Source organism: Pseudophryne corroboree, unplaced genomic scaffold, assembly GCF_028390025.1.
Source record: "Pseudophryne corroboree isolate aPseCor3 unplaced genomic scaffold, aPseCor3.hap2 scaffold_121, whole genome shotgun sequence".
Taxonomy (NCBI): Eukaryota; Metazoa; Chordata; class Amphibia; order Anura; family Myobatrachidae; genus Pseudophryne; species Pseudophryne corroboree.
In genome coordinates, this window is record NW_026967835.1 from 509,802 (window position 1) to 575,352 (window position 65,551).

Here is a 65,551-nt window from a genome sequence, read left to right on the forward strand (position 1 = left end):
GGCAGGCGGCGGGTGGGAGGGCAGACGGGGAGCAGGTGTCACAAGGAGTGTGTGGGTAACTAATTAACAATACTTCCGCTCAACGTGGCACTGCTGGTCCTTCATCTCCCATGTCTCTTCACCAGGTGGCGGGCGGCCCGGAAATTAAGTGATGTGTTGTGCAGCAGTCAGTGTGAAGTGACTGTGAGTAACACTGGTGGTGCTGATGATGCTGCTGCAGAATCTGGAAGCAATTAATTCATAAATATAATGTACTCTATCAGTGTTTCTCTGACGTCCTAGTGGATGCTGGGAACTCCGTAAGGACCATGGGGATTAGCGGCTCCGCAGGATACTGGGCACAAAAGTAAAGCTTTAGGACTACCTGGTGTGCACTGGCTCCTCCCCCTATGACAATCCTCCAAGCCTCAGTTAGATTTTTGTGCCCGGCCGAGAAGGGTGCACACTAGGGGCTCTCCTGAGCTTCTTAGTGAAAGTTTTGTTTTAGGTTTTTTATTTTCAGTGAGACCTGCTGGCAACAGGCTCACTGCATCGAGGGACTAAGGGGAGAAGAAGCGAACTCACCTGCGTGCAGAGTGGATTGGGCTTCTTAGGCTACTGGACACCATTAGCTCCAGAGGGACCGAACACAGGCCCAGCCTCGGAGCTCGGTCCCAGAGCCGCGCCGCCGGCCCCCTTACAGAGCCAGAAGCAAGAAGAGGTCCGGAAAATCGGCGGCAGAAGACATCCTGTCTTCACCAAGGTAGCGCACAGCACTGCAGCTGTGCGCCATTGCTCCTCAGCACACTTCACACTTCGGTCACTGAGGGTGCAGGGCGCTAGGGGGGGGCGCCCTGAGCAGCAATAGAAACACCTTGGCTGGCGAAAATACATCACATATAGCCCCCAGGGCTATATGGATGAATTTTAACCCCTGGCAGATTCCACAGAAAAACGTGAGAAAAGGCCGCCGAGAAGGGGGCGGAGCCTATCTCCTCAGCACACTGGCGCCATTTTCTCTCACAGCGCCGTTGGAGGGAAACTCCCTGGCTCTCCCCTGCAGTTACTACACTACAGAAAGGGGTTAAAAAAAAGAGAGGGGGGCACTAATTAGGCGTAGTATAACAATACAGCAGCTATAAGGGGAAAAACACTTATATAAGGTTATCCCTGTATATATATATATATATATAGCGCTCTGGTGTGTGCTGGCATACTCTCCCTCTGTCTCCCCAAAGGGCTAGTGGGGTCCTGTCCTCTATCAGAGCATTCCCTGTGTGTGTGCTGTGTGTCGGTACGATTGTGTCGACATGTATGAGGAGGAAAATGGTGTGGAGGCGGAGCAATTGCCTGTAATGGAGTTGTCACCCCCTAGGGAGTCGACACCTGAGTGGCTGAGCTTATGGAAGGAATTACGTGACAGTGTCAGCTCTTTACAAAAGATTGATGACATGAGACAGCCGGCTACTCAGCCTGTGCCTGTCCAGGTGTCTCAAAAGCCATCAGGGGCTCTAAAACGCCCGTTACCGCAGATGGCAGATACAGACGCCGACACGGATACTGATTCCAGTGTCGACGATTAAGAGACGAATGTGACTTCCAGTAGGGCCACACGTTACATGATTGAGGCTATGGAAAATGTTTTTACACATTTCTGATAATACCAGTACCACTAAAAAGGGTATTATGTTGGGTGAGAAAAAACTGCCTGTAGTTTTTCCTGCATCTGAGGAATTAAATGAAGTGTGTGATGATGCGTGGGTTTCCCCCGATAAAAACTGTTAATTCCTAAAAAGTTATTAGCATCATACCCCTTCCCGCCAGAGGATAGGGCACATTGGGAAACACCCCCTAGGGTGAATAAAGCGCTCACACGCTTGTCTAAACAGGTGGCACTACCGTCCCCGGATTCGGCCGCCCTTAAGGAACCTGCTGACAGAAAGCAGTAAAATATCCTAAAATGTATATACACTCACACGGGTGTGATACTGCGACCAGCAATCGCCTCAGCCTGGATGTGCAGTGCTGGGGTGGCTTGGTCGGATTCCCTGACTGACAATATTGATACCCTAGATAGGGACAGTATATTACTGACTATAGAGCATTTAAAAGATGCTTTCTATATATGCGTTGTGCACAGAGGGATATTTGCCGACTGGCATCAAGAGTAAGTGCGCTGTCCATTTCTGCCAGAAGAGGGTTATGGACAAGACAGTGGTCAGGTGATGCTGATTCCAAAAGGCATATGGAAGTATCGCCTTATAAAAGGGAGGAGTTATTTGGGGTAGGTCTAACAGACCTGGTGGCCACGGCAACGGCTGGGAAATCCACATTTTTACCCCAGGTAGCCTCTCAACATAAGAAGACGCCGTATTATCAGGCGCAGTCCTTTGGGCCCCATAAGGGCAAGCGGGCAAAAGGCTCCTCATTTCTGCCCCGTGGCAGAGGGAGAGGAAAAAGGCTGCAGCAAACAGCCAGTTCCCAGGAACAGAAACGGTGGGGGCCCGTCTCATAAATTTCAGCGTGCAGTGGGCTCACTCACAGGTGGACCCCTGGATCCTTCAGGTGGTATCTCAGGGGTACAAATTGGAATTTGAGACGTCTCCCCTTCGCCGTTTTCCTAAAGTCTGCTTTACCGACGTCTCCCTCCGACAGGGAGGCGGTATGGGAAGCCATTCACAAGCTGTATTCCCAGCAGGTGATAATCAAGGTACCCCTCCTACAACAGGGAAAGGGGTATTATTCCACGCTGTTTGTGGTACCGAAGCCGGACGGCTCGGTGAGACCTAATTTAAATCTGAAATCCTTGAACACTTACATACAAAGGTTCAAATTCAAGATGGAGTCACTCAGAGCGGTGATGGCAAACCGGGAAGAAGGGGATTATATGGTGTCTCTGGACATCAAGGATGCTTATCTCCATGTCCCAAATTACCCTTCTCACCAAGGGTACCTCAGGTTTGTGGTACAGAACTGTCACTATCAGTTTCAGACGCTGCCGTTTGGTTTGTCCACGGCACCCCGGGTCTTTACCAAAGTAATGGCCGAAATGATGATACTCCTTCGAAGGAAGGGAGTTTTAATTATCCCTTACTTGGACGATCTCCGGAGAAGGGCAAGATCCAGGGAACAGTTGGTAGTCGGGGTAGCACTATCTCAGGTAGTGTTGCGGCAGCACGGTTGGATTCTTAATATTCCAAAATCGCAGCTGATTCCGACGACACGTCTTCTATTCCTAAGGATGATCCTGGACACAGTCCATAAAATAAGAATTTACTTACCGATAATTCTATTTCTCATAGTCCGTAGTGGATGCTGGGGACTCCGAAAGGACCATGGGGAATAGCGGCTCCGCAGGAGACTGGGCACAAAGTAAAAGCTTTAGGACTAGCTGGTGTGCACTGGCTCCTCCCCCTATGACCCTCCTCCAAGCCTCAGTTAGGATACTGTGCCCGGACGAGCGTACACAATAAGGAAGGATTTTGAATCCCGGGTAAGACTCATACCAGCCACACCAATCACACCGTACAACTTGTGATCTGAACCCAGTTAACAGCATGATAACAGAAGGAGCCTCTGAAAAGATGGCTCACAACAACAATAACCCGATTTTTGTAACAATAACTATGTACAAGTAATGCAGACAATCCGCACTTGGGATGGGCGCCCAGCATCCACTATGGACTATGAGAAATAGAATTATCGGTAAGTAAATTCTTATTTTCTCTAACGTCCTAGTGGATGCTGGGGACTCCGAAAGGACCATGGGGATTATACCAAAGCTCCCAACCGGGTGGGAGAGTGCGGATGACTCTGCAGCACCGAATGAGAGAACTCCAGGTCCTCCTCAGCCAGGGTATCAAATTTGTAGAATTTAGCAAACATGTTTTCCCCTGACCAAGTAGCTGCTCGGCAAAGTTGTAAAGCCGAGACCCCTCGGGCAGCCGCCCAAGATGAGCCCACTTTCCGTGTGGAATGGGCTTTTACAGATTTTGGCTGTGGCAGGCCTGCCACAGAATGTGCAAGCTGAATTGTACTACAAATCCAACGAGCAATCGTCTGCTTAGAAGCAGGAGCACCCAGCTTGCTGGGTGCATACAGGATAAACAGCGAATCAGATTTTCTGACTCCAGCCGTCCTGGAAACATATATTTTCAGGGCCCTGACTACGTCCAGCAACTTGGAATCCTCCAAGTCCCTAGTAGCCGCAGGCACCACATATGAAAAATTAGGTAAGGGCTTTTATAGGATAAAGCCGCCAATTCTGAGACACGATGTACAGAGAGCCAACGTAAAAAATAACAATGTTTATTAATAAAACATATAAAAAGATTAATTGTCAAATAACCGGTGAAAAATATATATAAATATATATAAGAACATTCTACCTTTGAGAAAGTCACGTGAACGTGACGAAACGCGTCAGGACCCGCCCCTATCCACACTCAGCTCAGGTGAAATCTTCCAGGTGTTCCTTGGTCCCCGCTGCACCCTCCTTCTACAGCATCCGACATCAGCGGCTTCAGCGCACACGCCGCCACGACCGGGTTGTGAGAGAGACGATCCATTCCTTTCCGCTGCACAGCGTATATGGGCATTGCAGGACATTGAAGCCGAGGACGCTCGGCTCTTACCAGCCCATTTTGGAAAGGTATTGAATATCAATTTCAACTGAGGGACTTTTTTATTCATTAGGATCCTACCAACACACCTGGTATTTATCAACTATCTAACAAGTGAATCACGGAACTTTTCACCCCAATAAGCTGAGTCATTACAATATACCACTAGTTCACGTCTAGTGACTGTTCTTATATATATTTGTATATATTTTTCACCGGTTATTTGACAATTAATCTTTTTATATGTTTTATTAATAAACATTGTTATTTTTTACGTTGGCTCTCTGTACATCATGTTTCGTTCCTGATATTCAGCGCAGCCGTTTGTTCTTTTTCTATGCTATCACCACAATACTACACATAGTATTCCGGCAAGCGCAGACTATCAGGAACATAAAATTGTGATTATTTAATTCTATGAAACACGTATTGGTTTTCACTTTTTATTTTGATGATTAGGCACTCGTTTGTTGCAGTTTTTTGTTTTGGTCAATTCTGAGACACGCCTGGCTGAAGCCAGGGCTAACAGCATTACCACTTTCCATGTGAGATATTTTAAGTCCACAGTGGTGAGTGGTTCAAACCAATGTGATTTTAGGAATCCCAAAACTACATTGAGATCCCAAGGTGCCACTGGAGGCACAAAAGGAGGCTGTATATGCAGTACTCCCTTGACAAACGTCTGAACTTCAGGAACAGAAGCCAGTTCTTTTTGGAAGAATATTGACAGGGCCGAAATTTGAACCTTAATGGACCCTAATTTGAAGCCCATAGACAGTCCTGTTTGCAGGAAATGCGGGAAACGACCCAGTTGAAATTCCTCTGTAGGGGCCTTCCTGGCCTCGCACCACGCAACATATTTACGCCAAATACGGTGATAATGTTGTATGGTTACATCCTTCCTGGCTTTGATCAGGGTAGGGATGACTTCATCCGGAATGCCTTTTTCCTTCAGGATCCGGCGTTCAACCGCCATGCCGTCAAACGCAGCCGTGGTAAGTCTTGGAACAGACATGGTCCCTGCTGGAGCAGGTCCTTTCTTAGAGGTAGAGGCCACGGGTCTTCCGTGAGCATCTCTTGAATTTCCGGGTACCAAGTCCTTCTTGGCCAATCCGGAGCCACGAGTATAGTCTTTACTCCTCTCCTTCTTATGATTCTCAGTACTTTTGGTATGAGAGGAAGAGGAGGGAACACATACACTGACTGGTACACCCACGGTGTTACCAGAGAGTCCACAGCTATTGCCTGAGGGTCCCTTGACCTGGCGCAATATCTGTCCAGTTTTTTGTTGAGGCGGGACGCCATCATGTCCACCCTTTGGTTTTTCCCAACGGTTCACAATCATGTGGAAGACTTCTGGGTGAAGTCCCCACTCCCCCGGGTGAAGATCGTGTCTGCTGAGGAAGTCTGCTTCCCAGTTGTCCACTCCCGGAATGAACACTGCTGACAGTGCTATCACATGATTCTCCGCCCAGCGAAGAATCCTTGCCACTTCCATCATTGCCCTCCTGCTTCTTGTGCCGCCCTGTCTGTTTACGTGGGCGACTGCCGTGATGTTGTCCGACTGGATCAACACCGGCTGACCCTGAAGCAGAGGTCTTGCCTGACTTAGGGCATTGTAAATGGCCCTTAGTTCCAGGATATTTATGTGAAGTGACGTTTCCATGCTTGACCACAAGCCCTGGAAATTTCTTCCCTGTGTGACTGCTCCCCAGCCTCTCAGGCTGGCATCCGTGGTCACCAGGACCCAATCCTGAATGCCGAATCTGCGGCCCTCTAGGAGATGAGCACTCTGTAACCACCACAGGAGAGACACCCTTGTCCTTGGAGACAGGGTTATCCGCTGATGCATTTGAAGATGCGATCCGGACCATTTGTCCAGCAGATCCCACTGAAAAGTTCTTGCGTGGAATCTGCCGAATGGAATCGCTTCGTAAGAAGCCACCATCTTTCCCAGGACCATTGTGCATTGATGTACTGACACTTGGCCTGGTCTTAGGAGGTTCCTGACTATGGTGGATAACTCCTTTGCTTTCTCCTCCGGGAGAAACACCTTTTTCTGTACTGTGTCCAGAATCATCCCTAGGAACAGCAGACGTGTCGTCGGAATCAGCTGCGATTTTGGAATATTTAGAATCCATCCGTGCTGTCGTAGTACTACTTGAGATAGTGCTACTCCGACCTCTAACTGTTCTCTGGACCTTGCCTGCTTACTTTGTGCCTTCCAATGCACAATGCAAACTACAGGTAGTGCTGCAGGGCCCACACCCTTTTACTTGCCGTACAGAGCAGCTCTGGAGCTGTTACAGTGCCCAGCTGCTGCAAGAAATCAGCTTGAATGCTTCAGGGGCTGGGGCATAGCCAACATGAGCCCCACACCGAAGGAGGGTGGAGGTGTTTAATGCGAACTAGGGGTCATCCAAGCGCCGCAAAAGGCCGCCATGCCCTGCACGCCCCTTTTCTCTTTTCATATGCAGACGAGGGTTGAAGCCAACTTTGACCCACTGCTTGGATGACATCACCGTATGCAAATCCATCTGCTGCAGGCCTTCCCCCAGGAATGCTTGCACTAGTTGTTGCATTTGGTTTGTTGTTTGGGGGTGCTTCATTATTAGGCAGCCTTCTGCCCTCCCATGTTCATCTGAAAATTTGTGTTCTCCCTGCAGTTGTTGTCCCCAGATGAGAGTTCCCTTGTGCTGCCTCAGTTGAATCTCCTTTACTTGACAGAGATGTGCCTGAGCAGCGGCCCTCCCCAGCCCTATCCCAAATCATACTTATTTTGCATAGGAGATACCATGGTCATGAAGATTGTTCTCCCAGGGTGAGGTTCATTCATTGCATTCTGGGTATGCTGACCCCTGTGATTTCCCCAAATGTGGGAAACTCGACTGCATTATTTGTGGTAGTGGGGGACTGTGTTTGTGCTTTCCTCTGGTCAGCTCTGGTAAAAGTCAGATTTATTTGTCTCAGATCTTCCTCTAGCCTTGTTCTTCTTTCGAGAGTTCCCTTGTGCTGCCTCAGTTGGATCTCCTTCACTTGACAGGGGGGTACCCGAGCAGCGACCCTCCCCAGCTCTAGCCCAACTTCTACTTACCTGGCAGGTGAGATACTATGATCATGTAGGTGCTTCTCCCAGGGCAAGGCTCACCCATTGCACTCTGGGTGTGCTGCTCCTGCGATTTCCCCAAATGTGGGAAACTTGACTGCATAATTTGTGTTTCCCCTGGTCGGCTCTCATATAATTCAGATCTCTTTGTCTCAGGTCTCTCTCCAGCCTAGTTTGCTGTCTGTTTCAACTTCTCTTTTCTTGAGCCGCTCCCTTCTATGCCCTTGCGCACTATCCTGACTTCTCCCGTCTGCTTACTTTGTGCCTTCCAATGCACAATGCAAACTACAGGTAGTGCTGCAGGGCCCACACCCTTTTACTTGCCGTTCAGAGCAGCTCTGGAGCTGTTACAGTGCCCAGCTGCTGCAAGAAATCAGCTTGAATGCTTCAGGGGCTGGGGCATAGCCAACATGAGCCCCACACCGAAGGAGGGTGGAGGTGTTTAATGCGAACTAGGGGTCATCCAAGCGCCGCAAAAGGCCGCCATGCCCTGCACGCCCCTTTTCTCTTTTCATATGCAGACGAGGGTTGAAGCCAACTTTGACCCACTGCTTGGATGACATCACCATATGCAAATCCATCTGCTGCTGGCCTTCCCCCAGGAATGCTTGTACTAGTTGTTGCATTTGGTTTGTTGTTTGGGGGTGCTTCAGTATTAGGCAGCCTTCTGCCCTCCCATGTTTATCTGGAAATATGTGTTCTCCCTGCAGTTGTTGTCCCCAGATGAGAGTTCCCTTGTGCTGCCTCAGTTGAATCTCCTTTACTTGACAGAGATGTGCCTGAGCAGCGGCCCTCCCCAGCCCTATCCCAAATCATACTTATTTTGCATAGGCGATACCATGGTCATGAAGATTGTTCTCCCAGGGTGAGGTTCATTCATTGCATTCTGGGTATGCTGACCCCTGTGATTTCCCCAAATGTGGGAAACACGACTGCATTATTTGTGGTAGTGGGGGACTGTGTTTGTGCTTTCCTCTGGACAGCTCTGGTAAAAGTCAGATTTATTTGTCTCAGATCTTCCTCTAGCCTTGTTCTTCTTTCGAGAGTTCCCTTGTGCTGCCTCAGTTGGATCTCTTTCACTTGACAGGGGGGTGCCAGAGCAGCGACCCTCCCCAGCTCTAGCCCAACTCCTACTTACCTGCCAGGTGAGATACTTTGATCATGAAGGTGCTTCTCCCAGGGCAAGGCTCACCCATTGCACTCTGGGTGTGGTGCCCCTGCGATTTCCCCAAATGTGGGAAGCTTGACTGCATAATTTGTGTTTCCCCTGGTCAGCTCTCGTATAATTCAGATCTCTTTGTCTCAGGTCTCTCTCCAGCCTAGTTTGCTGTCTGTTTCCACTTCTTTTTTCATGAGCCCCTCCCTTTTATACCCTTGTGCACTATCCTGACTTCTCCTCCTGTCTGCTTACTTTGTGCCTTCCAATGCACAATGCAAACTACAGGTAGTGCTGCAGGGCCCACACCCTTTTACTTGCCGTACAGAGCAGCTCTGGAGCTGTTACAGTGCCCAGCTGCTGCAAGAAATCAGCTTGAATGCTTCAGGGGCTGGGGCATAGCCAACATGAGCCCCACACCGAAGGAGGGTGGAGGTGTTTAATGTGAACTAGGGGTCATCCAAGCGCCGCAAAAGGCCGCCATGCCCTGCACGCCCCTTTTCTCTTTTCATATGCAGACGAGGGTTGAAGCCAACTTTGACCCACTGCTTGGATGACATCACCGTATGCAAATCCATCTGCTGCAGGCCTTCCCCCAGGAATGCTTGCACTAGTTGTTGCATTTGGTTTGTTGTTTGGGGGTGCTTCAGTATTAGGCAGCCTTCTGCCCTCCCATGTTCATCTGAAAATATGTGTTCTCCCTGCAGTTGTTGTCCCCAGATGAGAGTTCCCTTGTGCTGCCTCAGTTGAATCTCCTTTACTTGACATAGATGTGCCTGAGCAGCGGCCCTCCCCAGCCCTATCCCAAATCATACTTATTTTGCATAGGAGATACCATGGTCATGAAGATTGTTCTCCCAGGGTGAGGTTCATTCATTGTATTCTGGGTATGCTGACCCCTGTGATTTCCCCAAATGTGGGAAACTCGACTGCATTATTTGTGGTAGTGGGGGACTGTGTTTGTGCTTTCCTCTGGTCAGCTCTGGTAAAAGTCAGATTTATTTGTCTCAGATCTTCCTCTAGCCTTGTTCTTCTTTCGAGAGTTCCCTTGTGCTGCCTCAGTTGGATCTCTTTCACTTGACAGGGGGGTGCCCGAGCAGCGACCCTCCCCAGCTCTAGCCCAACTCCTACTTACCTGCCAGGTGAGATACTATGATCATGAAGGTGCTTCTCCCAGGGCAAGGCTCACCCATTGCACTCTGATTTCCCCAAATGTGGGAAGCTTGACTGCATAATTTGTGTTTCCCCTGGTCGGCTCTCGTATAATTCAGATCTCTTTGTCTCAGGTCTCTCTCCAGCCTAGTTTGCTGTCTGTTTCCACTTCTTTTTTCATGAGCCCCTCCCTTTTATACCCTTGTGCACTATCCTGACTTCTCCTCCTGTCTGCTTACTTTGTGCCTTCCAATGCACAATGCAAACTACAGGTAGTGCTGCAGGGCCCACACCCTTTTACTTGCCGTACAGAGCAGCTCTGGAGCTGTTACAGTGCCCAGCTGCTGCAAGAAATCAGCTTGAATGCTTCAGGGGCTGGGGCATAGCCAACATGAGCCCCACACCGAAGGAGGGTGGAGGTGTTTAATGCGAACTAGGGGTCATCCAAGCGCCGCAAAAGGCCGCCATGCCCTGCACGCCCCTTTTCTCTTTTCATATGCAGACGAGGGTTGAAGCCAACTTTGACCCACTGCTTGGATGACATCACCGTATGCAAATCCATCTGCTGCAGGCCTTCCCCCAGGAATGCTTGCACTAGTTGTTGCGTTTGGTTTGTTGTTTGGGGGTGCTTCAGTATTAGGCAGCCTTCTGCCCTCCCATGTTCATCTGAAAATATGTGTTCTCCCTGCAGTTGTTGTCCCCAGATGAGAGTTCCCTTGTGCTGCCTCAGTTGAATCTCCTTTACTTGACAGAGATGTGCCTGAGCAGCGGCCCTCCCCAGCCCTATCCCAAATCATACTTATTTTGCATAGGAGATACCATGGTCATGAAGATTGTTCTCCCAGGGTGAGGTTCATTCATTGCATTCTGGGTATGCTGACCCCTGTGATTTTCCCAAATTTGGGAAACTCGACTGCATTATTTGTGGTAGTGGGGGACTGTGTTTGTGCTTTCCTCTGGTCAGCTCTGGTAAAAGTCAGATTTCTTTGTCTCAGATCTTCCTCTAGCCTTGTTCTTCTTTCGAGAGTTTCCTTGTGCTGCCTCAGTTGGATCTCCTTCACTTGACAGGGGGGTGCCCGAGCAGCGACCCTCCCAAGCTCTAGCCCAACTCCTACTTACCTGCCAGGTGAGATACTATAATCAGGAAGGTGCTTCTCCCAGGGCAAGGCTCACCCATTGCACTCTGGGTGTGCTGCTCCTGCGATTTCCCCAAATGTGGGAAACTTGACTGCATAGTTTGTGTTTCCCCTGGTCGTCTCTCGTATAATTCAGATCTCTTTGTCTCAGGTCTCTCTCCAGCCTAGTTTGCTGTCTGTTTCAACTTCTCTTTTCTTGAGCCGCTCCCTTCTATGCCCTTGCGCACTATCCTGACTTCTCCCGTCTGCTTACTTTGTGCCTTCCAATGCACAATGCAAACTACAGGTAGTGCTGCAGGGCCCACACCCTTTTACTTGCCGTTCAGAGCAGCTCTGGAGCTGTTACAGTGCCCAGCTGCTGCAATAAATCAGCTTGAATGCTTCAGGGGATGGGGCATGGCCAACATGAGCCCCACACCAAAGGAGGGTGGGGGTGTTTAATGCGAACTAGGGGTCATCCAAGCACCGCAAAAGGCCGCCATGCCCTGCACGCCCCTTTTCTCTTTTCATATGCAGATGAGGGTTGAAGCCAACTTTGACCCACTGCTTGGATGACATCACCGTATGCAAATCCGTCTTCTGCAGAACTTCCCCCAGGAATGCTTGCACTAGTTGTTGCATTTGGTTTGTTGTTTGGGGGTGCTTCAGTATTAGGCAGCCTTCTGCCCTCCCATGTTCATCTGAAAATATGTGTTCTCCCTGCAGTTGTTGTCCCCAGATGAGAGTTCCCTTGTGCTGCCTCAGTTGAATCTCCTTTACTTGACAGAGATGTGCATGAGCAGCGGCCCTCCCCAGCCCTATCCCAAATCATACTTATTTTGCATAGGAGATACCATGGTCATGAAGATTACTCTCCCAGGGTGAGGTTCATTCATTGCATTCTGGGTATGCTGACCCCTGTGATTTCCCCAAATGTGGGAAACGCGACTGCTTTATTTGTTGGTAGTGGGGGACTGTGTTTGTGTTTTCCTCTGGTCAGCTCTGGTAAAAGTCAAATTTCTTTGTTTCAGATCTTCCTCTAGCCTTGTTCTTCTTTCGAGAGTTTCCTTGTGCTGCCTCAGTTGGATCTCCTTCACTTGACAGGGGGGTGCCCGAGCAGCGACCCTCCCCAGCTCTAGCCCAACTCCTACTTACCTGCCAGGTGAGATACTATGATCATGAAGGTGCTTCTCCCAGGGCAAGGCTCACCCATTGCACTCTGGGTGTGCTGCCCCTGCGATTTCCCCAAATGTGGGAAACTTGACTGCATAATTTGTGTTTCCCCTGGTCAGGTCTCGTATAATTCAGATCTCTTTGTCTCAGGTCTCTCTCCAGCCTAGTTTGCTGTCTGTTTCAACTTCTCTTTTCTTGAGCCGCACCCTTTTATACCCTTGTGCACTATCCTGACTTCTCCTACTGTCTGCTTACTTTGTGCCTTCCAATGCGCAATGCAAACTACAGGTAGTGCTGCAGGGCCCACACCCTTTTACTTGCCTTACTGAACAGCTCTGGAGCTGTTACAGTGCCAAGCTGCTGCAAGAAATCAGCTTGAATGCTTCAGGGGATGGGGCATGGCCAACATGAGCCCCACACCGAAGGAGGGTGGAGGTGTTTAATGCGAACTAAGGGTCATCCAAGCGCCGCAAAAGGCCGCCATGCCCTGCATACCCCTTTTCTCTTTTCATATGCAGATGAGGGTTCCAGCCAACTTTGGCCCACTGCTTGGATGACATCACCGTATGCAATTCCGTCTTCTGCAGAACTTCCCCCAGGAATGCTTGTACTAGTTGTTGCATTTGGTTTGTTGTTTGGGGGTGCTTCAGTATTAGGCAGCCTTCTGCCCTCCCATGTTCATCTGAAAATATGTGTTCTCCCTGCAGTTGTTGTCCCCAGATGAGAGTTTCCTTGTGCTGCCTCAGTTGAATCTCCTTTACTTGACAGATGTGCATGAGCAGCGGCCCTCCCCAGCCCTATCCCAAATCATACTTATTTTGCATAGGAGATACCATGGTCATGAAGATTGTTCTCCCAGGGTGAGGTTCATTCATTGCATTTTGGGTATGCTGACCCCTGTGATTTCCCCAAATGTGGGAAACTCGACTGCATTATTTGTGGTAGTGGGGACTGTGTTTGTGCTTTCCTCTGGTCAGCTCTGGAAAAAGTCAGATTTCTTTGTCTCAGATCTTCCTCTAGCCTTGTTCTTCTTTCGAGAGTTCCCTTGTGCTGCCTCAGTTGGATCTCTTTCACTTGACAGGGGGGTGCCCGAACAGCGACTTTCCCCAGCTCTAGCCCAACTCCTACTTACCTGCCAGGTGAGATACTATGATCATGAAGGTGCTTCTCCCAGGGCAAGGCTCACCCATTGCACTCTGGGTGTGCTGCCCCTGCGATTTCCCCAAATGTGGGAAACTTGACTGCATAATTTGTGTTTCCCCTGGTCGGCTCTCGTATAATTCAGATCTCTTTGTCTCAGGTCTCTCTCCAGCCTAGTTTGCTGTCTGTTTCCACTTCTCTTTTCTTCAGCCGCTCCCTTCTATACCCTTGTGCACTATCCTGACTTCTCCTCCCGTCTGCTTACTTTGTGCCTTCCAATGCACAATGCAAACTACAGGTAGTGCTGCAGGGCCCACACCCTTTTACTTGCCTTACAGAGCAGCTCTGGAGCTGTTACAGTGCCCAGCTGCTGCAAGAAATCAGCTTGAATGCTTCAGGGGATGGGGCATGGCCAACATGAGCCCCACACCAAAGGAGGGTGGAGGTGTTTAATGCGAACTAGGGGTCATCCAAGCACCGCAAAAGGCCGCCATGCCCTGCACGCCCCTTTTCTCTTTTCATATGCAGATGAGGGTTGAAGCCAACTTTGACCCACTGCTTGGATGACATCACCGTATGCAAATCCGTCTTCTGCAGAACTTCCCCCAGGAATGCTTGCACTAGTTGTTGCATTTGGTTTGTTGTTTGGGGGTGCTTCAGTATTAGGCAGCCTTTTGCCCTCCCATGTTCATCTGAAAATATGTGTTCTCCCTGCAGTTGTTGTCCCAAGATGAGAGTTCCCTTGTGCTGCCTCAGTTGAATCTCCTTTACTTGACAGAGATGTGCATGAGCAGCGGCCCTCCCCAGCCCTATTCCAAATCATACTTATTTTGCATAGGAGATACCATGGTCATGAAGATTTTTCTCCCAGGGTGAGGTTCATTCATTGCATTTTGGGTATGCTGACCCCTGTGATTTCCCCAAATGTGGGAAACTTGACTGCATTATTTGTGGTAGTGGGAGACTGTGTTTGTGCTTTCCTCTGGTCAGCTCTGGTAAAAGTCAGATTTCTTTGTCTCAGATTTTCCTTTAGCCTTGTTCTTCTTCCGAGAGTTCCCTTGTGCTGCCTCAGTTGGATCTCCTTCACTTTACAGGGGGGTACCCGAGCAGCGACCCTCCCCAGCTCTAGCCCAACTCCTACTTACCTGCCAGGTGAGATACTATGATCATGAAGGTGCTTCTCCCAGGGCAAGGCTCACCCATTGTACTCTGGGTGTGCTGCTCCTGCGATTTCCCCAAATGTGGGAAACTTGACTGCATAATTTGTGTTTCCCCTGGTCGGCTCTCGTATAATTCAGATCTCTTTGTCTCAGGTCTCTCTCCAGCCTAGTTTGCTGTCTGTTTCCACTTCTCTTTTCTTCAGCCGCTCCCTTCTATACCCTTGTGCACTATCCTGACTTCTCCTCCCGTCTGCTTACTTTGTGCCTTCCAATGCACAATGCAAACTACAGGTAGTGCTGCAGGGCCCACACCCTTTTACTTGCCTTACAGAGCAGCTCTGGAGCTGTTACAGTGCCCAGCTGCTGCAAGAAATCAGCTTGAATGCTTCAGGGGCTGGGGCATAGCCAACATGAGCCCCACACCGAAGGAGGGTGGAGGTGTTTAATGCAAACTAGGGGTCAGACAAGCGCCGCAAAAGGCCACCATGCCCTGCACGCCCCTTTTCTGTTTTCATATGCAGACGAGGGTTGAAGCCAACTTTGACCCACTGCTTGGATGACATCACCATATGCAAATCCATCTGCGGCAGGCCTTCCCCCAGGAATGCTTGCACTAGTTGTTGCATTTGGTTTGTTGTTTGGAGGTGCTTCAGTATTAGGCAGCCTTCTGCCCTCCCATGTTCATCTGAAAATATGTGTTCTCCCTGCAGTTGTTGTCCCAAGATGAGAGTTCCCTTGTGCTGCCTCAGTTGAATCTCCTTTACTTGACAGAGATGTGCATGAGCAGCGGCCCTCCCCAGCCCTATTCCAAATCATACTTATTTTGCATAGGAGATACCATGGTCATGAAGATTTTTCTCCCAGGGTGAGGTTCATTCATTGCATTTTGGGTATGCTGACCCCTGTGATTTCCCCAAATGTGGGAAACTTGACTGCATTATTTGTGGTAGTGGGAGACTGTGTTTGTGCTTTCCTCTGGTCAGCTCTGGTAAAAGTCAGATTTCTTTGTCTCAGATTTTCCTTTAGCCTTGTTCTTCTTTCGAGAGTTCCCTTTTGCTGCCTCAGTTGGATCTCCTTCACTTTACAGGGGGGTACCCGAGCAGCGACCCTCCCCAGCTCTAGCCCAACTCCTACTTACCTGCCAGGTGAGATACTATGATCATGAAGGTGCTTCTCCCAGGGCAAGGCTCACCCATTGTACTCTGGGTGTGCTGCTCCTGCGATTTCCCCAAATGTGGGAAACTTGACTGCATAATTTGTGTTTCCCCTGGTCGGCTCTCGTATAATTCAGATCTCTTTGTCTCACGTCTCTCTCCAGCCTAGTTTGCTGTCTGTTTCCACTTCTCTTTTCTTCAGCCACTCCCTTCTATACCCTTGTGCACTATCCTGACTTCTCCTCCCGTCTGCTTACTTTGTGCCTTCCAATGCACAATGCAAACTACAGGTAGTGCTGCAGGGCCCACACCCTTTTACTTGCCTTACAGAGCAGCTCTGGAGCTGTTACAGTGCCCAGCTGCTGCAAGAAATCAGCTTGAATGCTTCAGGGGATGGGGCATGGCCAACATGAGCCCCACACCAAAGGAGGGTGGAGGTGTTTAATGCGAACTAGGGGTCATCCAAGCACCGCAAAAAGCCGCCATGCCCTGCACGCCCCTTTTCTCTTTTCATATGCAGATGAGGGTTGAAGCCAACTTTGACCCACTGCTTGGATGACATCACCGTATGCAAATCCGTCTTCTGCAGAACTTCCCCCAGGAATGCTTGCACTAGTTGTTGCATTTGGTTTGTTGTTTGGGGGTGCTTCAGTATTAGGCAGCCTTCTGCCCTCCCATGTTCATCTGAAAATATGTGTTCTCCCTGCAGTTGTTGTCCCCAGATGAGAGTTCCCTTGTGCTGCCTCAGTTGAATCTCCTTAACTTGACAGAGATGTGCCTGAGCAGCGGCCCACCCCAGCTCTATCCCAAATCATACTTATTTTGCATAGGACATACCATGGTCATGAAGATTATTCTCCCAGGGTGAGGTTCATTCATTGCATTCTGGGTATGCTGACCCCTGTGATTTCCCCAAATGTGGGAAACTCGACTGCTTTATTTGTGGTAGTGGGGGACTGTGTTTGTGTTTTCCTCTGGTCAGCTCTGGTAAAAGTCAGATTTCTTTGTTTCAGATCTTCCTCTAGCCTTGTTCTTCTTTTGAGAGTTCCCTTGTGCTGCCTCAGTTGGATCTCCTTCACTTGACAGGGGGGTGCCCGAGCAGAGACCCTCCCCAGCTCTAGCCCAACTCCTACTTACCTGCCAGGTGAGATACTATGATCATGATGGTGCTTCTCCCAGGGCAAGGCTCACCCATTGCACTCTGGGTGTGCTGCCCCTGCGATTTCCCCAAATGTGGGAAACTTGACTGCATAATTTGTGTTTCCCCTGGTCGGCTCTCGTATAATTCAGATCTCTTTGTCTCAGGTCTCTCTCCAGCCTAGTTTGCTGTCTGTTTCCACTTCTCTTTTCTTCAGCCGCTCCCTTCTATAACCTTGTGCACTATCCTGACTTCTCCTCCCGTCTGCTTACTTTGTGCCTTCCAATGCACAATGCAAACTACAGGTAGTGCTGCAGGGCCCACACCCTTTTACTTGCCTTACAGAGCAGCTCTGGAGCTGTTACAGTGCCCAGCTGCTGCAAGAAATCTGCTTGAATGCTTCAGGGGATGGGGCATGGCCAACATGAGCCCCACACCAAAAGAGGGTGGAGGTGTTTAATGCGAACTAGGGGTCATCCAAGCACCGCAAAAGGCCGCCATGCCCTGCACGCCCCTTTTCTCTTTTCATATGCAGACGAGGGTTGAAGCCAACTTTGACCCACTGCTTGGATGACATCACCATATGCAAATCCATCTGCGGCAGGCCTTCCCCCAGGAATGCTTGCACTAGTTGTTGCATTTGATTTGTTGTTTGGGGGTGCTTCAGTATTAGGCAGCCTTCTGCCCTCCCATGTTCATCTGAAAATATATGTTCTCCCTGCAGTTGTTGTCCCCAGATGAGAGTTCCCTTGTGTTGCCTCAGTTAAATCTCCTTTACTTGACAGAGATGTGCATGAGCAGCGGCCCTCCCCAGCCCTATTCCAAATCATACTTATTTTGCATAGGAGATACCATGGTCATGAAGATTTTTCTCCCAGGGTGAGGTTTATTCATTGCATTTTGGGTATGCTGACCCCTGTGATTTCCCCAAATGTGGGAAACTTGACTGCATTATTTGTGGTAGTGGGAGGCTGTGTTTGTGATTTCTTCTGGTCAGCTCTGGTAAAAGTCAGATTTCTTTGTCTCAGATTTTCCTTTAGCCTTGTTCTTCTTTCGAGAGTTCCCTTGTGCTGCCTCAGTTGGATCTCCTTCACTTTACAGGGGGGTACCCGAGCAGCGACCCTCCCCAGCTCTAGCCCAACTCCTACTTACCTGCCAGGTGAGATACTATGATCATGAAGGTGCTTCTCCCAGGGCAAGGCTCACCCATTGTACTCTGGGTGTGCTGCTCCTGCGATTTCCCCAAATGTGGGAAACTTGACTGCATAATTTGTGTTTCCCCTGGTTGGCTCTCGTATAATTCAGATCTCTTTGTCTCAGGTCTCTCTCCAGCCTAGTTTGCTGTCTGTTTCCACTTCTCTTTTCTTCAGCCGCTCCCTTCTATACCCTTGTGCACTATCCTGACTTCTCCTCCCGTCTGCTTACTTTGTGCCTTCCAATGCACAATGCAAACTACAGGTAGTGCTGCAGGGCCCACACCCTTTTACTTGCCTTACAGAGCAGCTCTGGAGCTGTTACAGTGGCCAGCTGCTGCAAGAAATCAGCTTGAATGCTTCAGGGGCTGGGGCATAGCCAACATGAGCCCCACACCGAAGGAGGGTGGAGGTGTTTAATGCAAACTAGGGGTCAGTCAAGCGCCGCAAAAGGCCACCATGCCCTGCACGCCCCTTTTCTGTTTTTATATGCAGACGAGGGTTGAAGCCACCTTTGACCCACTGCTTGGATGACATCACCATATGCAAATCCATCTGCGGCAGGCCTTCCCCCAGGAATGCTTGCACTAGTTGTTGCATTTGGTTTGTTGTTTGGGGGTGCTTCAGTATTAGGCAGCCTTCTGCTCCACCCTCCTTTGGTGTGGGGCTCATGTTGGCCCTGTCCCATCCCCTGAAGCATTCAAGCAGATTTCTTGCAGCAGCTGGGCACTGTAACAGCTCCAGAGACGCTCTGTAAGGCAAGTAAAAGGGTGTGGGCCCTGCAGCACTACCTGTAGTTTGCATTGTGCATTGGAAGGCACAAAGTAAGCAGACGGGAGGAGAAGTCAGGATAGTGCACAAGGGTATAGAAGGGAGCGGCTGAAGAAAAGAGAAGTGGAAACAGACAGCAAACTAGGCTGGAGAGAGATCTGAGACAAAGAGATCTGAATTATACGAGAGCCGACCAGGGGAAACACAAATTATGCAGTCAAGTTTCCCACATTTGGGGAAATCGCAGGGGCAGCACACCCAGAGTGCAATGGGTGAGCCTTGCCCTGGGAGAAGCACCTTCATGATCATAGTATCTCACCTGGCAGGTAAGTAGGAGTTGGGCTAGAGCTAGGGAGGGTCGCTGCTCGGGCACCCCCCTGTTAAGTGAAGGAGATCCAACTGAGGCAGCACAAGGGAACTCTCGAAAGAAGAACAAGGCTAAAGGAAAATCTGAAACAAAGAAATCTGACTTTTACCAGAGCTGACCAGAAGAAATCACAAACACAGCCTCCCACTACCACAAATAATGCAGTCGAGTTTCCCACATTTGGGGAAATCACAGGGGTCAGCATACCCAAAATGCAATGAATGAACCTCACCCTGGGAGAAAAATCTTCATGACCATGGTATCTCCTATGCAAAATAAGTATGATTTGGAAGAGGGCTGGGGAGGGCCGCTGCTCATGCACATCTCTGTCAAGTAAAGGAGATTCAACTGAGGCAGCACAAGGGAACTCTCATCTTGGGACAACAACTGCAGGGAGAACATATATTTTCAGATGAACATGGGAGGGCAGAAGGCTGCCTAATACTGAAGCACCCCCAAACAACAAACCAAATGCAACAACTAGTGCAAGCATTCCTGGGGGAAGGCCTGCCGCAGATGGATTTGCATATGGTGATGTCATCCAAGCAGTTGGTCAAAGTTGGCTTCAACCCTCGTCTGCATATGAAAAGAGAAAAGGGGCGTGCAGGGCATGGTGGCCTTTTGCGGCACTTGGCTGACCCCTAGTTTGCATTAAACACCTCCACCCTCCTTTGGTGTGGGGCTCATGTTGGCTATGCCCCAGCCCCTGAAGCATTCAAGCTGAATTCTTGCAGCAGCTGGGCACTGTAACAGCTCCAGAGCTGCTCTGTAAGGCAAGTAAAAGGGTGTGGGCCCTGCAGCACTACCTGTAGTTCGCATTGTGCGTTGGAAGGCACAAAGTAAGCAGACAGGAGGAGAAGTCAGGATAGTGCGCAAGGGCATAGAAGGGAGCGGCTCAAGAAAAGAGAAGTGGAAACAGACAGCAAACTAGGCTGGAGAGAGACCTGAGACAAAGAGATCTGAATTATACGAGAGCCGACCAGGGGAAACACAAATTATGCAGTCAAGTTTCCCACATTTGGGGAAATCGCAGGAGCAGCACACCCAGAGTGCAATGGGTGAGCCTTGCCCTGGGAGAAGCACCTTCATGATCATAGTATCTCACCTGGCAGGTAAGTAGGAGTTGGGCTAGAGCTGGGGAGGGTCGCTGCTCGGGTACCCCCCTGTAAAGTGAAGGAGATCCAACTGAGGCAGCACAAGGGAACTCTCGAAAGAAGAACAAGGCTAGAGGAAAATCTGAGACAAAGAAATCTGACTTTTACCAGAGCTGACCAGAGGAAAGCACAAACACAGTCCCCCACTACCACAAATAATGCAGTCAAGTTTCCCACATTTGGGGAAATCACAGAGGTCAGCATACCCAAAATGCAATGAATGAACCTCACCCTGGGAGAACAATCTTCATGACCATGGTATCTCCTATGCAAAATAAGTATGATTTGGAATAGGGCTGGGAAGGGCCGCTGCTCATGCACATCTCTGTCAAGTAAAGGAGATTCAACAGAGGCAGCACAAGGGAACTCTCATCTGGGGACAACAACTGCAGGGAGAACACATATTTTCAGATGAACATGGGAGGGCAGAAGGCTGCCTAATACTGAAGCACCCCCAAACAACAAACCAAATGCAACAACTAGTGCAAGCATTCCTGGGGGAAGTTCTGCAGAAGATGGATTTGCATACGGTGATGTCATCCAAGCAGTGGGTCAAAGTTGGCTTCAACCCTCATCTGCATATGAAAAGAGAAAAGGGGCGTGCAGGGCATGGCGGCCTTTTGCGGTGCTTGGATGACCCCTAGTTCGCATTAAACACCTCCACCCTCCTTCGGTGTGGGGCTCATGTTGGCTATGCCCCAGCCCCTGAAGCATTCAAGCTGATTTCTTGCAGCAGCTGGGCACTGTAACAGCTCCAGAGCTGCTCTGTAAGGCAAGTAAAAGGGTGTGGGCCCTGCAGCACTACCTGTAGTTTGCATTGTGCATTGGAAGGCACAAAGTAAGCAGATGGGAGGAGAAGTCAGGATAGTGCACAAGGGTATAGAAGGGAGCGGCTGAAGAAAAGAGAAGTGGAAACAGACAGAAAACTAGGCTGGAGAGAGACCTGAGACAAAGAGATCTGAATTATACGTGAGCCGACCAGGGGAAACACAAATTATGCAGTCAAGATTCCCACATTTGGGGAAATCGCAGGAGCATCACACCCAGAGTACAATGGGTGAGCCTTGCCCTGGGAGAAGCACCTTCATGATCATAGTATCTCACCTGGCAGGTAAGTAGGAGTTGGGCTAGAGCTGGGGAGGGTCGCTGCTCGGGTACCCCCCTGTAAAGTGAAGGAGATCCAACTGAGGCAGCACAAGGGAACTCTCGAAAGAAGAACAAGGCTAAAGGAAAATCTGAGACAAAGAAATCTGACTTTTACCAGAGCTGACCAGAGGAAAGCACAAACACAGTCTCCCACTACCACAAATAATGCAGTCAAGTTTCCGACATTTGGGGAAATCACAGGGGTCAGCATACCCAAAATGCAATGAATGAACCTCACCCTGGGAGAAAAATCTTCATGACCATGGTATCTCCTATGCAAAATAAGTATGATTTGGAATAGGGCTGGGGAGGGCCGCTGCTCATGCACATCTCTGTCAAGTAAAGGAGATTCAACTGAGGCAGCACAAGGGAACTCTCATCTTGGGACAACAACTGCAGGGAGAACATATATTTTCAGATGAACATGGGAGGGCAGAAGGCTGCCTAATACTGAAGCACCCCCAAACAACAAACCAAATGCAACAACTAGTGCAAGCATTCCTGGGGGAAGGCCTGCCGCAGATGGATTTGCATATGGTGATGTCATCCAAGCAGTGGGTCAAAGTTGGCTTCAACCCTCGTCTGCATATGAAAAGAGAAAAGGGGCGTGCAGGGCATGGTGGCCTTTTGCGGCGCTTGGCTGACCCCTAGTTTGCATAAAACACCTCCACCCTCCTTTGGTGTGGGGCTCATGTTGGCTATGCCCCAGCCCCTGAAGCATTCAAGCTGATTTCTTGCAGCAGCTGGGCACTGTAACAGCTCCAGAGCTGCTCTGTAAGGCAAGTAAAAGGGTGTGGGCCCTGCAGCACTACCTGTAGTTCGCATTGTGCATTGGAAGGCACAAAGTAAGCAGACGGGAGGAGAAGTCAGGATAGTGCACAAGGGTATAGAAGGGAGCGGCTGAAGAAAAGAGAAGTGGAAACAGACAGCAAACTAGGCTGGAGAGAGACCTGAGACAAAGAGATCTGAATTATACGAGAGCCGACCAGGGGAAACACAAATTATGCAGTCAAGTTTCCCACATTTGGGGAAATCGCAGGGGCAGCACACCCAGAGTGCAATGGGTGAGCCTTGCCCTGGGAGAAGCACCTTCATGATCATAGTATCTCACCTGGCAGGTAAGTAGGAGTTGGGCTAGAGCTGGGGAGGGTCGCTGTTCGGGTTCCCCCCTGTGAAGTGAAGGAGATCCAACTGAGGCAGCACCAGGGAACTCTCGAAAGAAGAACAAGGCTAGAGGAAGATCTGAGACAAAGAAATCTGACTTTTACCAGAGCTGACCAGAGGAAAGCACAAACACAGTCCCCCACTACCACAAATAATGCAGTCGAGTTTCCCACATTTGGGAAAATCACAGGGGTCAGCATACCCAGAATGCAATGAATGAACCTCACCCTGGGAGAACAATCTTCATGACCATGGTATCTCCTATGCAAAATAAGTATGATTTGGGATAGGGCTGGTGAGGGCCGCTGCTCAGGCACATCTCTGTCAAGCAAAGGAGATTCAACTGAGGCAGCACAAGGGAACTCTCATCTGGGGACAACAACTGCAGGGAGACCACATCTTTTCAGATGAACATGGGAGGGCGGAAGGCTGCCTAATACTGAAGCACCATCAAATATCAAACCATATGCAACAACTAGTACAAGCACTCCTGGGGGAAGGTCTGCAGCAGACGGATTTGCATACGGTGATGTCATCCAAGCAGTGGGCCAAAGTTGGCTGGAACCCTCATCTGCATATAAAAAGAGAAAAGGGGCATGCAGGGCATGGCGGCCTTTTGCAGTGCTTGGATGACCCCTAGTTCGCATTAAACACCCCCACCCTCCTTTGGTGTGGGGCTCATGTTGGCCATGCCCCATCCCCTGAAGCATTCAAGCTGATTTCTTGCAGCAGCTGGGCACTGTAACAGCTCCAGAGCTGCTCTGTAAGGCAAGTAAAAGGGTGTGGGCCCTGAAGCACTACCTGTAGTTTGCATTGTGCATTGGAAGGCACAAAGTAAGCAGACGGGAGGAGAAGTCAGGATAGTGCACAAGGGTATAGAAGGGAGCGGCTGAAGAAAAGAGAAGTGGAAACAGACAGCAAACTAGGCTGGAGAGAGACCTGAGACAAAGAGATCTGAATTATACGAGAGCCGACCAAGGGAAACACAAATTATGCAGTCAAGTTTCCCACATTTGGGGAAATCGCAGGGGCAGCACACCCAGAGTGCAATGGGTGAGCCTTTCCCTGGGAGAAGCACCTTCATGATCATAGTATCTCACCTGGCAGGTAAGTAGGAGTTGGGCTAGAGCTGGGGAGGGTCGCTGCTCGGGTACCCCCCTGTAAAGTGAAGGAGATCCAACTGAGGCAGCACAAGGGAACTCTCGAAAGAAGAACAAGGCTAGAGGAAAATCTGAGACAAAGAAATCTGACTTTTACCAGAGCTGACCAGAGGAAAGCACAAACACAGTCCCCCACTACCACAAATAATGCAGTCAAGTTTCCCACATTTGGGGAAATCACAGGGGTCAGCATACCCAAAATGCAATGAATGAACCTCAACCTGGGAGAACAATCTTCATGACCATGGTATCTCCTATGCAAAATAAGTATGATTTGGAATAGGGCTGGGGAGGGCCGCTGCTCATGCACATCTCTGTCAAGTAAAGGAGATTCAACTGAGGCAGCACAAGGGAACTCTCATCTGGGGACAACAACTGCAGGGAGAACACATATTTTCAGATGAACATGGGAGGGCAGAAGGCTGCCTAATACTGAAGCACCCCCAAACAACAAACCAAATGCAACAACTAGTGCAAGCATTCCTGGGGGAAGTTCTGCAGAAGACGGATTTGCATACGGTGATGTCATCCAAGCAGTGGGTCAAAGTTGGCTTCAACCCTCATCTGCATATGAAAAGAGAAAATGGGCGTGCAGGGCATGGCGGCCTTTTGCGGTGCTTGGATGACCCCTAGTTCGCATTAAACACCTCCACCCTCCTTTGGTGTGGGGCTCATGTTGGCCATGCCCCATCCCCTGAAGCATTCAAGCTGATTTCTTGCAGCAGCTGGGCACTGTAACAGCTCCAGAGCTGCTCTGTAAGGCAAGTAAAAGGGTGTGGGCCCTGCAGCACTTCCTGTAGTTTGCATTGTGCATTGGAAGGCACAAAGTAAGCAGACTGGAGGAGAAGTCAGGATAGTGCACAAGGGTATAGAAGGGAGCGGCTGAAGAAAAGAGAAGTGGAAACAGACAGCAAACTAGGCTGGAGAGAGACCTGAGACAAAGAGATCTGAATTATACGAGAGCCGACCAGGGGAAACACAAATTATGCAGTCAAGTTTCCCACTTTTGGGGAAATCGCAGGGGCAGCACACCCAGAGTGCAATGGGTGAGCCTTGCCCTGGGAGAAACACCTTCATGATCATAGTATCTCACCTGGCAGGTAAGTAGGAGTTGGGCTAGAGCTGGGGAGGGTCGCTGCTCGGGTTCCCCCCTGTGAAGTGAAGGAGATCCAACTGAGGCAGCACCAGGGAACTCTCGAAAGAAGAACAAGGCTAGAGGAAGATCTGAGACAAAGAAATCTGACTTTTACCAGAGCTGACCAGAGGAAAGCACAAACACAGTCCCCCACTACCACAAATAATGCAGTCGAGTTTCCCACATTTGGGAAAATCACAGGGGTCAGCATACCCAGAATGCAATGAATGAACCTCACCCTGGGAGAACAATCTTCATGACCATGGTATCTCCTATGCAAAATAAGTATGATTTGGGATAGGGCTGGTGAGGGCCGCTGCTCAGGCACATCTCTGTCAAGTAAAGGAGATTCAACTGAGGCAGCACAAGGGAACTCTCATCTGGGGACAACAACTGCAGGGAGACCACATCTTTTCAGATGAACATGGGAGGGCGGAAGGCTGCCTAATACTGAAGCACCATCAAATATCAAACCATATGCAACAACTAGTACAAGCACTCTTGGGGGAAGGTCTGCAGCAGACGGATTTGCATATGGTGATGTTATCCAAGCAGTGGGCCAAAGTTGACTGGAACCCTCATCTGCATATGAAAAGAGAAAAGGGGCATGCAGGGCATGGCGGCCTTTTGCAGTGCTTGGATGACCCCTAGTTCGCATTAAACACCCCCACCCTCCTTTGGTGTGGGGCTCATGTTGGCCATGCCCCATCCCCTGAAGCATTCAAGCTGATTTCTTGCAGCAGCTGGGCACTGTAACAGCTCCAGAGCTGTTCTGTAAGGCAAGTAAAAGAGTGTGGGCCCTGCAGCACCACCTGTTGTTCGCATTGTGCGTTGGAAGGCACAAATTAAGCAGACGGGAGGAGAAGTCAGGATAGTGCGCAAGGGCATTCTTTTCTCTTAGTCCGGGGGCAAGGCTTCAAAATGGGGTCTGCAACGGAGGAGACACAGGGGGCGTGGTCACAGCAGCTTTTCTCTACAGTCTGCACCAGCAGGAGCCTACACCATTTTTTATGATCACGCTGAACTGCAGTGCGACTGCAATTACAGCATGGTCAAGAAGGGAGGCGTCATGCTGGGTGGCCATGCCCTGTCACTGTGCAGGAGCCAGCACCGCTCACACACTAGTCCCCGGGTGCAGCCCCCAACCCCCGGGACTCCCGGAGCAACAAAATGTAGATTCAGGCCACCAGGCCACGCCCCTACCTATGAAACCATGCCTCCTTTTTACCATTGCGCTGTTTATCTGCGCGCACTGCATTACAATCTCCCTCGCCACCTCTCTGGGTCTCACCAGTGATAGTGACACCTCTGCCATGCTTGTAGCAGCTGGTCCTAAGATCTACGCCTCAAGCCCTGAGTGTTTGCCCTTGTGACTTGTTGATCATCATAGCGAAGCAGATGCTTACAGAAAACTGCAGGGGCTTAGACTGAAAATAAAAAAATTGATGGGTATAAGGTAGAGAGGAGCGGGTTCGGTTCTCCGAGAACCGAATTCCCCACGAACTCCACGTGGTTAACACTGGTCCGAGGCAGGCTCGGTTGTTCCCGCCTGACTCGGAAAACCTGAACAAGGGAAAATGTCATCATCCCGCTGTCGGATTCTCGCGAGATTCGGATTCCATATAAAGAGCTGCGCGTTGCTGCCATTTTTACTCGTGCATTGAAGAGAGAGCGGAGAGGACGTGGCTATGTTCTCTCAGTGGAAATCTCAATATCAGTGCTCAGTATCAGTGGTTACTTATTGCTGCTCAGTAATACTAGTAGTGTGTCTCTCCTGCTCAGTGTCAGTTCTCAGTAGTATCCTCATCAGTGCTCAGTATCACTGCTCATTGTCTTGTGCTGCATTGTGGTGCTCAGCATACTACAGTACATTACTAATAGTCCAGTGCTGCATCTTGCTGCTCAGTGTCAGTTCTAGTATCCTCATCAGTGCTCACTATCACTGCTCATTGCATTGTGGTGTTCTGTATACTACAGTAACATAGTAATATAGTATATATAGAGGAGCGGGTTCGGTTCTCCGAGAACCGAATTCCCGACGAACTCCACGTGGTTTACACTGGTCCGAGGCAGGCTCGGTTGTTCCCGCCTGACTCGGAAAACCTGAACAAGGGAAAATGTCATCATCCCGCTGTCGGATTCTCGCGAGATTCGGATTCCATATAAAGAGCTGCGCGTTGCCGCCATTTTTACTCGTGCATTGAAGAGAGAGCGGAGAGGACGTGGCTATGTTCTCTCAGTGGAAATCTCCATATCAGTGCTCAGTATCAGTGGTTACTTATTGCTGCTCAGTAATACTAGTAGTGTGTCTCTCCTGCTCAGTGTCAGTTCTCAGTAGTATCCTCATCAGTGCTCAGTATCACTGCTCATTGTCTTGTGCTGCATTGTGGTGCTCAGCATACTACAGTACATTACTAATAGTCCAGTGCTGCATCTTGCTGCTCAGTGTCAGTTTTAGTATCCTCATCAGTGCTCACTATCACTGCTCATTACATTGTGGTGTTCTGTATACTACAGTAACATAGTAATATAGTAACATATAGTAACATAGTTTTTGAGGTTGAATAGAGGCAAATTGCCCATCGTGTTCAACCTGTTTTAAGTTGTGATGATTCTACATACTTGCTGAATAATGTTTTATGACTAGTTAGCTACTATAACTCATGTTACCCCCGGATTAACCATGTTGATATTTTAAGTATTATAACCTTGGATAGCTTTTTCATTCAGAAATGTATCCATTCCATTTTTAAATCCAATTACAGAGTCCGCCATTACCACCTTCCCTGGCAGGGAATTCCACATCCTGATTGCCCTAACAGTGAAGATCATAGTATCTCACCTGGCAGGTAAGTAGGAGTTGGGCTAGAGCTGTGGAGGATTGCTGCTCGGGCACCCCCTGTCAAGTGAAGGAGATCCAACTGAGGCAGCACAAGGGAACTCTCGAAAGAAGAACAAGGCTAGAGGAAGATCTGAGACAAAGAAATCTGACTTTTACCAGAGCTGACCAGAGGAAAGCACAAACACAGTCCCCCACTACCACAAATAATGCAGTCGAGTTTCCCACATTTGGGGAAATCACAGGGGTCAGCATACCCAGAATGCAATGAATGAACCTCACCCTGGGAGAACAATCTTCATGACCATGGTATCTCCTATGCAAAATAAGTATGATTTGGGATAGGGCTGGGGAGGGCCGCTGCTCAGGCACATCTCTGTCAAGTAAAGGAGATTCAACTGAGGCAGCACAAGGGAACTCTCATCTGGGGACAACAACTGCAGGGAGAACACATATTTTCAGATGAACATGGGAGGGCAGAAGGCTGCCTAATACTGAAGCACCCCCAAAAAACAAACCAAATGCAACTACTAGTGCAAGCATTCCTGGGGGAAGGCCTGCAGCAGATGGATTTGCATATGGTGATGTCATCCAAGCAGTGGGTCAAAGTTGGCTTCAACCCTCGTCTGCATATGAAAATAAAAAAGGGGTGTGCAGGGCATGGCGGCCTTTTGCGGCGCTTGGATGACCCCTAGTTCGCATTAAACACCTCCACCCTCCTTCGGTGTGGGGCTCATGTTGGCTATGCCCAAGCCCCTGAAGCATTCAAGCTGATTTCTTGCAGCAGCTGGGCACTGTAACAGCTCCAGAGCTGCTCTGTAAAGCAAGTAAAAGGGTGTGGGCCCTGCAGCACTACCTGTATTTTGCATTGTGCGTTGGAAGGCACAAAGTAAGCAGACGGGGAAGTCAGGATAGTGCACAAGGGCATAGAAGGGAGCGGCTCAAGAAAAGAGAAGTGGAAACAGGCAGCAAACTAGGCTGGAGAGGGACCTGAGACAAAGAGATCTAAATTATATGAGAGCCGACCAGGGGAAACACAAATTATGCAGTCAAGTGTCCCACATTTGGGGAAATCGCAGGAGCAGCACACCCAGAGTGCAATGGGTGAGCCTTGCCCTGGGAGAAGCACCTTCATGATCATAGTATCTCACCTGGCAGGTAAGTAGGAGTTGGGCTAGAGCTGGGGAGGGTTGCTGCTCGGGTACCCCCCTGTCAAGTGAAGGAGATCCAACTGAGGCAGCACAAGGGAACTCTCGAAAGAAGAACAAGGCTAGAGGAAAATCTGAGACAAAGAAATCTGACTTTTACCAGAGCTGACCAGAGGAAAGCACAAACACAGTCCCCCACTACCACAAATAATGCAGTCGAGTTTCCCACATTTGGGGAAATCACAGGGGTCAGCATACCCAAAATGCAATGAATGAACCTCACCCTCGGAGAACAATCTTCATGACCATGGTATCTCCTATGCAAAATAAGTATGATTTGGGATAGGGCTGGGGAGGGCCGCTGCTCAGGCACATCTCTGTCAAGTAAAGGAGATTCAACTGAGGCAGCACAAGGGAACTCCCATCTGGGGACAACAACTGCAGGGAGAACACATATTTTCAGATGAACATGGGAGGGCAGAAGGCTGCCTAATACTGAAGCACCCCCAAACAACAAACCAAATGCAACAACTAGTACAAGCATTCCTGGGGGAAGTTCTGCAGAAGACGGATTTGCATACGGTGATGTCATCCAAGCAGTGGGCCAAAGTTGGCTGGAACCCTCATCTGCATATGAAAAGAGAAAAGGGGTATGCAGGGCATGGCGGCCTTTTGCGGCGTTTGATGACCCTTAGTTCGCATTAAACACCCCCACCCTCCTTCGGTGTGGGGCTCATGTTGGCTATGCCCCAGCCCCTGAAGCATTCAAGCTGATTTCTTGCAGCAGCTTGGCACTGTAACAGCTCCAGAGCTGCTCTGTACGGCAAGTAAAAGGGTGTGGGCCCTGCAGCACTACCTGTAGTTTGCATTGTGCATTGGAAGGCACTTAAGAAAAGAGAAGTGGAAACAGACAGCAAACTAGGCTGGAGAGAGACCTGAGACAAAGAGATCTGAAGTATACGAGAGCCGACCAGGGGAAACACAAATTATGCAGTCAAGTTTCCCACATTTGGGGAAATCGCAGGAGCAGCACACCCAGAGTGCAATGGGTGAGCCTTGCCCTGGGAGAAGCACCTACGTGATCATAGTATCTCACCTGGCAGGTAAGTAGGAGTTGGGCTAGAACTGGGGAGGGTCGCTGCTCGGGTACCCCCCTGTCAAGTGAAGGAGATCCAACTGAGGCAGCACAAGGGAATTCTCGAAAGAAGAACAAGGCTAGAGGAAGATCTGAGACAAAGAAATCTGACTTTTACCAGAGCTGACCAGAGGAAAACACAAACACAGTCCCCCACTACCACAAATAATGCTGTCGAGTTTCCCACATTTGGGGAAATCACAGGGGTCAGCATACCCAGAATGCAATGAATGAACCTCACACTGGGAGAATAATCTTCATGACCATGGTATCTCCTATGCAAAATAAGTATGATTTGGGATAGGGCTGGGGAGGGCCGCTGCTCAGGCACATCTCTGTCAATTAAAGGAGATTCAACTGAGGCAGCATAAGGGAACTCTCACTGGGGACAACAACTGCAGGGAGAACACATATTTTCAGATGAACATGGGAGGGCAGAAGGCTGCCTAATACTGAAGCACCCCCAAACAACAAACCAAATGCAACAACTAGTGCAAGCATTCCTGGGGGAAGGCCTGCAGCAGATGGATTTGCATATGGTGATGTCATCCAAGCAGTGGGTCAAAGTTGGCTTCAACCCTTGTCTGCATATGAAAAGAGAAAAGGGGCGTGCAGGGCATGGCGGCCTTTTGCGGCGCTTGGATGACCCCTAGTTCGCATTAAACACCTCCACCCTCCTTCGGTGTGGGGCTCATGTTGGCTATGCCCCAGCCCCTGAAGCATTCAAGCTGATTTCTTGCAGTAGCTGGGCACTGTAACAGCTCCAGAGCTGCTCTGTACGGCAAGTAAAAGGGTGTGGGCCCTGCAGCACTACCTGTAGTTTGCATTGTGCATTGGAAGGCACAAAGTAAGCAGACGGGAGAAGTAAGGATAGTGCGCAAGGCCATAGAATGGAGCGGCTTAAGAAAAGAGAAGTGGAAACAGACAGCAAACTAGGCTGGAGAGAGACCTGAGACAAAGAGATCTGAATTATACGAGAGCCGACCAGGGGAAACACAAATTATGCAGTCAAGTTTCCCACATTTGGGGAAATCGCAGGAGCAGCACACCCAGAGTGCAATGGGTGAGCCTTGCCCTGGGAGAAGCACCTACGTGATCATAGTATCTCACCTGGCAGGTAAGTAGGAGTTGGGCTAGAGCTGGGGAGGGTCGCTGCTCGGGTACCCCCCTGTCAAGTGAAGGAGATCCAACTGAGGCAGCACAAGGGAATTCTCGAAAGAAGAACAAGGCTAGAGGAAGATCTGAGACAAAGAAATCTGACTTTTACCAGAGCTGACCAGAGGAAAACACAAACACAGTCCCCCACTACCACAAATAATGCTGTCGAGTTTCCCACATTTGGGGAAATCACAGGGGTCAGCATACCCAGAATGCAATGAATGAACCTCACACTGGGAGAATAATCTTCATGACCATGGTATCTCCTATGCAAAATAAGTATGATTTGGGATAGGGCTGGGGAGGGCCGCTGCTCAGGCACATCTCTGTCAAGTAAAGGAGATTCAACTGAGGCAGCATAAGGGAACTCTCATCTGGGGACAACAACTGCAGGGAGAACACATATTTTCAGATGAACATGGGAGGGCAGAAGGCTGCCTAATACTGAAGCACCCCCAAACAACAAACCAAATGCAACAACTATGCAAGCATTCCTGGGGGAAGGCCTGCAGCAGATGGATTTGCATATGGTGATGTCATCCAAGCAGTGGGTCAAAGTTGGCTTCAACCCTCGTCTGCATATGAAAAGAGAAAAGGGGCGTGCAGGGCATGGCGGCCTTTTGCGGCGCTTGGATGACCCCTAGTTCGCATTAAACACCTCCATTCTCCTTCGGTGTGGGGCTCATGTTGGCTATGCCCCAGCCCCTGAAGCATTCAAGCTGATTTCTTGCAGTAGCTGGGCACTGTAACAGCTCCAGAGCTGCTCTGTACGGCAAGTAAAAGGGTGTGGGCCCTGCAGCACTACCTGTAGTTTGCATTGTGTATTGGAAGGCACAAAGTAAGCAGACGGGAGAAGTAAGGATAGTGCGCAAGGCCATAGAATGGAGCGGCTTAAGAAAAGAGAAGTGGAAACAGACAGCAAACTAGGCTGGAGAGAGACCTGAGACAAAGAGATCTGAATTATACGAGAGCCGACCAGGGGAAACACAAATTATGCAGTCAAGTTTCCCACATTTGGGGAAATCGCAGGGGCAGCACATCCAGAGTGCAATGGGTGAGCCTTGCCCTGGGAGAAGCACCTTCATGATTATAGTATCTCACCTGGCAGGTAAGTAGAAGTTGGGCTAGAGCTGGGGAGGGTCGCTGCTCGGGCACACCCCTGTCAAGTGAAGGAGATCCAACTGAGGCAGCACAAGGGAACTCTCGAAAGAAGAACAAGGCTAGAGGAAGATCTGAAACAAATAAATCTGACTTTTACCAGAGCTGACCAGAGGAAAGCACAAACACAGTCCCCCACTACCACAAATAATGCAGTTGAGTTTCCCACATTTGGGGAAATCACAGGGGTCAGCATACCCAGAATGCAATGAATGAACCTCACCCTGGGAGAACAATCTTCAAGACCATGGTCTCTCCTATGCAAAATAAGTATGATTTGGGATAGGGCTGGGGAGGGCCGCTGCTCAGGCGCATCTCTGTCAAGTAAAGGAGATTCAACTGAGGCAGCACAAGGGAACTCTCATCTGGGGACAACAACTGCAGGGAGAACACATATTTTCAGATGAACATGGGAGGGCAGAAGGCTGCCTAATACTGAAGCACCCCCAAACAACAAACCAAATGCAACAACTAGTGCAAGCATTCCTGGGGGAAGGCCTGCAGCAGATGGATTTGCATATGGTGATGCCATCCAAGCAGTGGGTCAAAGTTGGCTTCAACCCTCGTCTGCATATGAAAAGAGAAAAGGGGCGTGCAGGGCATGGCGGCCTTTTGCGGCACTTGGCTGACCCCTAGTTCGCATTACACACCTCCACCCTCCTTCGGTGTGGGGCTCATGTTGGCTATGCCCCAGCCCCTGAAGCATTCAAGCTGATTTCTTGCAGCAGCTGGGCACTGTAACTGCTCCAGAGCTGCTCTGTACGGCAAGTAAAAGGGTGTGGGCCCTGCAGCACTACCTGTAGTTTGCATTGTGCGTTGGAAGGCACGAAGTAAGCAGACGGGAGAAGTCAGGATAGTGCGCAAGGGCATAGAAGGGAGCAGCTCAAGAAAAGAGAAGTGGAAACAGACAGCAAACTAGGCTGGAGAGAGACCTGAGACAAAGAGATCTGAATTATAGGAGAGCCGACCAAGGGAAACACAAATTATGCAGTCAAGTTTCCCACATTTGGGGAAATCGCAGGGGCAGCACAACCAGAGTGCAATGGGTGAGCCTTGCCCTGGGAGAAGCACCTTCATGATCATAGTATCTCACCTGGCAGGTAAGTAGGAGTTGGGCTAGAGCTGGGGAGGGTCGCTGCTCGGGTACCCCCCTGTCAAGTGAAAGAGATCCAACTGAGGCAGCACAAGGGAACTCTCGAAAGAAGAACAAGGCTAGAGGAAGATCTGAGATAAAGAAATCTGATTTTTACCAGAGCTGACCAGAGGAAAGCACAAACACAGTCCCCCACTACCACAAATAATGCAGTCGAGTTTCCCACATTTGGGGAAATCACAGGGGTCAGCATACCCAGAATGCAATGAATGAACCTCACACTGGGAGAACAATCTTCATGACCATGGTATCGCCTATGCAAAATAAGTATGATTTGGGATAGGGCTGGGGAGGGCCGCTGCTCAGGCACATCTCTGTCAAGTAAAGGAGATTCAACTGAGGCAGCACAAGGGAACTCTCATCTGGGGACAACAACTGCAGGGAGAACACATATTTTCAGATGAACATGGGAGGGCAGAAGGCTGCCTAATACTGAAGCACCCCCAAACAACAAACCAAATGCAACAACTAGTGCAAGCATTCCTGGGGGAAGGCCTGCAGCAGATGGATTTGCATATGGTGATGTCATCCAAACAGTGGGTCAAAGTTGGCTTCAACCCTCGTCTGCATATGAAAAGAGACAAGGGGCGTGCAGGGCATGGCGGCCTTTTGCGGCGCTTGGATGACCCCTAGTTCGCATTACACACCTCCACCCTCCTTCGGTGTGGGGCTCATGTTGGCTATGCCCCAGCCCCTGAAGCATTCAAGCTGATTTCTTGCAGCAGCTGGGCACTGTAACTGCTCCAGAGACGCTCTGTAAGGCAAGTAAAAGGGTGTGGGCCCTGCAGCACTACCTGTAGTTTGCATTGTGCGTTGGAAGGCACGAAGTAAGCAGACGGGAGAAGTCAGGATAGTGCGCAAGGGCATAGAAGGGAGCGGCTCAAGAAAAGAGAAGTGGAAACAGACAGCAAACTAGGCTGGAGAGAGACCTGAGACAAAGAGATCTGAATTATACGAGAGCCGACCAGGGGAAACACAAATTATGCAGTCAAGTTTCCCACATTTGGGGAAATCGCAGAAGCAGCACACCCAGAGTGCAATGGGTGAGCCTTGCCCTGGGAGAAGCACCTTCATGATCATAGTATCTCACCTGGCAGGTAAGTAGGAGTTGGGCTAGAGCTGGGGAGGGTCGCTGCTCGAGCATCCCCCTGTCAAGTAAAGGAGATTCAACTGAGTCAGCACAAAGGAACTCTCATCTGGGGACAACAACTGCAGGGAGAACACATATTTTCAGATAAAAATCTTGGTCATGCTCTGGTTTCTCTTCAGAACGAACAAATCTTTCGCCTTTTACTAAAGATTTCCGTGGAGAGGAGCAAAACCGAGTTTTATCTCAATTTTTGCATGCCCCATCTTTTTGGGGTTTCTTTTATCGGTTTAAAGATAGAATGAGTGTGCTTTAATGTAAGCTCATTTGCATAGAAATGACAGTAAATGTTTGTTTCTTTTCAAACAGAACTTTCTTGACCATGCTACTTGATTGAAAGATCTGGGAGCACATGGAATACAGTACAAACCATGCTTATAGCAAGGAGAAGACAGGTGAGAAATCTGCTTTCTTTCAAATTGGGCGCTCACTTTGATCTGAATGAGGACTGCTGGCACGGCACTCAGGCGACAGGTGGAATCTTGGTCATGCTCTGGTTTCTCTTCAGAACGAACAAATCTTTCGCCTTTTACTAAAGATTTCTGTGGAGAGGAGCAAAACTGAGCTTTATCTCAATTTTTGCATGCCCCATATTATTGGGGTTTCTTTTATCAGATTAAAGACAGAACGAGTGTGCTTTCTTGTTAGCTTTAATGTAAGTTTATTTGCATAACAATGACAATAAATGTCTGTTTCTTTTCAAGCAGAACTTTCTTGACCATACTAATTGCTTGAAAGATCTGGGAGCACATGGAAAAGAGTACAAACCATGCTTATAGCAAGGGGAAGTCTGGTGAGAAATCTGCTTTCTTTCTTTCAAATTGGGTGCTCATTTTGAGCTGAATGAGGACTGCTGGCATGGCACTCAGGCGACAGGTGGAATCTTAGTCATGCTCTGGTTTCTCTTCAGAACGAACAAATCTTTCACCTTTTATTAAAGATTTCCGTGGAGAGGAGCAAAACTGAGTTTTATCTCAATTTTTGCATGCCCCGTCTTATTGGGGTTTCTTTTATCAGTTTAAAGATAGAACGAGTGTGCTTTAATGTAAGCTCATTTGCATAGAAATGACAGTAAATGTTTGTTTCTTTTCAAACAGAACTTTCTTGACTATACTAATTGCTTGAAAGATCTGGGAGCACATGGAAAAGAGTACAAACCATGTTTATAGCAAGGGGAAGCCTGGTGAGAAATCTGCTTTCTTTCTTTCAAATTGGGTGCTCACTTTGAGCTGAATGAGGACTGCTGGCATGGCACTCAGGCGACAGGTAGAATCTTGGTCATGCTCTGGTTTCTCTTCAGAACGAACAAATCTTTCGCCTTTTACTAAAGATTTCCGTGGAGAGGAGCAAAACTGAGTTTTATCTCAATTTTTGCATGCCCCATCTTATTGGGGTTTTATTTTATCGGTTTAAAGATAGAACGAGTGTGCTTTAATGTAAGCTCATTTGCATAGAAATGACAGTAAATGTTTGTTTCTTTTCAAACAGAACTTTCTTGACCACACTAATTGTTTGAAAGATCTGGGAGCACATGGAAAAGAGTACAAACCATGTTTATAGCAAGGGGAAGCCTGGTGAGAAATCTGCTTTCTTTCATTCAAATTGGGTGCTCACTTTGAGCTGAATGAGAACTGCTGGCATGGCACTCAGGCGACAGGTGGAATCTTGGTCATGCTCTGGTTTCTCTTCAGAACTAACAAATATTTCGCCTTTTATTAAAGATTTCCGTGGAGAGGAGCAAAACTGAGTTTTATCTCAATTTTTGCATGCCCCATATTATTGGGGTTTCTTTTATCAGTTTAAAGACAGAACGAGTGTGCTTTCTTGTTAGCTTTAATGTAAGTTTATTTGCATAACAATGACAGTAAATGTTTGTTTCTTTTCAAACAGAACTTTCTTGACCATGCTACTTGCTTGAAAGATCTGGGAGCACATGGAAAACAGTACAAACCATGCAGTATCACAAGAGCCTTTATTTGATCTTTCATGAAGATAGAGCAGAATTGAGGACACATCAACAATTTCTGCCAAAGGTGGTTCATCTTTCCACATGGTGTCTTTGGCCACTGACACCTTCGTTGAGTCAAAGTCTCTGGCTGTGGTCAGAACTTTGAAAATTTATGTCACCAGAACGGTTCAGATTAGGAAAACAGAGGCTCTGTTTGTCCTGTATGCTCCCAACAGGATTGGGTGTCCTGCTTCCATGCAGACCATTATGCGCTGGATCTGTGGTAAGATTCAGCATGCTCATTCCACGGCAGGATTGCCGTTACTGAATTAGGTGAAGACCCATTCTACTAGAAAGGTGGGTTCATCCTGGGCAGCTGGTCGGGGAGTCTCGGCATTGCAACTTTGCAGAGCAGCTATTTAGTAAACACTTTTGCTAAGTTTTACAAGTTTGATACCTTGGCTGATGATAACCTCAAGTTGGGTCATTCGGTGCTGCAGAGTCGTACGCACTCTCCCACCCGTTCAAGAGCTTTGGTATAACCCCATGGTTCTTAATGTGACCCCAGCATCCTCTAGGTCGTATGAGAAAATAGGATTTTAATACCTACCGGTAAATCCTTTTCTCTTAGTACGTAGAGGATGCTGGGCACCCGTCCCAGTCCATACTGTGTCTGCAGTTATTACTTGTGGTTATACACATGTTGTGTTACGGTTCTGGTCAGCTTTTTGCTGCAATTGTTCATGCCGTTGGCTTGTGTTCTGTTGAATGCCACGTTCTGCGGCATGCTTAAGGTGTGAGCTGGTAAGATGCTCACCTTAGTTTAACAATAAATCCTTTCCTCGAAATGTCCGTCTCCCTGGGCACAGTTCCTATAACTGGATTCTGGAGGAGGGGCAAAGAGGGAGGAGCCAGTTCACACCCTTTGAAAGTCTTAAAGTGCCCATGTCTCTTGCGGATCCCGTCTATACCCCATGGTTCTTAATGTGACCCCAGCATCCTCTATGGACTAAGAAAAAAGGATGCCCTTGTGTACTATCCTGACTTCTCCTCCCGTCTGCTTACTTTGTGCCTTCCAACGCACAATGCGAACTACAGGTGGTGCTGCAGGGCCCACACCCTTTTACTTGCCTTACAGAGCAGCTCTGGAGCTGTTACAGTGCCCAGCTGTTGCAAGAAATCAGCATGAATGCTTCAGGGGATGGGGCATGGCCAACATGAGCCCCACACCAAAGGAGGGTGGGGGTGTTTAATGCGAACTAGGGGTCATCCAAGCACTGCAAAAGGCCGCCATGCCCTGCATGCCCCTTTTCTCTTTTTATATGCAGAGGGTTCCAGCCAACTTTGGCCCACTGCTTGGATGACATCACCGTATGCAAATCCGTCTGCTGCAGACCTTCCCCCAGGAATGCTTGTACTAGTTGTTGGATATGGTTTGATATTTGATGGTGCTTAAGTATTAGGCAGCCTTCCGCCCTCCCATGTTCATCTGAAAAGATGTGGTCTCCCTGCAGTTGTTGTCCCCAGACGAGAGTTCCCTTGTGCTTCCTCAGTTGAATCTCCTTAACTTGACGGGGGAGGGGCTGCCCGAGCTGCCACCCTCCCCAGCCCTATCCCAACTCATACTTATTTTACATATTAGATCTCTTGATCATGAAGATTGTTCTCACAGGGTGAGGTTCATCCATTATATTTTAAAATAGGAAGGTACAAATTACATATTTGAATTGCATCTATGTGCTGGATTCAAATGCCCCCCCCCCTTCCTTTCTCAATTGTGCCCGTCAGCAGCTATTCTTAGGTTGCTGCCAATGGGTGTGACACATTAATTTCTTCTGTGGGGTACACTGGACTCCACAAGGATTCACATTGGGGTGTAGAGTAGGATCTTGATCTGAGGCACCAACCGGCTCAAAGCTTTTGACTGTTCCCAAGATGCTCAGCGCATCCTCCTCTATAACCCCGCTTCCATGTAGTTTGTAGTTGGTGCCTTCAGTAGCAGGCCACTTAACAGGGGCCTGCCTCAGGCAGCCTATTCTTAGCTATTAATTTTGACAAGAAAAGAAGAACTTGTTTTTTGATAATCTACAAGGGCTGCAGCAGGCTAGGTCTAATAGACATCTTTACTGCAGCTTCATCACTCCCAGCGGCGCTGTATACTCCCGTGCCCTGGTTGCTGGGTCACTGCAGCGGAGGCTCCGGTTTCTTCCTAAGGTCAGTCACACACACACACCGCCCTTCCGGATCACGAGGCCGCTGATAAAGGGGAGCGTGGCCGTAGGGGGTGGGCCGTGTGCGCACTGGGGTGGACACTGATTACTGGGCAGCCGCTCCACTAGCCACCAGGTACAGTTAAGGAGCACAGGTCTGGGGGTTTTTCTCCTATATTAACCCAATTTTGTACTGCCCGCAGCGCATTGTGATAGGTAATAGGGCCTGATTCAGGTTGGATTGCAATCACAATAAGCGATCCAACTGCAAAAATTGCTAAGAGCATATGCATGTGCCTGCATGCGATCGCCTCTGCCTGTCAATCGGGGCAGGGGGGGAGAGTGGGGTCAGCAACACTCCATTTCCAAGTCAGAGATGGAGCAGTGCGGGGGCAAGGCTTCAAAATGGGGTCTGCAATGGAGGAGACACAGGGGGCGTGGTCACAGCGGCTGTATGACATCACATTCAGCCGCTGTGATCACAAAAATGGTGGCGGCTTCCTGCGCGCACATACAGTCTGCACCAGCAGGAGGCTACACCATTGTTTATGATCACGCTGAACTGCAGTGCGACTGCAATTACAGCATGGTCAAGAAGGGAGGTGTCATACTGGGTGGCCATGCCCTGTCACTGTGCAGGAGCCAGCACCGCTTACACACTAGTCCCCGGGTGCAGCCCCCAACCCCCGGGACACCCGGAGCAACAAAATGTAGATTCAGGCCACCAGGCCACGCCCCTACCTATGAAATCATGCCTCCTTTTTACCATTGCGCTGCTTATTTGCACGCACTGCATTACAATCTCCCTCGCCACCTCTCTGGGTGTCACCAGTGATAGTGACACCTCTGCCATGCTTGTAGCAGCTGGTCCAAAGATCTATGCCTCAAGCCCTGAGTGTTTGCCCTTGTGACTTGTTGATCATGATAGCGAAGCAGATGCTTACAGAAAACTGCAGGGGCTTAGATTGAAAATAAAAAAAATTGATGGGTATAAGGTAGAGAGGAGCGGGTTCGGTTCTCCGAGAACCGAATTCCCCACGAACTCCACGTTGTTTACACTGGTCTGAGGCAGGCTCGGTTGTTCCCGCCTGACTCGGAAAACCTGAACAAGGGAAAATGTCATCATCCCGCTGTCGGATTCTCGCGAGATTCGGATATTATATATAGAGCTGCGCGTTGCCGCCATTTTTACTCGTGCATTGAAGAGAGAGCGGAGAGGACGTGGCTATGTTCTCTCAGTGGAAATCTCAATATCAGTGCTCAGTATCAGTGGTTACTTATTGCTGCTCAGTAATACTAGTAGTGTGTCTCTCCTGCTCAGTGTCAGTTCTCAGTAGTATCCTCATCAGTGCTCAGTATCACTGCTCATTGTCTTGTGCTGCATTGTGGTGCTCAGCATACTACAGTACATTACTAATAGTCCAGTGCTGCATCTTGCTGCTCAGTGTCAGTTCTAGTATCCTCATCAGTGCTCACTATCACTGCTCATTGCATTGTGGTGTTCTGTATACTACAGTAATATAGTAACATATAGTAACATAGTTTTTGAGGTTGAATAGAGGCAAATTGCCCATCGTGTTCAACCTGTTTTAAGTTGTGATGATTCTACATACTTGCTGAATAATGTTTTATGACTAGTTAGCTACTATAACTCATGTTACCCCCGGATTAACCTTGTTGATATTTTAAGTATTATAACCTTGGATAGCTTTTTCATTCAGAAATGTATCCATTCCTTTTTTAAATCCAATTACAGAGTCCGCCATTACCACCTTCCCTGGCAGGGAATTCCACATCCTGATTGCCCTAACAGTTAAGAACCCTTTCCTCCATTGCGTTCTGAACTTTCCTCCAGTCGCAGCGAGTGACCACGTGTTCTTTTAATAAATAATTCCTCTGATAACTCTTTGTTATGTATCTTTACATATTTGAAGATATTAATAATATCTCCTCTTAGGCACCTCTTTTCTAGTGTATACATATTCAGCCTAGTAAGTCTTTCCTTATAGTCCAGTACTTTTAGGCCTTTAATCAATTTAGTCTTCAGGATCTCTCGGACTTCCATGAGCAGCAGAGTAGTGCAATGGAAGGATGCTAGGCCCATAACCCAGAGGTCGATTGATCGAAACTATCCTCTGCTATGTGCATTTTTTTTTTATAATTAAAGTAATCAAAAACTGGGATTGATATTTTGGCTCTTTTATTTTTACTTAAAGTACAATAACTTTTATCATTTTAATTTGTTTTAATAGTATATTGACAGCATTGTTTTCTTTAAAAAATGCACTTAATTTTCTTTACCCTATTACTGAAATGGTAATTGACAAAAACAAACTACATTGTCACCAGAAGAGCAATGCAAAATGTACAAGTGATATATTAAAATCATCTTCCATCTTGAATTTCAATGATGCATTGGGACAACAATTTTGTGAGAAACATCTTCACCCATAAAGAAAGATTTTCTTAATTCCTTACCTGTGTGCTGATTAGATATTACCTTGTTTTCACATTAAACAGACTTCCACATGAGAAAGCAGCAAGGATGCAGTAACGTTTATGTTTCCTGGTGTCAACCTGTATTATTTCAGTAGACATTGAAATGAGGATGCATCTTGCTGCCTTTCCAATGTAGCAAGTTTAATTCAGTAATAGGTGAAAAAACATTCCTACAAAGGTGTTAATCAGAGACTTGGCTTTGTGGACACTTTTCAGAGAGCAAATTTGTTAGCATAAAAATAAAGTCAGAAAATGAAGAGCTGTTTAATCACTCAATTGGACTTTTCTGCCAGCATAATTTTTTTTTCTCTGCAACCCACTGCTAAATTGTGCTTCCTAGCTGTTTTTTATAAAATCACTTAATCAAATCTAACTCTGATTACATCAGAGAAGGCCAGGTACCCTACATCATAAGAGGGGGTTTGAAATTTTGACTTGTCTACTTAAAGATCACCAAAATCTGATCACAAGGTCAATTACATCCCTGGGTGGGATTGAACCACCAACCTTTTGGTTAATAGCCAAACATGCTAACCGATTGCACCACAGAGACACCTCGTAAAAGTTTATTCTGACAAAGGCTAATAAGCATCAATCTAGAACGTTTCCTAGAAAAACTTTAAAAAGTCAATAATCTGGAGAGTTTTTGTAAGAAACACATTGCTACTTTCCCATGATGAGTGAGTGCTTCAGGATCTCTTGCACTTACATAAGCAGCAGAGTACTGCAACGGAAGCATGCTGGGCCCATAACCCAGAGGTAGGCAGATTGAAACTATCTTCTGCTATATGCATTGTTTTTTGTTAATTAAAGTAATCCAAAACTGGGATTGATATTTTGGCTCTTTTATTTTTACTTAAAGTACAATAACTTTTACCATTTTAATTTGTTTTAATAGTATATTGACAGTATTGTTTTCTTTCAAAAATCCACTTAATTTTCTTTACCCTATTATTAAAATGGTAATTGACAAAAACAAACTACATTGTCACCAGAAGAGCAGTACAAAATGTACAAGTGATATATTAAAATCATCTTTCCACTTGAATTTCAATGATGCTTTGGTGCAACAATTTTTTGAGAAACATCTTCACCCATAAAGAAAGATTTTCTTAATTCCTTACCTGTGTGCTGATTAGATATCACCTTGTTTTCACATTAAACAGACTTCCCCATGAGGAAGCAGCAAGGATGCAGTGACGTTTATGTTTCCTGGTGTCAACCTGTATTATTTCAGTAGACATTGAAATGAGGATGCATCTTGCTGCCTTTCCAATGAAGCAAGTTTAATTCAGTAATAGGTGAAAAACCATTCCTACAAAGGTGTTAATCAGAGACTTGGCTTTGTGGACACTTTTCAGAGAGCAAATTTGTTAGCATAAACATAAAATCAGAAAATGAAGAGCTGTTTAATCACTCAATTGGACTTTTCTGCCAGCATAATTTTTTTTCTCTGCAACCCACTGCTAAATTGTGCTTCCTAGCTGTTTTTTATAAAATCACTTAATCAAATCTAACTCTGATTACATCAGAGAAGGCCAGGTACCCTACACCATAAGAGGGAGTTTGACATTTTGACTTGTCTACTTAAAGATTACCAAAATCTAATCACAAGGTCAATTACATCCATGGGTGGGATTGAACCACCAACCTTTTGGTTAATAGCCAAACATGCTAACCGATTGCACCACAGAGACACCTCGTAAAAGTATATACTGACAAAGGCTAATAAGCATTCATCTAGAACGTTTCCCAGAAAAACTTTAAAAAGTCAATAATCTGGAGAGTTTTTGTAAGAAACACATTGGTACTTTCCCATGATGAGTGAGTGCTTCAGGATCTCTTGCACTTACATGAGCAGCAAAGTACTGCAACGGAAGCATGCTGGGCCCATAACCCAGAGGTAGGCAGATTGAAACTATCCTCTGCTATATGCATTGTTTTTTGTTAATTAAAGTAATCCAAAACTGGGATTGATATTTTGGCTCTTTTATTTTTACTTAAAGTACAATAACTTTTACCATTTTAATTTGTTTTAATAGTATATTGACAGTATTGTTTTCTTTCAAAAATCCACTTAATTTTCTTTACCCTATTATTAAAATGGTAATTGACAAAAACAAACTACATTGTCACCAGAAGAGCAGTACAAAATGTACAAGTGATATATTAAAATCATCTTTCCAGCTTGAAATTCAATGATGCTTTGGTACAACAATTTTGTGAGAAACATCTTCACCCATAAAGAAAGATTTTCTTAATTCCTTACCTGTGTGCTGATTAGATATCACCTTGTTTTCACATTAAACAGACTTCCCCATGAGGAAGCAGCAAGGATGCAGTGACGTTTATGTTTCCTGGTGTCAACCTGTATTATTTCAGTAGACATTGAAATGAGGATGCATCTTGCTGCCTTTCCAATGAAGCAAGTTTAATTCAGTAATAGGTGAAAAACCATTCCTACAAAGGTGTTAATCAGAGACTTGGCTTTGTGGACACTTTTCATAGAGCAAATTTGTTAGCATAAACATAAAATCAGAAAATGAAGAGCTGTTTCGTCACTCAATTGGACTTTTCTGCCAGCATAATTTTTTTTCTCTGCAACCCACTGCTAAATTGTGCTTCCTAGCTGTTTTTTTATAAAATCACTTAATCAAATCTAACTCTGATAACATCAGAGAAGGCCAGGTACCCTACACCATAAGAGGGGGTTTGAAATTTTGACTTGTCTACTTAAAGATCACCAAAATCTGATTACAAGGTCAAATACATCCCTGGGTGGGATTGAACCACCAACCTTTTGGTTAAAAGCCAAACATGCTAACCGATTGCGCCACATAGACACCTTGCAAAAGTAGATACTGACAAAGGCTAATAAGCATTCATCTAGAACGTTTCCTAGAAAAACTTTAAAAAGTCAATAATCTGGAGAATTTTTGTAAGAAACACATTGGTACTTTCCCATGATGAGTGAGTGCTTCAGGATCTCTTTCACTTACATGGGCTATTAACCAAAAGGTTGGTGGTTCAATCCCACCCAGGGATGTAATTGACCTTGTGATCAGATTTTGGTGATCTTTAAGTAGACAAGTCAAAATTTCAAACCCCCTCTTATGGTGTAGGGTACCTGGCCTTCTCTGACATAATCAGAGTTAGATTTAATTAAGTGATTTTATAAAAAACAGCTAGGAAGCACAATTTAGCAGTGGGTTGCAGAGAAAAAAATAACATTTTAAACCTACCGGTAAAATTTTTTTCTCGTAGTCCGTAGAGGATGATGGGGACTCCGTAAGGACCATGGGGGATAGACGGGCTCCGCAGCAGACATGGGCACTTTAAGAAAGACTTTAGATCTGGGTGTGCACTGGCTCCTCCCTCTATGCCCCTCCTCCATACCTCAGTTAGAGAAACTGTGCCCAGAGGAGACGGACAGTACGAGGAAAGGATTTTTGTTAATCCAAGGTCAAGATTCATACCAGCCACACCAATCACACCGTATAACTTGTGATATACTACCCAGTTAACAGTATGAAAACAACATAGCATCAGTCCAAGACCGATGAAAACTAACAATTAACCCTTATGTAAGCAATAACTATATACAAGTCTTGCAGAAGTAGTCCGCACTTGGGACGGGCACCCAGCATCCTCTACGGACTACGAGAAAAAGATTTACCGGTAGGTTTAAAATCTTATTTTCTCTTACGTCCTAGAGGATGCTGGGGACTCCGTAAGGACCATGGGGATTATACCAAAGCTCCCAAACGGGCTCCTGCGGATGACTCTGCAGCACCGATTGAGCAAACAGGAGGTCCTCCTCAGCCAGGGTATCAAACTTATAGAACTTTGCAAAGGTGTTTGAACCCGACCAAGTAGCAGCTCGGCACAGCTGTAGTGCCGAGACCCCTCGGGCAGCTGCCCAAGAAGAGCCCACCTTCCTAGTGGAATGGGCCTTGACTGAATTAGGCAACGGCAATCCCGCCATAGAATGCGCCTGCTGAATCGTGTTACAGATCCAGAGAGCAATAGTCTGCTTTGAAGCAGGGGTGCCAATCTTGTTGGCTGCATACAGGACAAACAGTGCTTCTGTTTTTCTGACTCTAGCCGTTCTGGCCACGTAAATTTTCAAAGCCCTGACCACATCAAGGGACTCGGAATCCTCCAAGTCACGCGTAGCCACAGGCATCACGATAGGTTGGTTCATATGAAAGGATGAGTCCACTTTTAGCAGGAATTGAGGACGGGTCTGCAATTCCGCTCTATCCATATGGAAAACCAGATAGGGGATTTTATGTGATAAAGCTGCTAATTCCGACACTCGCCTAGCGGAAGCCAAGGCTAATAACATGACCACCTTCCAAGTGAGATATTTAAACTCCACCATTTTAAGTGGTTCAAACCATAACCTTAACACCACGTTAAGGTCCCAAGGGACCACCGGAGGTACAAAAGGAGGCTGAATATGCAGTACTCCCTTCACAAAAGTTTGTACTTACTTCAGGAAGAGAGGCCAATTCCTTTTGAAAGAAAATGGATAAGGCCAAAATCTGAACCTTAATAGAGCCTAATTTTAGGCCCAAATTCACTCCAGTTTGTAGGAAGTGAAGGAAGTGGCCCAGGTGGAATTCTTCCGTATGAGCATTCCTGGCCTCACACCAAGAAACATATTTTCGCCATATACAGTGATAATGTTTAGATGTCACGTCCTTCCTAGCCTTTATTAGCGTAGGAATGACCTCATCTGGAATACCCTTTTCCGCTAGGATCCGGCGTTCAACCGCCATGCCGTCAAACGCAGCCGCGGTAAGTCTTGGAACAGACAGGGCCCCTGTTGCAACAGGTCCTGTCTTAGAGGAAGTGGCCACGGATCTTCTGTGAGCATTTCCTGCAGATCTGGATACCAGGTCCTTCGCGGCCAATCTGAAACAATGAGAATTGTTCTTACTCCTCTTTTTCTTACTATTATCAACACCTTGGGTATGAGAGGTAGAGGAGGAAATACATAGACCGACCGGAACACCCACGGTGTCACTAGGGCGTCTACAGCTACTGCCTGAGGGTCTCTTGACCTGGTGCAATACCTCTGTAGCTTTTTGTTGAGGCGGGACGCCATCATGTCTATCTGGAACAGTCCCCACCGACTTGCAATCTGTGCGAAGACTTCCTGATGGAGTCCCCACTCTCCTGGATGTAGGTTGTGTCTGCTGAGGAAGTCTGCTTCCCAGTTGTCCACTCCCGGAATGAACACTGCTGACAGTGCGCTTACATGATTCTCCGTCCAGCGAAGAATTCTGGTGGCTTCCGCCATCGCCACTCTGCTCCTTGTGCCGCCTTGGCGGTTTACATGAACTACTGCGGTGACGTTGTCTGACTGGATCAGAACTGGTTGGTCGCGAAGTAAGGTCTCCGCTTGACATAGGGCGTTGTATATGGCCCTTAGCTCCAGGATGTTGATGTGAAGACAAGTCTCCTGACTTGACCAAAGACCTTGGAAATTTCTTCCCTGTGTGGCTGCTCCCCAACCTCGGAGGCTCGCGTTCGTGGTCACCAGGATCCAGTCCTGAATGCCGAATCTGCGGCCCTCTAGAAGGTGAGCACTCTGCAGCCACCACAGGAGAGATACCCTGGCCCTGGGGGACAGGGTGATCAACTGATGAATCTGTAGATGTGACCCGGACCACTTGTCCAGTAGGTCCCATTGCAAGATCCTCGCATAGAACCTGCCGAAGGGAATGGCCTCGTATGATGCCACCATCATTCCCAGGACTCGAGTGCAGTGATGCACTGACACCTGTTTTGGTTTCAATAGGTTCCTGACCAGAGTCATGAGTTCCTGGGCCTTTTCTATCGGAAGATAAACCCTTTTCTGGTCCGTATCCAGAATAATGCCCAAGCAAAGTCAGACGAGTCGTAGGAACCAACTGCGACTTCGGGATATTGAGAATCCAGCCGTGTTGCTGTAACACCTTCAGTGAAAGTTATACGCTGTTCAGCAACTGCTCTCTTGATCTCGCTTTTATGAGGAGATCGTTCAAGTACGGGATAATTGTGACACCTTGCTTTCGCAGGAGCACCATAATTTCCGTCATTACCTTGGTGAAAATTCTTGGAGAAAATTCTGGAGAGACCAAACGGCAACGTCTGAAATTGGTAATGACAATACTGTACCGCAAATCTTAGGTACGCCTGATGAGGTGGATAAATGAGTACATGAAGGTATGCATCCTTTATGTCCAGAGATATCATAAAATCCCCCCCTTCTAGGCTGGCGATGACCGCTCTTAGCGATTCCATCTTGAACTTGAACCTTTTCAAGTATAGGTTCAGGGATTTTAAATTTAATATGGGTCTGACCAAACCGTCCGGTTTTGGGACTACAAACAGGGTCGAATAATTTCCCTTTCCTTGTTGAAGCAGGGGAACCTTGACCACCACCTGTTGAAGATACAATTTGTGAATTGCATTTAACACTATCTCCCTTTCCTGGGGAGAAGATGGTAGGGCCGATTTGAAAAACCGGCGAGGAGGCACCTCTTCGAATTTCAGCTTGTAACCCTGAGAAACAATTTCTATTGCCTAGGGATCCACCTGCGAATGAACCCAGATGTGGCTGAAAACTCGAAGACGTGCCCCCAACTGGGCGGACTCCTTTAGCGGAGCCCCAGCGTCATGCAGTGGATTTTGTAGAGGCCGGGGAGGACTTCTGTTCCTGGGAACTAGCTGTGTTGTGCAGCTTCTTCCCTCTGCCCTTACCTCTGGCAAGAAACGACGCACCTCGTACTTTCTTGTTTCTCTGTGATCGAAAGGACTGCATTTGATAATGTGGTGCTTTCTTAGGCTGTGAGGGAATATAAGGCAAAAAATTTGATTTACCAGCTGTAGCTGTGGAGACTAGGTCCGAGAGACCTTCCCCAAACAATTCCTCACCCCTGTAAGGTAAAACCTCCATATGCCTTTTTGAGTCGGCATCACCTGTCCATTGCCGGGTCCATAGGACTCATCTAGCAGAAATCGACATAGCGTTTATTCTAGAACCCAGTAGACTAATGTCACTTTGAGCATCTCTCATATATAGGACAGCATCTTTTATATGCCCTATGGTCAATAACATAGCATCCTTATCTAGGGTCTCAATCTCTGCTGATAAGGTATCTGTCCATGCTGCCACCGCGCTACAACCCCGGCCGACGCAATTGCCGGTCTGAGTAAGGTACCAGAATGTGTGTAAATGGACTTTAGGGTAACCTCCTGCTTGCGGTCAGCAGGGTCCCTGATGGTAGCCGTATCCTGGGATGGCAGCGCTACCTTTTTGGATAAGCGTGTCAATGCTTTATCCACCCTAGGGGAGGATTCCCACCGTATCCTGTCCATTGGCGGGAAAGGATACGCCATAAGAATCCTTTTGGGAATCTGCAGCTTTTTGTCTGGAGATTCCCAAGCTTTTTCACATAATTCGTTCAACTCATGTGAGGGGGGAAAGGTTATCTCAGGTTTCTTTCCCTTATACATGTGTACCCTCGTGTCAGGGACAGGGGACTCTGTGATGTGCAAAACATCTTTTAGTGCAATAATCATATATCGAATACATTTAGCCAATTTTGGCTGTAACTTTGCATCATAGTAGTCGACACTGGAGTCAGAATCCGTGTCGGTATCTGTGTCAACTATTTGGGATAGTGGGCGCTTTTGAGACCCGAAGGTCCCTGCGACATAGGGACAGGCATGGGTTGACTCCCTGACTGTTCCCTAGCTTCAGCTTTGTCTAATCTCTTGTGTAATAAGTTTACATTAGCACTTAAAACATTCCACATATCCATCCAGTCAGGTGTCGGCGTTGTCGATGGAGACACCACATTAATTTGCTCCTGCTCCTCTCTAGGAGAGCCTTCTACCTCAGACATGTCGACACACGTGTACCGACACACCATACACTCAGGGAATCCTCTTATCTGAGGACAGTTCCCCAACAAGGCCCTTTGGAGAGACAGAGAGAGAGAGTATGCCAGCACACACCCCAGCGCTATATGACCCAGGAAAAAAACACAATAATTTTATGTTTACCCAGTAGCGCTGTATTTCCATATATATATGCGCCTAATTATGTGCCCCCCTCTTCTTTAAGACCCTCTTTCTACCGTGGTATAAGCAGGGGAGAGTCCGTGGAGCTTCCCCTCAGCGGTGCCGTGGAGAAAATGGCGCTGGTGAGTGCTGAGGGAGAAGCCCCACCCCCTCAGCGACGGGCTTCTGTCCCGCTCAAATATAGTAAAAAAATGGCGGGGGCTCTTATATATATATATATACAGTGCCTAGCTGCATATATATTTAATTTGCCAAAGAGAGGTCTATATTGCTGCCCAGGGCGTCCCCCCTGCGCCCTTCACCCTTACACTGACTGCCGTGTGAGAGGTGTATGGGAGCAATGGAGCACAGCTTTAGTGCTGTGCGTTACCTCAGTGAAGATCATGAAGTCTTCCGCCGCCTCTGAAGTCTTCTTTTCTTCTCATACTCACCCGGCTTCTATCTTCCGGCTCTGCGAGGGGGACGGCGGCGCGGCGCTGGGACGGACGGCGAGGGTGAGACCTGCGTACCGATCCCTCTGGAGCTAATGCTGTACAGTAGCCTCACAGAAGTAGGGATGGTTTTTCACCTATTACTAAATTAAACTTGCTTCATTGGAAAGGCAGCAAGATGCATCCTCATTTCAATATCTACGGAAATAATACAGGTTGACACCAGGAAACATTAACGCCACTGCATCTTTGCTGTTTTCTCATATGGAAGTCTGTTTAATGTGAAAACAAGGTGATATCTAATTAGCACACAGGTAAGGAATTAAGAAAATCTTTATTTAAGGGTGAAGATGTTTCTCACAAAATCGTTGCCCCAATGCGTCATTGAAATTCAAGCTGGAAAGATGATTTTAATATATCACTTGTACATTTTGTATTGCTCTTCTGGTGACAATGTAGTTTGTTTTTGTCAATTACCATTTTAATAATCGGGTAAAGAAAATTAATTGGATTTTTGAAAGAAAACAATACTGTCAATATACTATTAAAACAAATTAAAATGGTAAAAGTTATTGTACTTTAAGTAAAACTAAAAGCTAAAATATCAATCCCAGTTTTGGATTACTTTAATGAACAAAAAAAAATGCATATAGCAAAGGATAGTTTCAATCTGCCTACCTCTGGGTTATGGGCCCAGCATGCTTCCAGTGCAGTACTCTGCTACACATGTAAGTGCAAGAGATCCTGAAGCACTCACTCATCATGCGAAAGTACCAATGTGTTTCTTCATTGGTTGCTGGAAGAAACATCTTACAAAAACTCTCCAGATTATTGACTTTTTAAAGTTTTTCTAGGAAACGTTCTAGATGAATGCTTATTAGTCTTTGTCAGTATGTACTTTTTGCAAAGTGTCTCTGTGGCGCAATCGGTTAGTGTGTTCAGCTATTAATCAAAAGGTTGGTGGTTTAATCCCACCCAGGGACGTAATTGACCTTGTTATCAGATTTTGGTGATATTTAAGTAGACAAGTCAAAATTGCAAACCCCCTCTTATGGTGTAGGGTACCTGGCCTTCTCTGATGTAATCAGAGTTAGATTTGATTAAGTGATTTTATAAAAAAACAGCTAGGAAGCACAATTTAGCAGTGGGTTGCAGAGAAAAAGAAAAATGCTGGCAGAAAAATCCAATTGAGTGATTAAACAGCTCTTCATTTTCTGGCTTTATTTTTATGATAACAAATTTGTTCTCTGAAAAGTGTCCACAAAGCCAAGTATCTGATTAACATCTTTGTAGGGATGGTTTTTCACCTATTACTAAATTAAACTTGCTTCATTGGAAAGGCAGCAAGATGCATCCTCATTTCAATATCTACGGAAATAATACAGGTTGACACCAGGAAACATTAATGCCACTGCATCTTTGCTGTTTTCTCATGTGGAAGTCTGTTTAATGTGAAAACAAGGTGATATCTAATTAGCACACAGGTAAGGAATTAAGAAAATCTTTATTTAAGGGTGAAGATGTTTCTCACAAAATCGTTGCCCCAATGCATCATTGAAATTCAAGCTGGAAAGATGATTTTAATATATCACTTGTACATTTTGTATTGCTCTTCTGGTGACAATGTAGTTTGTTTTTGTCAATTACCATTTTAATAATCGGGTAAAGAAAATTAATTGGATTTTTGAAAGAAAACAATACTGTCAATATACTATTAAAACAAATTAAAATGGTAAAAGTTATTGTACTTTAAGTAAAAATAAAAGAGCAAAAATGTCAATCCCAGTTTTGGATTACTTTAATTAACAAAAAAAATGCATATAGCAGAGGATAGTTTCAATCTGCCTACCTCTGGGTTATGGACCCAGCATGCTTCCATTACAGTACTCTGCTGCACATGTAAGTGCAAGAGATCCTGAAGCACTCACTCATCATGGGAAAGTACCAATGTGTTTCTTCATTGGTTGATGGAAGAAACATCTTACAAAAACTCTCCAGATTATTGACTATTTAAAGTTTTTATAGGAAACGTTCTAGATGAATGCTTATTAGCCTTTGTCAGTATGTACTTTTGAAAAGTATCGCTGTGGCGCAATCAGTTAGTGTGTACGGCAATTAACCAAAAGGTTGGTGGTTCAATCCCACCCAGGGACGTAATTGACCTTGTTATCAGATTTTGTTGATCTTTAAGTAGACAAGTCAAAATTTCAAAAACCCCTGTTATGGTGTAGGGTACCTGGCCTTCTCTGATGTAATCAGAGTTAGATTTGATTCAGTGATTTTATAAAAACAGCTAGGAAGCACAATTTAGCAGTGGGTTGCAGAGAAAAAGAAATATGCTGGCAAAAAAATCCAATTGAGTGATTAAACAGCTCTTCATTTTCTGGCTTTATTTTTATGCTAACAAATTTGTTCTCTGAAAAGTGTCCACAAAGCCAAGTATCTGATTAACATCTTTGTAGGGATGGTTTTTCACCTATTACTAAATTAAACTTGCTTAATTGGAAAGGCAGCAAGATGCATCCTCATTTCAATATCTACTGAAATAATACAGGTTGACACCAGGAAACATCAACGCCACTGCATCCTTGCTGCTTTCTCATGTGGAAGTCTGTTTAATGTGAAATCAAGGAGATATCTAATTAGCACACAGGTAAGGAATTAAGAAAATCTTTATTTAAGGGTGAAGATGTTTCTCACAAAATCGTTGCCCCAATGCATCATTGAAATTCAAGCTGGAAAGATGATTTTAATATATCACTTGTACATTTTGTATTGCTCTTCTGGTGACAATGTAGTTTGCTTTTGTCAATTACCATTTTAATAATCGGGTAAAGAAAATTAATTGGATTTTTGAAAGAAAACAATACTGTCAATATACTATTAAAACAAATTAAAATGGTAAAAGTTATTGTACTTTAAGTAAAAATAAAAGAGCAAAAATATCAATCCCAGTTTTGGATTACTTTAATTAACAAAAAAAAATGCATATAGCAGAGGATAGTTTCAATCTGCCTACCTCTGGGTTATGGACCCAGCATGCTTCCATTACAGTACTCTGCTGCACATGTAAGTGCAAGACATCCTGAAGCACTCACTCATCATGGGAAAGTACCAATGTGTTTCTTCATTGGTTGATGGAAGAAACATCTTACAAAAACTCTCCACATTATTGACTTTTTAAAATGTTTCTAGGAATCGTTCTAGATGAATGCTTATTAGCCTTTGTCAGTAACTACTTTTGCAAAGTGTCGCTGTGGCGCAATCAGTTAGTGTGTAAGGCTATTAACCAAAAGGTTGGTGGTTCAATTCCACCCAGGGACTTAATTGACCTTGTTATCAGATTTTGGTGATCTTTAAGTAGACAAGTCAAAATTTCAAACCCCCTGTTATGGTGTAGGGTACCTGGCCTTCTCTGATGTAATCAGAGTTAGATTTGATTCAGTGATTTTATAAAAACAGCTAGGAAGCACAATTTAGCAGTGGGTTGCAGAGAAAAAGAAATATGCTGGCAGAAAAATCCAATTGAGTGATTAAACAGCTCTTCATTTTCTGGCTTTATTTTTATGCTAACTAATTTGTTCTCTGAAAAGTGTCCACAAAGCCAAGTATCTGATTAACATATTTGTAGGGATGGTTTTTCACCTATTACTAAATTAAACTTGCTTCATTGGAAAGGCAGCAAGATGCATCCTCATTTCAATATCTACTGAAATAATACAGGTTGACACCAGGAAACATTAACGCCACTGCATCCTTGCTGCTTTCTCATGTGGAAGTCTGTTTAATGTGAAAACAAGGTGATATCTAATTAGCACACAGGTAAGGAATTAAGAAAATCTTTATTTAAGGGTGAAGATGTTTCTCACAAAATTGTTGCCCCAATGCATCATTGAAATTCAAGCTGGAAAGATGATTTTAATATATCACTTGTACATTTTGTATTGCTCTTCTGGTGACAATGTAGTTTGTTTTTGTCAATTACCATTTTAATAATAGGGTAAAGAAAATTAAGTGGATTTTTGAAAGAAAACAATACTGTCAATATACTATTAAAACAAATTAAAATGGTAAAATTTATTGTACTTTAAGTAAAAATAAAAGCTAAAATATCAATCCCAGTTTTGGATTACTTTAATGAACAAAAAAAAAATGCATATAGCAAAGGATAGTTTCAATCTGCCTACCTCTGGGTTATGGGCCCAGCATGCTTCCATTGCAGTACTCTGCTGCACATGTAAGTGCAAGAGATCCTGAAGCACTCACTCATCATGCGAAAGTACCAATGTGTTTCTTCATTGGTTGCTGGAAGAAACATCTTACAAAAACTCTCCAGATTATTGACTTTTTAAAGTTTTTCTAGGAAACGTTCTAGATGAATGCTTATTAGTCTTTGTCAGTATATAGTTTTTGCAAAGTGTCTCTGTGGCGCAATCGGTTAGTGTGTTCAGCTATTAATCAAAAGGTTGGTGGTTCAATCCCACCCAGGGACGTAATTGACCTCGTGATCAGATTTTGGTGATATTTAAGTAGACAAGTCAAAATTGCAAACCCCCTCTTATGGTGTAGGGTACCTGGCCTTCTCTGATGTAATCAGAGTTAGATTTGATTAAGTGATTTTATAAAAAAACAGCTAGGAAGCACAATTTAGCAGTGGGTTGCAGAGAAAAAGAAAAATGCTGGCAGAAAAATCCAATTGAGTGATTAAACAGCTCTTCATTTTCTGGCTTTATTTTTATGATAACAAATTTGTTCTCTGAAAAGTGTCCACAAAGCCAAGTATCTGATTAACATCTTTGTAGGGATGGTTTTTCACCTATTACTAAATTAAACTTGCTTCATTGGAAAGGCAGCAAGATGCATCCTCATTTCAATATCTACGGAAATAATACAGGTTGACACCAGGAAACATTAACGCCACTGCATCTTTGCTGTTTTCTCATGTGGAAGTCTGTTTAATGTGAAAACAAGGTGATATCTAATTAGCACACAGGTAAGGAATTAAGAAAATCTTTATTTAAGGGTGAAGATGTTTCTCACAAAATCGTTGCCCCAATGCATCATTGAAATTCAAGCTGGAAAGATGATTTTAATATATCACTTGTACATTTTGTATTGCTCTTCTGGTGACAATGTAGTTTGTTTTTGTCAATTACCATTTTAATAATCGGGTAAAGAAAATTAAGTGGATTTTTTAAAGAAAACAATACTGTCAATTATAAGGGCACGGTCGTGCCCTTATATTAAGGCTGAATCGAACAAACGGAATTCTCCCATAGGGAACTTCTGAGATGGGGGCATGGTGTTTGAGGGGCTACACCTCAAAACTGATTGGACGTACTGAGCTGAAATTTGGCATGGACGCGTAGAATCGTCACCCGCTGCTGCAGGACAAATTTCAGGGCAAAATAATAAAAAATGAGGAATTGGGAGTAAGCTAAAGTTCCAACTGTCAGTTTTTTTCTGCCACTCCCTCTGTGGCTTTTTGACAACGTTTTCCCATAGAGTGAATGAAGATTTTTTTGGGAAGGCATAACTCAGGATAGAGGACGAATTAAGACTTGGGGTTTGTTTTACTAGATAGAGTATGCCCCAGTGTAGTGCCTTTTGGGGTTGTGGTTTTTCAGAAAGTTATAGGGTTTTTTTAATTAAGAGAAATATGCCCCATTATAGAGATAGGGCATTTCAATTTGTTGCGCCTGCGCAGTGACCGCCAGCAGGGGGTGTACAGAGAGTAGCTCTGGCAGTTGGGCACGAGGAGACAGAGCGGGAAGGAGTCACGTGGAGCTGCAGGAGGACAGCCAGCGGTTCCCGGCGTGTGAGTTCATTGAGGTCCATGAAGCGGGAGGAGATCGTAGCACTGGGTGAGTTCTGTCAGGCAGCCCACCGCTGTGTACCCAGCTTCCACTTCTCCCCCGCGTGTCCGGCCACCCTCCCCTCCCGCCCGCCCGGCCACCCTCCCCTCCCGCCCGCCCGCCCGCTCGCTCGCCCGCCCGCTCGCCCGCTGTGTGCCCGGCCGCCCGCCGGACCTTCCCTGGTGGCTGCCTGCGTCTCCTCCCCGCGTCTGTGGTGCGGCTGGCAGTAGGAGGCGCCTCGGGCAGCTGTGTCCGGCCACTCCTCCCTCCTCCTCCTCCCGCTGTGTCCGGCCCTCCCTCCCTGCAGTATGCGGTATTTATCAAGGTCTCTATGGTCACCAGTCACCCCCCCCTCCCCCTCTTGCCCTCCCTGCTGTGTGTCCGTCTCCCCCCCCCCCCCCCTGCTGTGTGTCCGTCGCCCCCCCCCCTTGCCCTCCCTGCTGTGTGTCCCCCCCCCTCCTCCCTGCAGTGTGTTCCCCCCCGCGCCCTCCCTGCTGTGTGTCCGGCCACCCTCCCTTCCTCCCGCTGTGTCCGGCCACCCTCCCCTCCTCCCGCTGTGTCCGGCCACCCTCCCCTCCTCCCGCTGTGTCCGGCCCCCCCCCCTCCCGCTGTGTCCGGCCACCCCCCCCTCTCGCTGTGTCCGTCCACCCCCCCCTCCCGCTGTGTCCGGCCACCCCCCCCTCCCGCTGTGTCCGGCCACCCCCCCTCCTCCCGCTGTGTCCGGCCACCCCCCCTCCTCCCGCTGTGTCCGGCCACCCCCCTCCTCCCGCTGTGTCCGGCCACCCCCCCTCCTCCCGCTGTGTCCGGCCACCCCCCCTCCTCCTCTCTGCTGTGTGTCTGTTCTCCCCCCGCCCTCCCTGCTGTGTGTCCGTCCCCCCCCCGCCCTCCCTGCTGTCCGTCCCCCCCGCCCTCCCTGCAGCGCCTGACACACGCACACGCAGCGCCTGACACACACGCACACACGCAGCACCTGACACACACACACAGACGCAGCACCTGACACTCACACGGACCTGACACACACGCACACACTCACACGCAGCGCCTTACACACACAGACACGCAGCGCCTGACACACACAGACACGCAACGCCTGACACACACACACTCACGCACCTGACACACACACTCACGCACCTGACACACACACACTCACGCACCTGACACACGCACACTCACGCACCTGACACACGCACACGGCACGCAGCACCTGACAGACACACACAGCACCTGACACACACACACGCAGCACCTGACACACAGACATGCAGCGCCTGACACACACACGCAGACACGCAGCACCTGACACACACACACGCAGCACCTGACACACACACGCAGACACGCAGCACCTGACACACACACGCAGACACGCAGCACCTGACACACACACGCAGACACGCAGCACCTGACACACACACGCAGACACGCAGCACCTGACACAGACACGCAGCACCTGACACACACACACATATGCAGCACCTGACACACACACACACACAGCACCTGACACACACACACACACGCAGCACCTGACACAGACATGCAGCGCCTGACACACACGCAGACATGCAGCACCTGACACACACATGCAGCACCTGACAGACACACACACACACATGCAGCACCTGACACACCCACACACACAGACATGCAGCACCTGACACACCCACACACACACGCAGCACCTGACACACATACATACATACATGTGGCATTTAACGCACACACGCACAGCACCTGACACACAATCATATACACTCTGAGCACCTAACACACACATACACTCGCAGCACCTCACACACACTCGTATACACACGCAGCACCTGCCACTCACACATATATACACATGTAGCACCTGCCACTCCCACATACATGAACAGCACCTAACACACACATATATACATGCAGCACCTGACACACACATACACGTGCAGCACCTGACAGTCACACACATACAGATGCGACACAAACACATACACGCTCAACACCTGACACCCACGTGGCAGCTGACGCATACAAATGCAGCACCTGAGATACACACATATACACGTGCAGCACCTGAGACACACACATACACGTACAGCACCTGACACACACACACATGTATGTACACGCGCGGCTCCAGGCACACACATACGTACGTACACACGCGGAATTTAACACACACACACACACATACACGTGCGGCACCTGACACACATGTACGAACACGCGCGGCTCCTGACACACACACACACACACGCGTGGCTCCTGACACACACACACACATGTACGAACACGCGCGGCTCCTGACACACACACGTATGTACGTATACGCACGGCACCTGACACCTACACGTATGTACGTATACGCACGGCTCCTGACACCCACACGCATGTACACGCGCGGCTCCTGGCACACACACACACGTACGTACACGCGCGGCACCTGACACACGCCTGTACGTACACACATGCACAGCACCTGACATACACACATGTAGGTACGCGCCACCTGACACACACACACACGTACACGCACGACACTTGACACACACGTACGTACACGCACGGCACTGACACGTATGTACGCGCATGGCACCTGACACTCACGTACATACTAGTGATGAGTGGGTTCGGTTCGTCGGAATCCGAACCCCCCGAACTTCACCCATTTTACACGGGTCCGAGGCAGGTTCGAACCTTCCCGCCTTGCTCGGCTAGCCCGAGCGCGCACGAACGTCATCATCCCGCTGTCGGATTCTCGCGAGATTCGGATGTCTGCATTCGTGGAAAGGGATCCCATGTGTAAACATGGGACCCCTTTCAGTCCGTCTGGTCCGGGTGTTCGGTTTGTTGTTTTGCCAAGTATGTGGATTTAATCTGGAACCTGGATCAGGTGAGTATAATTATCTTTTATTTTCAGGTACCCGTGGATTCTACTTGGAGAAGAGGACCGACTGCTTCATGTCAACATAGGTAAGTATGGGTGTGTCGGCAGGTGGGAAATAAAGTTATATTTTTACGGTGTCTGTGTCCTGTTTTTATTTGGGTATTTTTTCCCCAGTAGAACTACAGGTACCAGCGGGCCCGTTTTTCTCCTGCATGCTGGTACTTGTGGTTCTCCAAGTACCAGCTTGCGGGGGAGGCTTGCTGGGACTTGTAGTACTACTAGAAAAAACAATATTATTTAAATTTTCTCAAGGCTATCAGCCTCCCATCCGCAGCCCTTGGATGGGGGGGACAGCCTCGGGCTTCACCCCTGGCCCTTGGGTGGCTGGGGGTCCCCACTCCCCAAGGGTACCCCGGCCAGGGGTGACTAGTTGGATATTTAATGCCACGGCCGCAGGGCACTGTATAAAAGTGACCCCCGGCTGTGGCATTATCTGTCCAGCTAGTGGAGCCCGATGCTGGTGTAAAAAATACGGGGGACCCCTACTCTTTTTGTTCCCCGTATTTTTTGCACCAGCACCAGGCACAGAGCCCGGTGCTGGTTTTAAAAATACGGGGGATCCCCTGTCCGTTTTCCCCCCAGATTTTTAGAACCAGGACCGGCTCGAAGAGCCCGAGGCTGGTTATGCTTTGGAGGGGGGACCCACGCAATTTTTTTTTCGGGTTTTTCACATTCCATTTAAAAAATAAATAATATTTTAAAAAATATATAAATAATACTTGTGCCTCCAAAAAAGACAAACCAAGTACCTAATCCCTTCTAATATAAATAGATATGCTATTACCAAAAAAAAAAAACTGCAAAAAAAAACATGTTTTTAAATTTTTTTTATTAGATTCCGCCAGCAAAGTGTGGCGGATTGAAAATGACGAATTTACTGTTTAAAAGCACTGTTGTCGAATTTACAAACTTCAATTGAATATACTTTTGTCGAATTGCCGCATTTGTACCATTGCAGAAAAGTCGAATTTGTCAAATGTCGAATTTTAAAGTCGAATTTTGAAAGCCTGTAAGAATAGGCTCCGTCCCCTTCTACCCCTGTACCTTGCTCTCTCCTGTCTGTGCTCTCTCCCGTCTGTAGGACTAGGCCCCGCCCCCTTCTTACCCTCCTGTGACTGCTCTCTCCTGACAAGTGGACCAGGCCTGCCCCCTACACGCTGCTGGTGTCTTCATTGTTACTTGGTCTGGAGCTCCGTTGGGGAGAGAACTCACGTGAGCTCATTAAGAATGAGGAACTGGGATGTTTTAATTTTATTGTGAGTAGTGTAGTGTGGTGATGTAGTATGTTGTATGGGGGGTATAGTGTAATTATGAAGTGCAGCATATGGGAGGGCTGTAGCATAGTGATGTAGTGTGGCATATGGGTGGTGGTAGCGCATAGGCGTGCGTACAGGGGGTGCCTGGTGCGCACAGGCACTCCCTCATGTCCAGCACCGCTGCACGCCACGCTTGCTGTAGCACAGTGATCGCTGAGTGTGTGATCGGTGGAGCCTAGCCTGCAGCTCATTTCCGTACCTCCCACCACCGCTGCACCCGACCCCCCTCTGCCTGCTGCTAATACTATGCTGAGTGCATTCGTCGGCGGCCTCACTGGGGGGACTGGCGTCACCTTGCAATGTGACATGGTGATGTCCGCCCATGCTCTCCTCCCGCCCACCTGTGCTTTCCTCCTGCTGCGGTCTCTCAGTCCTAGTGTGCCGCGGCCGCCACACCACTGGCAGTGTTCCTCTAGGAGGGACTGGGAGCTGCTGGCAGACACATTCTGCTGAGACTTACTTGTCAGTGCGGGTTCCGGACGGCAGGCGGCGGGTGGGAGGGCAGACGGGGAGCAGGTGTCACAAGGAGTGTGTGGGTAACTAATTCACAATACTTCCGCTCAACGTGGCACTGCTGGTCCTTCATCTCCCATGTCTCTTCACCAGGTGGCGGGCGGCCCGGAAATTAAGTGATGTGTTGTGCAGCAGTCAGTGTGAAGTGACTGTGAGTAACACTGGTGGTGCTGATGATGCTGCTGCAGAATCTGGAAGCAATTAATTCATAAATATAATGTACTCTATCAGTGTTTCTCTGACATCCTAGTGGATGCTGGGAACTCCGTAAGGACCATGGGGATTAGCGGCTCCGCTGGAGACTGGGCACAAAAGTAAAGCTTTAGGACTACCTGGTGTGCACTGGCTCCTCCCCCTATGACAATCCTCCAAGCCTCAGTTAGATTTTTGTGCCCGGCCGAGAAGGGTGCACACTAGGGGCTCTCCTGAGCTTCTTAGTGAAAGTTTAGTTTTAGGTTTTTTATTTTCAGTGAGACCTGCTGGCAACAGGCTCACTGCATCGAGGGACTAAGGGGAGAAGAAGCGAACTCACCTGCGTGCAGAGTGGATTGGGCTTCTTAGGCTACTGGACACCATTAGCTCCAGAGGGACCGAACACAGGCCCAGCCTCGGAGCTCGGTCCCAGAGCCGCGCCGCCGGCCCCCTTACAGAGCCAGAAGCAAGAAGAGGTCCGGAAAATCGGCGGCAGAAGACATCCTGTCTTCACCAAGGTAGCGCACAGCACTGCAGCTGTGCGCCATTGCTCCTCAACACACTTCACACTTCGGTCACTGAGGGTGCAGGGCGCTAGGGGGGGGCGCCCTGAGCAGCAATAGAAACACCTTGGCTGGCGAAAATACATCACATATAGCCCCCAGGGCTATATGGATGAATTTTAACCCCTGCCAGATTCCACAGAAAAACGGGAGAAAAGGCCGCCGAGAAGGGGGCGGAGCCTATCTCCTCAGCACACTGGCGCCATTTTCTCTCACAGCTCCGTTGGAGGGAAGCTCCCTGGCTCTCCCCTGCAGTTACTACACTACAGAAAAGGGTTAAAAAAGAGAGGGGGGCACTAATTAGGCGTAGTATAACAATACAGCAGCTATAAGGGGAAAAACACTTATATAAGGTTATCCCTGTATATATATTATTAGCGCTCTGGTGTGTGCTGGCATACTCTCCCTCTGTCTCCCCAAAGGGCTAGTGGGGTCCTGTCCTCTATCAGAGCATTCACTGTGTGTGTGCTGTGTGTCGGTACGATTGTGTCGACATGTATGAGGAGGAAAATGGTGTGGAGGCGGAGCAATTGCCTGTAATGGAGTTGTCACCCCCTAGGGAGTCGACACCTGAGTGGCTGAGCTTATGGAAGGAATTACGTGACAGTGTCAGCTCTTTACAAAAGATTGATGACATGAGACAGCCGGCTACTCAGCCTGTGCCTGTCCAGGTGTCTCAAAAGCCATCAGGGGCTCTAAAACGCCCGTTACCGCAGATGGCAGATACAGACGCCGACACGGATACTGATTCCAGTGTCGACGATTAAGAGACGAATGTGACTTCCAGTAGGGCCACACGTTACATGATTGAGGCTATGGAAAATGTTTTTACACATTTCTGATAATACCAGTACCACTAAAAAGGGTATTATGTTGGGTGAGAAAAAACTGCCTGTAGTTTTTCCTGCATCTGAGGAATTAAATGAAGTGTGTGATGATGCGTGGGTTTCCCCCGATAAAAACTGTTAATTCCTAAAAAGTTATTAGCATCATACCCCTTCCCGCCAGAGGATAGGGCACATTGGGAAACACCCCCTAGGGTGAATAAAGCGCTCACACGCTTGTCTAAACAGGTGGCACTACCGTCCCCGGATACGGCCGCCCTTAAGGAACCTGCTGACAGAAAGCAGTAAAATATCCTAAAATGTATATACACTCACACGGGTGTGATACTGCGACCAGCAATCGCCTCAGCCTGGATGTGCAGTGCTGGGGTGGCTTGGTCGGATTCCCTGACTGACAATATTGATACCCTAGATAGGGACAGTATATTACTGACTATAGAGCATTTAAAAGATGCTTTCTATATATGCGTGATGCACAGAGGGATATTTGCCGACTGGCATCAAGAGTAAGTGCGCTGTCCATTTCTGCCAGAAGAGGGTTATGGACAAGACAGTGGTCAGGTGATGCTGATTCCAAAAGGCATATGGAAGTATCGCCTTATAAAAGGGAGGAGTTATTTGGGGTAGGTCTAACAGACCTGGTGGCCACGGCAACAGCTGGGAAATCCACATTTTTACCCCAGGTAGCCTCTCAACATAAGAAGACGCCGTATTATCAGGCGCAGTCCTTTGGGCCCCATAAGGGCAAGCGGGCAAAAGGCTCCTCATTTCTGCCCCGAGGCAGAGGGAGAGGAAAAAGGCTGCAGCAAACAGCCAGTTCCCAGGAACAGAAACGGTGTGGGCCCGTCTCATAAATTTCAGCGTGCAGTGGGCTCACTCACAGGTGGACCCCTGGATCCTTCAGGTGGTATCTCAGGGGTACAAATTGGAATTCGAGACGTCTCCCCTTCGCCGTTTTCCTAAAGTCTGCTTTACCGACGTCTCCCTCCGACAGGGAGGCGGTATGGGAAGCCATTCACAAGCTGTATTCCCAGCAGGTGATAATCAAGGTACCCCTCCTACAACAGGGAAAGGGGTATTATTCCACGCTGTTTGTGGTACCGAAGCCGGACGGCTCGGTGAGACCTAATTTAAATCTGAAATCCTTGAACACTTACATACAAAGGTTCAAATTCAAGATGGAGTCACTCAGAGCGGTGATGGCAAACCGGGAAGAAGGGGATTATATGGTGTCTCTGGACATCAAGGATGCTTATCTCCATGTCCCAAATTACCCTTCTCACCAAGGGTACCTCAGGTTTGTGGTACAGAACTGTCACTATCAGTTTCAGACGCTGCCGTTTGGTTTGTCCACGGCACCCCGGGTCTTTACCAAAGTAATGGCCGAAATGATGATACTCCTTCGAAGGAAGGGAGTTTTAATTATCCCTTACTTGGACGATCTCCGGATAAGGGCAAGATCCAGGGAACAGTTGGTAGTCGGGGTAGCACTATCTCAGGTAGTGTTGCGGCAGCACGGTTGGATTCTTAATATTCCAAAATCGCAGCTGATCCCGAAGACACGTCTTCTATTCCTAAGGATGATCCTGGACACAGTCCAGAAAATAAGAATTTACTTACCGATAATTCTATTTCTCATAGTCCGTAGTGGATGCTGGGGACTCCGAAAGGACCATGGGGAATAGCGGCTCCGCAGGAGACTGGGCACAAAGTAAAAGCTTTAGGACTAGCTGGTGTGCACTGGCTCCTCCCCCTATGACCCTCCTCCAAGCCTCAGTTAGGATACTGTGCCCGGACGAGCGTACACAATAAGGAAGGATTTTGAATCCCGGGTAAGACTCATACCAGCCACACCAATCACACCGTACAACTTGTGATCTGAACCCAGTTAACAGCATGATAACAAAGAGATAGGCATTGGAAAATTCAGGGCTATAACGTGTAGATGAAGCACTAACAGGAGGCTTTACAATTTTCATTCTAGTGTCTTTCGTTTGGGAGAAAAATGCAAAGGTACAATACAGCTTTTCCTTGCCGATATCTCTCTTTTGCAAAGAGATAGGCATTGGAAAATGCAGGGCTATAACGTGTAGATGAAGCACTAACAGGAGGCTTTAAAATTTTCATTCTAGTGTCTTTCGTTTGGGAGAAAAATGCAAAGGTACAATACAGCTTTTCCTTGCCGATATCTCTCTTTTGCAAAGAGATAGGCATTGGAAAATTCAGGGCTATAACGTGTAGATGAAGCATTAACAGGAGGCTTTAAAATTTTCATTCTATTGTCCTTCGTTTGGGAGAAAAATGCAAAGGTACAATACAGCTTTTCCTTGCCGATATCTCTCTTTTGCAAAGAGATAGGCATTGGAAAATTCAGGGCTATAACGTGTAGATGAAGCACTAACAGGAGGCTGTTAAATTTTTATTCTAGTGTCCTTCGTTTGGGAGAAAAATGCAAAGGTACAATACAGCTTTTCCTTGCCGATATCTCTCTTTTGCAAAGAGATAGGCATTGGAAAATTCAGGGCTATAACGTGTAGATGAAGCACTAACAGGAGGCTTTAAAATTTTCATTCTAGTGTCTTTCGTTTGGGAGAAAAATGCAAAAGTACAATGCAGCTTTTCCTTGCCGATATCTCTCTTTTGCAAAGAGATAGGCATTGGAAAATGCAGGGCTATAACGTGTAGATGAAGCCCTAACAGTAGGCTTTAAAATTTTCATTCTAGTGTCTTTCGTTTGGGAGAAAAATACAAAAGTACAATGCAGCTTTTCCTTGCCGATATCTCTCTTTTGCAAAGAGATAGGCATTGGAAAATGCAGGGCTATAACGTGTAGATGAAGCACTAACAGGAGGCTTTAAAATTTTCATTCTAGTGTCTTTCGTTTGGGAGAAAAATGCAAAGGTACAATACAGCATTTCCTTGCCGATATCTCTCTTTTGCACAGAGATAGGCATTGGAAAATGCAGGGCTATAACGTGTAGATGAAGCACTAACAGGAGGCTTTAAAATTTTCATTCTAGTGTCCTTCGTTTGGGAGAAAAATGCAAAGGTACAATACAGCTTTTCCTTGCCGATATCTCTCTTTTGCAAAGAGATAGGCATTGGAAAATTCAGGGCTATAACGTGTAGATGAAGCACTAATAGGAGGCTTTAAAATTTTCATTCTAGTGTCCTTCGTTTGGGAGAAAAAGGCAAAGGTACAATACAGCTTTTCCTTGCCGATATCTCTCTTTTGCAAAGAGATAGGCATTGGAAAATTATGGGCTATAACGTGTAGATGAAGCATTAACAGGAGGCTTTAAAATTTTCATTCTATTGTCCTTCGTTTGGGAGAAAAATGCAAAGGTACAATACAGCTTTTCCTTGCCGATATCTCTCTTTTGCAAAGAGATAGGCATTGGAAAATTCAGGGCTATAACGTGTAGATGAAGCACTAATAGGA

General features: G+C 47.4%; 45 non-coding genes and 4 pseudogenes across 45 annotated transcripts; 24 read left to right on the forward strand and 25 right to left on the reverse strand.

The window, feature by feature from the left end:
• The first annotated feature begins 7,371 nt into the window (after positions 1–7,371).
• LOC134992332 (U1 spliceosomal RNA) lies at positions 7,372–7,535 on the forward strand. The gene has a single exon (XR_010196511.1). It is a non-coding gene; the product is annotated as a U1 spliceosomal RNA (small nuclear RNA).
• A 152-nt stretch (positions 7,536–7,687) lies between these two features.
• On the forward strand, positions 7,688–7,829 carry LOC134992354 (U1 spliceosomal RNA; annotated as a pseudogene).
• A 692-nt stretch (positions 7,830–8,521) lies between these two features.
• On the forward strand, positions 8,522–8,685 carry LOC134992251 (U1 spliceosomal RNA). Its single transcript, XR_010196435.1, has one exon. It is a non-coding gene; the product is annotated as a U1 spliceosomal RNA (small nuclear RNA).
• A 152-nt stretch (positions 8,686–8,837) lies between these two features.
• Positions 8,838–9,000, forward strand: LOC134991913 (U1 spliceosomal RNA). The gene has a single exon (XR_010196131.1). It is a non-coding gene; the product is annotated as a U1 spliceosomal RNA (small nuclear RNA).
• A 674-nt stretch (positions 9,001–9,674) lies between these two features.
• LOC134992110 (U1 spliceosomal RNA) lies at positions 9,675–9,838 on the forward strand. Its single transcript, XR_010196302.1, has one exon. It is a non-coding gene; the product is annotated as a U1 spliceosomal RNA (small nuclear RNA).
• Positions 9,839–10,810: 972 nt separating this feature from the next.
• On the forward strand, positions 10,811–10,974 carry LOC134992107 (U1 spliceosomal RNA). Its single transcript, XR_010196299.1, has one exon. It is a non-coding gene; the product is annotated as a U1 spliceosomal RNA (small nuclear RNA).
• A 152-nt stretch (positions 10,975–11,126) lies between these two features.
• On the forward strand, positions 11,127–11,289 carry LOC134991894 (U1 spliceosomal RNA). Its single transcript, XR_010196114.1, has one exon. It is a non-coding gene; the product is annotated as a U1 spliceosomal RNA (small nuclear RNA).
• Positions 11,290–11,960: 671 nt separating this feature from the next.
• On the forward strand, positions 11,961–12,125 carry LOC134992425 (U1 spliceosomal RNA). Its single transcript, XR_010196597.1, has one exon. It is a non-coding gene; the product is annotated as a U1 spliceosomal RNA (small nuclear RNA).
• Positions 12,126–12,277: 152 nt separating this feature from the next.
• Positions 12,278–12,440, forward strand: LOC134992409 (U1 spliceosomal RNA). Its single transcript, XR_010196582.1, has one exon. It is a non-coding gene; the product is annotated as a U1 spliceosomal RNA (small nuclear RNA).
• A 672-nt stretch (positions 12,441–13,112) lies between these two features.
• LOC134992117 (U1 spliceosomal RNA) lies at positions 13,113–13,274 on the forward strand. The gene has a single exon (XR_010196308.1). It is a non-coding gene; the product is annotated as a U1 spliceosomal RNA (small nuclear RNA).
• Positions 13,275–13,427: 153 nt separating this feature from the next.
• Positions 13,428–13,590, forward strand: LOC134992387 (U1 spliceosomal RNA). The gene has a single exon (XR_010196560.1). It is a non-coding gene; the product is annotated as a U1 spliceosomal RNA (small nuclear RNA).
• Positions 13,591–14,264: 674 nt separating this feature from the next.
• On the forward strand, positions 14,265–14,428 carry LOC134992265 (U1 spliceosomal RNA). The gene has a single exon (XR_010196448.1). It is a non-coding gene; the product is annotated as a U1 spliceosomal RNA (small nuclear RNA).
• A 152-nt stretch (positions 14,429–14,580) lies between these two features.
• Positions 14,581–14,743, forward strand: LOC134992461 (U1 spliceosomal RNA). The gene has a single exon (XR_010196623.1). It is a non-coding gene; the product is annotated as a U1 spliceosomal RNA (small nuclear RNA).
• Positions 14,744–15,417: 674 nt separating this feature from the next.
• Positions 15,418–15,581, forward strand: LOC134992266 (U1 spliceosomal RNA). The gene has a single exon (XR_010196449.1). It is a non-coding gene; the product is annotated as a U1 spliceosomal RNA (small nuclear RNA).
• A 152-nt stretch (positions 15,582–15,733) lies between these two features.
• Positions 15,734–15,896, forward strand: LOC134992463 (U1 spliceosomal RNA). The gene has a single exon (XR_010196625.1). It is a non-coding gene; the product is annotated as a U1 spliceosomal RNA (small nuclear RNA).
• A 674-nt stretch (positions 15,897–16,570) lies between these two features.
• On the forward strand, positions 16,571–16,734 carry LOC134992293 (U1 spliceosomal RNA). The gene has a single exon (XR_010196474.1). It is a non-coding gene; the product is annotated as a U1 spliceosomal RNA (small nuclear RNA).
• A 152-nt stretch (positions 16,735–16,886) lies between these two features.
• Positions 16,887–17,049, forward strand: LOC134992443 (U1 spliceosomal RNA). The gene has a single exon (XR_010196614.1). It is a non-coding gene; the product is annotated as a U1 spliceosomal RNA (small nuclear RNA).
• Positions 17,050–17,723: 674 nt separating this feature from the next.
• On the forward strand, positions 17,724–17,887 carry LOC134992276 (U1 spliceosomal RNA). The gene has a single exon (XR_010196458.1). It is a non-coding gene; the product is annotated as a U1 spliceosomal RNA (small nuclear RNA).
• A 152-nt stretch (positions 17,888–18,039) lies between these two features.
• On the forward strand, positions 18,040–18,202 carry LOC134992480 (U1 spliceosomal RNA). Its single transcript, XR_010196640.1, has one exon. It is a non-coding gene; the product is annotated as a U1 spliceosomal RNA (small nuclear RNA).
• An 828-nt stretch (positions 18,203–19,030) lies between these two features.
• LOC134992388 (U1 spliceosomal RNA) lies at positions 19,031–19,193 on the reverse strand. The gene has a single exon (XR_010196561.1). It is a non-coding gene; the product is annotated as a U1 spliceosomal RNA (small nuclear RNA).
• A 152-nt stretch (positions 19,194–19,345) lies between these two features.
• LOC134992279 (U1 spliceosomal RNA) lies at positions 19,346–19,509 on the reverse strand. The gene has a single exon (XR_010196461.1). It is a non-coding gene; the product is annotated as a U1 spliceosomal RNA (small nuclear RNA).
• A 674-nt stretch (positions 19,510–20,183) lies between these two features.
• Positions 20,184–20,346, reverse strand: LOC134992416 (U1 spliceosomal RNA). The gene has a single exon (XR_010196588.1). It is a non-coding gene; the product is annotated as a U1 spliceosomal RNA (small nuclear RNA).
• Positions 20,347–20,498: 152 nt separating this feature from the next.
• Positions 20,499–20,662, reverse strand: LOC134992198 (U1 spliceosomal RNA). The gene has a single exon (XR_010196384.1). It is a non-coding gene; the product is annotated as a U1 spliceosomal RNA (small nuclear RNA).
• Positions 20,663–21,347: 685 nt separating this feature from the next.
• Positions 21,348–21,499, reverse strand: LOC134991927 (U1 spliceosomal RNA; annotated as a pseudogene).
• A 152-nt stretch (positions 21,500–21,651) lies between these two features.
• LOC134992328 (U1 spliceosomal RNA) lies at positions 21,652–21,815 on the reverse strand. The gene has a single exon (XR_010196507.1). It is a non-coding gene; the product is annotated as a U1 spliceosomal RNA (small nuclear RNA).
• Positions 21,816–22,489: 674 nt separating this feature from the next.
• LOC134992389 (U1 spliceosomal RNA) lies at positions 22,490–22,652 on the reverse strand. Its single transcript, XR_010196562.1, has one exon. It is a non-coding gene; the product is annotated as a U1 spliceosomal RNA (small nuclear RNA).
• A 152-nt stretch (positions 22,653–22,804) lies between these two features.
• On the reverse strand, positions 22,805–22,968 carry LOC134992497 (U1 spliceosomal RNA). The gene has a single exon (XR_010196656.1). It is a non-coding gene; the product is annotated as a U1 spliceosomal RNA (small nuclear RNA).
• A 674-nt stretch (positions 22,969–23,642) lies between these two features.
• Positions 23,643–23,805, reverse strand: LOC134992431 (U1 spliceosomal RNA). The gene has a single exon (XR_010196603.1). It is a non-coding gene; the product is annotated as a U1 spliceosomal RNA (small nuclear RNA).
• Positions 23,806–23,957: 152 nt separating this feature from the next.
• Positions 23,958–24,121, reverse strand: LOC134992230 (U1 spliceosomal RNA). The gene has a single exon (XR_010196415.1). It is a non-coding gene; the product is annotated as a U1 spliceosomal RNA (small nuclear RNA).
• Positions 24,122–24,795: 674 nt separating this feature from the next.
• Positions 24,796–24,958, reverse strand: LOC134992361 (U1 spliceosomal RNA). Its single transcript, XR_010196533.1, has one exon. It is a non-coding gene; the product is annotated as a U1 spliceosomal RNA (small nuclear RNA).
• Positions 24,959–25,110: 152 nt separating this feature from the next.
• Positions 25,111–25,274, reverse strand: LOC134992508 (U1 spliceosomal RNA). Its single transcript, XR_010196667.1, has one exon. It is a non-coding gene; the product is annotated as a U1 spliceosomal RNA (small nuclear RNA).
• Positions 25,275–27,993: 2,719 nt separating this feature from the next.
• Positions 27,994–28,157, reverse strand: LOC134992345 (U1 spliceosomal RNA). The gene has a single exon (XR_010196521.1). It is a non-coding gene; the product is annotated as a U1 spliceosomal RNA (small nuclear RNA).
• A 691-nt stretch (positions 28,158–28,848) lies between these two features.
• Positions 28,849–28,990, reverse strand: LOC134992526 (U1 spliceosomal RNA; annotated as a pseudogene).
• Positions 28,991–29,142: 152 nt separating this feature from the next.
• On the reverse strand, positions 29,143–29,306 carry LOC134992089 (U1 spliceosomal RNA). The gene has a single exon (XR_010196282.1). It is a non-coding gene; the product is annotated as a U1 spliceosomal RNA (small nuclear RNA).
• Positions 29,307–29,920: 614 nt separating this feature from the next.
• On the reverse strand, positions 29,921–30,083 carry LOC134992515 (U1 spliceosomal RNA). Its single transcript, XR_010196673.1, has one exon. It is a non-coding gene; the product is annotated as a U1 spliceosomal RNA (small nuclear RNA).
• Positions 30,084–30,235: 152 nt separating this feature from the next.
• LOC134992316 (U1 spliceosomal RNA) lies at positions 30,236–30,399 on the reverse strand. The gene has a single exon (XR_010196496.1). It is a non-coding gene; the product is annotated as a U1 spliceosomal RNA (small nuclear RNA).
• A 670-nt stretch (positions 30,400–31,069) lies between these two features.
• On the reverse strand, positions 31,070–31,232 carry LOC134992504 (U1 spliceosomal RNA). The gene has a single exon (XR_010196663.1). It is a non-coding gene; the product is annotated as a U1 spliceosomal RNA (small nuclear RNA).
• A 152-nt stretch (positions 31,233–31,384) lies between these two features.
• On the reverse strand, positions 31,385–31,548 carry LOC134992317 (U1 spliceosomal RNA). The gene has a single exon (XR_010196497.1). It is a non-coding gene; the product is annotated as a U1 spliceosomal RNA (small nuclear RNA).
• A 670-nt stretch (positions 31,549–32,218) lies between these two features.
• Positions 32,219–32,381, reverse strand: LOC134992576 (U1 spliceosomal RNA). Its single transcript, XR_010196720.1, has one exon. It is a non-coding gene; the product is annotated as a U1 spliceosomal RNA (small nuclear RNA).
• A 152-nt stretch (positions 32,382–32,533) lies between these two features.
• LOC134992092 (U1 spliceosomal RNA) lies at positions 32,534–32,697 on the reverse strand. Its single transcript, XR_010196285.1, has one exon. It is a non-coding gene; the product is annotated as a U1 spliceosomal RNA (small nuclear RNA).
• Positions 32,698–33,376: 679 nt separating this feature from the next.
• LOC134992541 (U1 spliceosomal RNA) lies at positions 33,377–33,531 on the reverse strand (annotated as a pseudogene).
• Positions 33,532–33,683: 152 nt separating this feature from the next.
• Positions 33,684–33,847, reverse strand: LOC134992257 (U1 spliceosomal RNA). Its single transcript, XR_010196441.1, has one exon. It is a non-coding gene; the product is annotated as a U1 spliceosomal RNA (small nuclear RNA).
• A 671-nt stretch (positions 33,848–34,518) lies between these two features.
• On the reverse strand, positions 34,519–34,681 carry LOC134992493 (U1 spliceosomal RNA). The gene has a single exon (XR_010196652.1). It is a non-coding gene; the product is annotated as a U1 spliceosomal RNA (small nuclear RNA).
• A 144-nt stretch (positions 34,682–34,825) lies between these two features.
• On the forward strand, positions 34,826–34,941 carry LOC134991985 (U5 spliceosomal RNA). The gene has a single exon (XR_010196184.1). It is a non-coding gene; the product is annotated as a U5 spliceosomal RNA (small nuclear RNA).
• A 270-nt stretch (positions 34,942–35,211) lies between these two features.
• On the forward strand, positions 35,212–35,327 carry LOC134991996 (U5 spliceosomal RNA). Its single transcript, XR_010196194.1, has one exon. It is a non-coding gene; the product is annotated as a U5 spliceosomal RNA (small nuclear RNA).
• A 286-nt stretch (positions 35,328–35,613) lies between these two features.
• LOC134992042 (U5 spliceosomal RNA) lies at positions 35,614–35,729 on the forward strand. The gene has a single exon (XR_010196236.1). It is a non-coding gene; the product is annotated as a U5 spliceosomal RNA (small nuclear RNA).
• Positions 35,730–36,003: 274 nt separating this feature from the next.
• LOC134991976 (U5 spliceosomal RNA) lies at positions 36,004–36,119 on the forward strand. The gene has a single exon (XR_010196175.1). It is a non-coding gene; the product is annotated as a U5 spliceosomal RNA (small nuclear RNA).
• Positions 36,120–36,394: 275 nt separating this feature from the next.
• LOC134992053 (U5 spliceosomal RNA) lies at positions 36,395–36,510 on the forward strand. Its single transcript, XR_010196247.1, has one exon. It is a non-coding gene; the product is annotated as a U5 spliceosomal RNA (small nuclear RNA).
• A 5,349-nt stretch (positions 36,511–41,859) lies between these two features.
• On the reverse strand, positions 41,860–41,933 carry TRNAN-AUU (transfer RNA asparagine (anticodon AUU)). The gene has a single exon. It is a non-coding gene; the product is annotated as a tRNA-Asn (tRNA).
• Positions 41,934–65,551: the final 23,618 nt, after the last annotated feature.